The sequence below is a fragment of the Uranotaenia lowii genome, chromosome 2 (assembly GCF_029784155.1).
Source record: "Uranotaenia lowii strain MFRU-FL chromosome 2, ASM2978415v1, whole genome shotgun sequence".
Classification (NCBI taxonomy): domain Eukaryota; kingdom Metazoa; phylum Arthropoda; class Insecta; order Diptera; family Culicidae; genus Uranotaenia; species Uranotaenia lowii.
Genome location: NC_073692.1, coordinates 340296712 through 340368800, shown reverse-complemented (window position 1 = coordinate 340368800; position 72089 = coordinate 340296712). Strand labels below are relative to the sequence as shown.

Sequence of the window (72089 nt, the reverse complement as noted above, 5' to 3'; positions counted from 1 at the left end):
CATAAAAAATTATGACTTAATAAATCAATTGATGCAATTGCAGTTTATTCATGTTTTTAAGCTTCTTTAAGCTTTTGCTTTTGACAACTGCTTATAAAACATTTGACATTAATGTTAAAAAGCATAGTGAACAATAAATAAATCAAAACAATGATTGACTTTGTTTGATTTCAATCGAAGTGTACCCCTTAGTGGGTTTTGGATTTAGAAAAAAAAATAAAATAATCCCAAAGTTCCAAATTTTATTTATAATAAGCGATTGAAATAGTATGCATAATTCTTTTCGAATCCTCGTATAATGCCTTTTTACGTTTATGAACATTTATCAGGAAATTTAATACCCAACTTATGATGAGTGGTTCAAAATAAGTCCTTAAGGAATTAAGTAGGACCTATTTTCGACATGGGTATCATTGTTATTAAAATATGCTTTTCTGGTACTTCGAGCTTGCGAACTAGTTTTTAAGTGTTTAAAAATAGCTTTGAACATATTTGTAATTGTTAAATTCATCACAGCTATATAGGAAATCTCTTGAAAGTTGACTTTAATAATGGCACATCCTCCTGAAATGGATTTGAAAAAAAAAACTTTCGTTATATTGATCAACAGTCAACAGCCTGAAGCGATTAATTTTTCGGAACATTTAGCGGATCATATTAGCGAGTAACTTTGAACACGTTGGCGGCGCAGATTTTTCAGTTAGCGATGCCGAACACTGTAATAAACAGATGTCTGCTCATGTGTGTATAGTCCTTATAGGGGAGATAAGGGCATAACGAGCACCCAGGGCAAAATAAGCACTCCATTTTTCTACAAAAGTACGTATTTTCTTATACAAATTTTCATGAGGATTTGTTTCGTACTACCTATAGTATCAATTTTTTTAACCAAAAAAGAAATATCCATTTCATCTTTACAGAAATATTAAATTATAACCAGGTAGGTTCTCAAGAGACGAAAATACTATTATTTTTGAGCACCACCAAATGAGCTTTTATGACCTTTAAATCATCTTGATCTGAAATGTACGCACTGCAACGTGGTTTACACATTGTTTCATCATAAAATTTTTGATTTTTCACTTTAATTTGTTGACCTGGGGCGAACATTGTTACATTATACGGCTAGTAGCATCATCTGCCAAACAAAACACCAGAAACATAATGTATGAGCGGCTTGTGATATAGCTCAGTTGGCAAGTCTGTTGTTTCCTGAGCCGATGTCCGCGAGTTCGAGCCCAAGAGTAAACATCGAAAACAGTTGTACCGGATAGTTTTTCAATAACGATCCGCCAACTGCAACGTTGATAAAGTCGCGAATGCCATAAAGATGGTAAAACGACTATAATCGAAACAAAAAAAAATATGTATGAGCATGTGTTAATTGTTTGAATTCTACAAACAGACATGGATAATTTTGTTATTGCTTTGTTTGATGAATATAAGCCTCACCGTTTAGTGCAAAATGCATCGATCATGATTGATTAATGAAAAAAAATCACCTTGACAAGGAATTGAACTCGAGTCTACTGTTTACCTCTCCGACATCTTACCGATAGGCCCAATCGTCAGATAAAACAAGTCAAGCTGTAACTCTATTATTCAGTTGACTCCATCGAGTCGAATTCGCTGATAGATTCTTCGGCAGAAAACGATCATCTTGCCTTGATTAATGGTGCTCATACTGCCTCAGGGGGGGGGGGGGGTTCTTATTATGCCCCTACAGTGACTGGTTTTCAGCTTTTGGCAAAAAGTTTTGAAATGAATTTTTAAACGGTTTTACCTACTTTTTCAATTTTCATCCAATTAGGCAATAGACTATTTGAGTGTCTGAACACGAAAAAATGTCTGAGCTTGAGATTTAAGAGTGAATTCCGCAGGAAGTAAGCCAAATTTCTGATTTGCTTGATAACACCTATTTTTAAAAACCTTTAAGGTCAAGTAGGTAATTTTCCGATACTACGGTAAAAATTTTACTTGACAAAAATCTCCACGGGGGGGGGGGGATATAAACCCCTAAACCTCCCCAAAATCAAATCAAATAACAAAAGTCTCATTTCGTTTAAAATAATCAAGTCCGAACATGCATTTCTGAAATTTGTAAAAAAAAATTCTGGGGTATTAGGGTTAAAACAGCCATAACTCCATTTTTCAATGCGTGCGGTGGCTCAAAGAGTCTTCATTCGATTTCGCGAGAAAAAAATCGCACTAGATAGGGATCATTTTTCTGAAAATTTTCATGTTCGAATATGGAAAACTTTCTCTTTACTATATTAAAAATACAGAGGAATTGAGGGTAAAACAGTCATTACTCCATTTAACGATGCGTGCGGTGGCTTAAATAGCCTTCAAATCACACAAGATATATCTGATTTGGTTCAAAATTTTGAAGTTCGAACTTACTGATTTCATTTTTAATTGAAAAATATTGGGGAATTAAGGGTAAAATCAGTCATAGGTCCATTTTTCAAAGCGTGTGGTAGCTAAAACAGCCTTCATTCGATTCGTTGAAGAAAAGATAGGTCAATTTTTGTTAAAAAAATTTTAGTCCAAACAACTGTTTTCCGGGATTGTTAACATAATATATGGGAATCAGGGGTTAGAATGGCACTATATTTCCGTTTGTTAGCTCGTGCGACATCTGAAACTATGTCCAATCGATTTCCGGACATTTTCGCTAAAGAAAAGTATATTTTCATAGATCTCGTTCACGTAAGAGGGAAGATATTGAATTTCTTTGCGGTTTATACACTTTTTTCTCGTTGTGCATTGGGTATCAGTCTGACTCCAATACATTGGAATGTGCGCTCTAGGCGGAAATTGACAGAGGAGCTGTGCGTACTTGGGTCAGATAAAACGAGTATTCATAGAAGAAAAATCAAACAAAAATTATTAATCAACATTTAACTATTTTCAACATCCTTTATTCAGCATGTCGATGTTGTTGTATGATTATTTAAGAGGGTTTTTAGCTATCAACATTTACTCTATCTTAAAGACTTATGTCCGTGTACATTAAATTTGCTTGAAAAAACTTTTACTTATTAAAAACTTCACAAGGTTTTCCATGGACTCAATTCAATCAAAAATTATTTCATCAAGGTTTTCACCAAACTTGAACTATTTTCTTGAATCATCGTATGATTTGAATTTCTCCAGGAGATGTTCAACGGACAACGAAATTTTGCATGGGATGCAACTAGGTGCAGGATGTTTTGCTATCAGGTATTCATGAGTCAATCGGGTGTGTCCTATACTGATCTTCTCGGTTTGATTTTAATCAGTTTTCTATTTTTAAAGTGTTGGACAAATATTTTTTTCACATTACAGGTACACAAATTGTTTGAAGATCCACGTTTGTAAATCTTGTTTATTTTAAATGGCTCAAAATATTTGGAAATCTTCTATCATAAGAAATTTTGCATTTCTATCCTGCAAGCTTGAAAATGGTAAAACTAGTAATTTATTATACATCGGACTGAACACAATGACCAATCAAAACTATGTTTGTAAATCATTTGTGTCAAAAGAATTGAGATACAAAAAATAGTGTACTGTAAATTCAAATAACATGACATGGCGTTTTTTTTCGCTCTACTAATAATTCCAATAATTTCCGTATTTTAATCCAATGAATCTAAATAAATTAAAATTTAGTGGTATCAATCTGTGGCCGGATATTCACAGCAGGTATGGCCACCGAGATAAGTGCTCCAAGTTTGAGGAAATGGTCTTTCGGAGAGGTTTATTTGCCTCATGGAGTCGAAAGAACCTTGCTTGATTGCGGTGTTGTTGTTCGTGTCGGTACTTGGATATCGTTTTTCATTCAATGGCCCTGAAGTGATTGTTTAAAAAAAATATGTTAGGGATGTTTAAATTTGGTCTTGTTGAACCCCACGATTTCAATGCTATGTTTATCTGTAAATTTGCGCTCGTAGTGCCGGATCCTTCTGTTACAAAAAGTGTCAAATTGTATGGTTCTGGGATTTGGGATAGAAAGATTATGTTGTCTAAGTGAAAGGGATAGAGAAGTGACCTAATCCTGTGAAATTGTTGTGAAAAAACTCAAACAGCCAAACTAAGTTGACAACAAGCTTATACAAATTGCCTTATGAATATTTTGTCCTCCGAGCTAGGGGGGAAAATTGGATTGCTTCGATTGGAAAATGTTAGAAGATTCAACACTGTTGACGAGAAACTTTGGTGAGATTGTTTCATGTTTCATTCATTATATCATTCATCAATTCTATTTGCCATGTAGGATTTCCTCAAATGCATCCTTCCCGTTCCTATCTGAAACAGCTTTATGGGTCGTATGAGTTCTCTGCACCTAAAGAGTTATTTTACTGTTTCAGATTTTCCCTACCATGATTACATTGACTTGTCGCGATGTGCATAATGGTACCACACTAATCTTCAAAATCATCTTTTGAAATGAGAATTGAATCCAGATTCTCATTTTGGCATCTTCTGCTGGTTTTCATTATTAGTTGTACCATGTGTATCAGCCAATGCAAGATGTGTGTAGTCACCCTTTGCTATGCTATGCTATGCTATGTAAATTCAAATAACATGACATTTTTTTATTTTAGATTTTAGATTTTCGTTATATTGATCAACTGTAAACAGACTGAAGCGATTAATTTTTCGGCATATTCAGCGGTTTATATTAGCGATCGCCAACTTTAAACACGTTGGCGGCGCTGGTTTTTCAGTTAGCGATGCCTAGCACTGCATAAAACAGATGTCTGCTCATGTGTGTAGATATAGTCCTTATATACATATTTGATGGAATATTTGATAACATCAGTATTCTGCTTAATAAGCACGTATAGCCTACTTCACCCCTATATGGCTGTCATGGTGGGTACTCACTAATTTATGATTTTTACGTCAAATTGCCAAATTTTTTCATCAAAACGAACTTTCAAACGTTTTTTGGATCTGTAAAATTTTTCAATTATTTGGCTTTTGTTACTTCTCAAGAATTTTTATGACAATACACGTATTTCGGTTGAATTTTTTTTTTCTGATATTTCTCGGTTTTTTAGTTGCACGTTTTGAAATTCAATGCCCAGATTTAACTATGATTTTCGGTGAAAATGTATCGATTTGCCCGGCCCGGATAATTTCAGCAGAAATCTGGAATGCTTGATTTACCATAATCTTAAAAATCGAATTTGTAATCACTGTCTAATGAAGCAAGTTGCTTCGAATTAATCTATAAAGTTCAGGGGAGTTGATTAATTTATTATATATCCTTCAACTGAATCCAACGGCCACATTGCTATGTCATGTCACCCCGTAACAATATAATTTATCATTCATGTGATGTCCTTTTACCTAATGATTACACGACATCGTTTAATGGAAAGCACAAATTTTAATGAAGCAAACCTTTACTTAAGTATTCTTATAACAATGTACGAAAACCCAATTAGCTGATAATAGCTTATTGAGTTGATTCCATGAAATTCAAAACTTTTCATCAGTGTGAACATTTTTTTTTTTTGAAAATAAAGCCCACACTCTTCTAAAGGAAGTGTGTACTCCTGGCAAAATTTAAACGTTTCTAAAAAAATCACAAGGTATTTTTGTCGCCTCCCACCAGCGCAAAAAGCTCCTCAAATAAAAGTGTATACACACATCTGGAAATCCCAACCCACCGCATCATCCAGCAGCTTCCGCAACCGGTCCTGGGCACTTAGATCGTCTTTTTTCCGAATCATCAAAAACACTTTCCGGACATTCAAACAGCGAAGCACTTTTTCCAGCAGAACTTTGCCCAAAAATCCCGTCCCCCCAGTGATCAGCACGGTCGAGTCCTGGTACATGGCCAATATCTGATTCAGGGGCGGCGTGCTTAAATCCGGTTCCTCAGCTGCTGCCGGTTCTCCTGATATGGAGTCGGTTTCATTGGGCCGGAAACAAATAGGACTGTTTCCTCTTGCTTTGGCTCCACGTGGCCCATCGGATTCCATTGTTGATTGTGTGTTTCCTTCCTTTTACCCGACTAAGCAACGACCGCTTTTCCACTGTGACTGGTCCGATTGAAGTACCCGTATCAAACTGGTTATGGTGTCCGGTTCAGGCAATGTACCATGGCCAACAATTGCAAATTATAGTTCAATAAATACACTCTCAAACTACTATCATGAGGGTCGTTTTTCTTTGTCGTAACTCGGTAGGACCGAAACAGCTCTTTGAGTAATGTATTAAAGGATATATGGACACCAACAAAAAAAAAACTAATACCGAGAGTGGGAAAACTCTTCCCTTCCACAGGCCAGCTCGAATCCAAAGGGTCAAGCAAACATGTGGGGAATTTTCCACAACGTTACGGATATGAAGCTTGTTCATTATTTAATGAGCCGTCTGATTCCTGGCTAATAAGGGGTCGTCGACGGTTGTTTTCAACAGTTGTAATGGGTAAAAGTAGGTGAATAAAATTGAACCTATACATTCGTTGTACGGCTGCTGTCATGAGGAACCTACTAGTTCTTTGTGTGTGATTTGGCTGGCAGTGGTGGTCAAACGTTGGTTAATGAGAACGTGTTTAGGAATGTTAAACAGGAATTACTTCGGAGAAACCATTTTATAGGAAAAGTTTGCTCAAAACTCAAATCAAACTTTAAATATATACAATAGCTGACCAGGTATAAATTGCTGCACTTCCAAACATTAACTAAAGTAGTGATTTTTTTTCAAATTTGCATTAAGTTGTACAATATTTTGAATTAAATTATAATATGATTCAGATGTGTGGCTGACCCCATACACCCAAACTACGGGTTGTGGTCATATCACCTCTTGTCTTACAACTCCGATTCTCAATTTTCCCGTGTTGTTAGCTGAGGTGCGAGGTAGGAGTTAACTGAGATAGCTCCATACGCGTCTGCTCTTGATGTGAGGGTCGGCTTGTGGAGAGCTAGAGCAACAACGTCCTGGTGGTGTTCGGCACCCAAAACAGCAACATCACGACGGTCCTCCGTCGTCCTCCGGTCCTCCGGGATAAGCTGCGGGACTTGCGAGCCCGTGACTGCAAAAAAAAAAATACAAGCAACGAACAATGAACAACAAATTTCGGATAGAAATCGGCAAAGACCCACGCGACGAAAAGAGAACAGCGATTGGAGACTTGGAAAATGAAACTGTCGATAACTAAATTCCAAGGGCAGTACCCACGTGCTCTCCAACGAATTGAAGAACCGCAAATTCGACATCGTAGTGCTGCAAGGGCTGAAATGGCTCCAGAGTACGAACATTCCAAGAGGGTCACACCATCTACTGGAGCTGCGGCAACACACATGAGCTCGGAACAGCTTTTAAAGTGATGAGGAAGATGAAGAAGCGTGTGATCGGGTGGTGCCCGATCGATCAACGAATGTTATGGTTGAGAATCAAGGGCCGCTTCTACAACATTAACATCATCAACGTTCACAGCCCTCCCCTCGAAAGTACCGGGGATGACAAAGATGAATTCTACGAGCAGCTGGAATGTGGATACGACCACTGCCCAAACATGATATAAAGATCGTCATCGGGGATTTGACCGCTCGGGTCAGCCAGGAAAAAGGCATATAAACTGACATTTGGAAGGTTCAGCGTGCACCAGCTGATCAAAGAAAACGGCCTCAGACTAATGAATTTCACCGCCTCCAAACGAATAGCCGTACGTAGTACTTTTTTTCAGCACCGCCTCCCATACAATTACAACTGGAGATCACCGAACCAAACGCAATCACAGATCGACCACGTAGTGATAGACAGTCAACACTTCTCGGACATCATCGAAGTCAGATCCTGTCGAGGGACCAACATTGAAGATGCGTCCAAAGCTATCCGTAATGAACAACATACGCAACTGATGCCTGCCTCGGTTAAATATCGTACGACTGAAGCAACCTGATGTTGCGGCAGACTACGGGCAATCGCTCGATGCAGCGCTGCTGGCAGAGGGTGAACTTTACGAAGCCTCTCTCGAGGACTGTTGAGATACCATCAAGACAGCCATCAACAGCGATGCGGAGAACGTCATCGGGCATGTGGAACGAACTCGATGGAACGACTGTTTGGACAAAGAGTGAAGGAAGGTGATGGACGAAGGGAACGCCACGCAGGCAGCAGTAGTACAAAGAAGCTCCCGGCAATACGTGGAAAATCACGACAGCGGAAGAGGCAGGTCTGAATTTTCCAGGAGAAGAAGCATCGCCCGAAGAGCTGCAGGAGCTGCATCGTTCCACGAGAACACGAAAGTCCTATCAGAAATTCAACGCATTCCGCAAAGCAAGCCGAAATGAGCCGCGATAAGGACGGTTGCATCCTGACGGATAACCGTAAGGTGATCAAAGTGTGGAAGCAGCACTTCGATGAACATATGAACGGCACACTTAAAAGACCAAGAAGGTGAGGAATGATACATCTCCAGCCAACAACGATGTGAAGCCACTTCCAACTATGAGTGAAGATAAGAAAGCCATTCACCTGCTGAATAGCAACTGGAAAGGATGGCATCACAGCTGAACTCATCAAAATGGTCCTGGACAAGTTGGCTGATTGCCTACCGGTTGATGGTCCGGATCTGGGACACAGAACAACTACCGGAGGAATGGAAGAAAGGGTTAATATGCACCATCTACAAGAAGGGCGACAAATTGGACTGTGAGAACAACCGAGCGATCACTGTCACAAATTTCGCCTACAAAGCGTTGTCCCGAATTCTACTCCGACCGCGACGCCTTAAGCCACAAGCAAACAGGTTCGTGGGAGGTCAATAGGCCGGCTTCATAGAGGGACGGTCAACGACGAACCATATCTTCACATTACGGTAAATCCTCCAAAAATGCCGTGAACATCAAGTACTTACGCACCATCTATTCATCGACTTCAAAGCCGCCAACGACACGGTCGACCGTGACGATCTATGAAAAACCATGAACAAAAACGGATTTTCCGGGAAGCTGACCAGACTGATCAAGGGGACATTGGGTGGAACGGGATTTCGGGTGAATTGTCGATTTTTTTTTAAATCACGCAGAGGCCTTCGACAAGGCGCTGGTCTATCCTGCATAATGTTCAACGTGGCGCTTGAAGGTGTTATTCGACGAGCGGTGGGTGAAATCTACCACAAACTGAAACCACAGAAAAAACCACTTCGAAGGAAAAGGTACGGCCCCAACCAAGAACCCTCGCTCGAAAGATTTGGAAGACGACCCCATTTGGTGAGCGAATCTGCTACATTCAGCTTGGTTGGAACGTAACGCCAGTCCGTCAACTTGGAGAGACTCAGAATTTCTCCGATCCTGAAGCCGACGAAGGGTTGATAACGACGTTGATCAGATTGAATCCAGGAGAGAACGGTTTGAGAATCGCTCCAGAAATAAGTTTGGCCTGTAGGAAGGGAATGATTGTTCCTGACAGCGAGACTCAGGTTCGCCCCCAAAACTGCTGCCTTCAATTCGAGCCGTAGAATGGAAAGTTGTTTAATCGGTGGCACTTTCGATCGAGCCACCACCAACGAACATTTTACGTTGTCCTCTACGCAAATCCTCAGATACGCAACGCATCCAAAAGCATTTTCCCCAGCGTCTGTAAAAATGTGGAGCTGAATTTGGCCAAATTGGTCAGAAGGTGTCGACCCAAAGTGACATCTTGGAATCCGAACACCCTCCACTAGAAGAGAAAACATTGCGACCCACTGTCGCCACTTTTCTAAACACTCGCCGCCGATTTGCTGGTCCCATTCGCAACCCGCTCGCCACAGATCCTGCATGAGCATCTTTCCAAGCACTGTAAAGGGTGCCAACAGTCCTATCGGATCAAACAAAGACATGACCGTGCTAAGGACTTCACGCTTCTTCGGTGGGGCTGCATCAGTGGCCGCTACGTTTGTAGGTACTGCAAAAGAAAATTCATCGTTCTGTGTATCTCACATGATGCCGAGAACCCGTTCATAGTGTGTCGCTTTATCTCGGTTCAAATAGATGGACTCTCTGGAGCCACCGTCAACACCCAAGCTTCGAAGAACTTCAGTGGAATTAGAAGTAAAGTTGGTGATTTCGAATCCACCTTTCGAGTGAATCAAACGTACCTCTTTGGCCCGCGCGATAGTTTCCTCTTCGGTGTCGAAGCTGTCAAAGTAGTCGTCGACGTAATGCCGGTGAACTATGGCTGCTGCTGCTGCTGGATAACTAGTAGAGAACTGCTGGGCGTTGAGGTTCTTGATGTATTGCGCCGAGCATGGAGAACTGGCAGCGCCGAAGGTGGCCACATCCATGACGAACACAGTAGGATGATCATCTTGTGGAAAACGGAAAAGAAACCTTTGCGCCTGCTTATCTGCATCTCGTATGCTGAGCTGGTAGTACATTTCTTTTATGTCACCTCCCACGGCAACTCGAGGCTCTGGAAATTTGCTGATGACTGCTGGAAGCGATGCCAGTAGATCAGGGCCTTTGAGCAGGTATGAATTGAGGAAAACACCTTGGGACTTGGCCGCTGCATCCCACACCAAGCGTACCTTATGTGGTTTCTTCGGATTGAGTACTACATTTAGCGGAAGATACCACACGGAAAAGGGATTGGTATTCAACAGTTCCTCTTTCGTGGCCTTGTGGCAGTAACCTTTGGTCAGGTAATATTCGATCTGTTGGTTGATATTATGTTGCAGGTGTGGTTCTCGGTTGAACCGTCTCTCGAGGCTCCTCAGCCTATTCGAAGCCATTGGATAGCTATCTGGAAACACGGGTTCTTGTCTCCAGATGAGCCCCGTTTCAAAGCGATTGCCTACACGAACGTTTGTCGATTCTAGGATGTCCCGGGCTCTGCGAATTTCCTCGGATTCCATAGACTGCCCAAACGGTGAAGGCAACTCCTCCTGAGCGTACTGCTCCGCCATCAGATCGTGAAGTTCCCGATTATTCAAATTCTGAAGCAGATGGTGATTGAAGTAGCTATGTCGCAATTACGATCTCACATCGGGACCGTAGATTGTCCAACCCAGCGCTGAGCGCACGGCAATCGGTTCTCCCGGGGCACCAATCTTGGACTCCAGAGGGGCGAATAAGTGTAGGTTGTCAAGACCGATGAGAACTCTGGGAACCTCCATCTTGGTGCTTGTCAAAGGAACTCCGTTTAAGTGTCGATACTTTTCTACGATGTTTCCGTAACTCGCCTTCTGCAACGGCAGCTTCAGTTCTCCCACGGTATGGGCGGATGACAGCATGAAATTCCGTCGAGAATCTACCGAGGATATCAGCAGGTCGATTTTTACTGAATTCTCTTCGTTCCGCTTGACATTTCCTGTCCACAAGATGCCCAGGGGTTCCGAAATACCCTTGACGCCCAACGGATCAGCTAACGAGCACTCAACGAGTGTTGTTGAAGCTCCCTCATCCAGGAACGCCAACGTTTCGACTGCATTTCCCCCATTGTACAGAGTAATCGGTATCATTCGAAAGATTACTGACTGATCTCGCTTATGATGTGGATTACACTCAGCGACGGTGACGTTGACGGCTTTTTCATTGCAGTGTAACAGCGTATGGTGTGCTCCTCTGCAGCTTCGTATCTCGCACCGGACCTTGAAAGTGCACTTCATTTTACCATGGTCGCTCAGGCAAAGGTTGCACAACTCCAGCCTGTCAACCGACTTTCGACGTTCGAACAACGAGATTGATGCGAAATCATCACAGAATCTCAGTTTGTGATCTGTGTGATTGCACATCGGGCATGGTCTTCTGGATTTAAGAGACGTCGTATTCTGCGTAGCCGGAAACACTTTAACGTCGTGGGTATTAACTCGCTCTTTCCTTTTATGCCGGGTTCTTCCTTCATCCATTGTGGTTTTCTGCTCTCCCTTGAAATCGGCCAGTTCAGAAACTTCCGACACGATTCCATTCATAAAATCGGCGAACATACAGAGTGGAAGGCCAATCTTACCTCTCTTAAAACGTATCCACTCCAGCTGATATTCGTATGGTAGCTTGTTCACCAGTTCCGAAACGAGCATGGGATTGTTAAGGTGATCCTGCAGCTTGGCTGCCACTAAATGATCACACAATTGTTTGACAGTGATCCCAAAATAAAGAAAAGATTCCAGTTTGTCCACTCGTGGGGCTGGCACCTTCTGCACTTTGGTCACGAGCGATTTCAGTAGTTCTCCGGATTGCCGAATAGTTCTCGCAGATCCTCGATCACTTTCGGCACAGATTCGGGCATGAGTAATCTGCTTTGAACCGCTTCCTTCGTTAATCCTTGTAGACTGTCCTGGAGTCTTTTTAGATTGTCCACATTTTTGAATCCACTAGCCGCTGTAGTGTACTCGAAGCAGCTTATGAACTGGGGCCAGACCTCGGGTTCTCCACGGAAATTAGGGAGGTGCTTCGATGCAGCTTGCCGCGCAGCCAGTTGTTCCTTGGTTGGTCCTGCACTCAAGTGACATGCTTGTGCATACGACTCGAGGTTACCTTTGCGCTCCAACAACTTCTTGATGAAAGCCTCTTCCAGCTCATTCAACTCCGGATCATCCGGTCCATTTATTTCCGGTTCCTCTTAAGCGTTTTCATTGGCGTATCCCATTTTGGACGGATATCGCTTTTGGAAGAAACTCCGAACGGTTCCTGCTGATGCTGTTTTACTGAACGAGCATATTTCACTGGCTCCGGAACAGTTACATCATGCCGTTCATCGTACGCTCTGCGTTCGGCCATGGGAAACTTCGGTACGGCAACATCTTCCTTTGAGTAGGCTCCACGGGGATCATTCTGCTTCTCCACCCAGCGCTTCGTCGTGTCCGAACCGACTTCCGGATCTCGCGGTTCATCTTCGCTTTCCGTTTCGAATTCCCGACTTAACTCCGCTTTCATCTTTTGAAACTGATCCCGCATTTGTTTCTGGCGGATCAGGAAGTCCTTATGGTCCGCTAGTTCCACCTCTGACTGTTCCTTTTCCTGCCGAAGCTTTTCCGCTTGCTACCTCTGGTGATGTGCTCTCCGTTTTTCGTTGATAACACGTTCAAGTGCCAAACGTCTATCAAACAGCACTTGTTCCTCCTCCAGTTGCTGCTCGATCGCAGCCGATTCCTGTTCCAGGATACTCAGGGATTCTTGAAGGGATGCTCTACCTTCTCGCAATCTTCCGGAATCCGACCCGGCATCGCTCTTGGCGCTGCCTGTCCGTTTGGAAACAACTTTCTTGACCGATTTCCTTATTTTCGGAACGTTCAGCATATTACTGCATTTCTTGCAGTTCCAGGGTACTTTCTTCACCGCGTCAGTGACACCTGCACACCGATAGTGGCTCCAAAAGTTACACATGTCGCATTGGACCATGTTGTCCGCACTATCGTCCTACTCGCAGTACATACAGTTTCGATTCTCTGCTGATTCCTGCACATTCACTAATGTCTCATTACCTTTATCCGACATTGTGAGGTTATATTCACGGCGGCTTAATTAATCTTTAAGTCGCCGTGGACATGAGCAACGAACTCGCTCTTCAACCCAATCGTTTAGCACGGCTGTAGGGGTTCTGTTTCATCTTTCCTTTCCTGAACTGCAAGGACGATTGAGCCAACGTACTTGCTCTCAAATCAGCTAATCTACGTGTATGTATCACAGGATTTTGTTTGCATGCAGCATGTCGGGGCCCCGAGCACAAAAACAGGCGGAGCAGTGGCGTCACTAGCAGTCTTCCGAATATCACTCAATTCTCATGAGAGACACTGAAACGTTTTCAGCAGCGAAAGCAAAACCTAAATTGTCGGTTGGTTTATCTCCCAGTGGGGCAAAGATCGTGTTCGACAGCGCTGCTCCGAGAATCAAAGAAATAAAATTTGAAAGAGAGACGTTTCTTCTCCAGTTGGAATTCTCAACTGAGTGAGGAGCTACCTGATTTTCAGTTTCTTTTTTCAGTCAATAACTTTTCTTGCTCAATCACTCACTCACTCACTCGTTTACTGATCGATGATCGAATGCTGTCTGCCTGATACATCTTGCTTTGTTGTTGCTGTTGTTGGGGAAGATTAAAATAGTCATTCAAACACGCAGGCAGTACGTATGAACATATGTTTCTGCCGCTTTGCCAGAAAGTACGCAGGCAGTATGAACCGATGCAAGGCCGCATTGATTGAGTTTGAGTGAGTGAGTGAGTGGATTTTCGAATTGGATCTTGTATCAGTCAGTGTCTCAATCACTTCTGATACACCAGGTAGTAAGCTTGAGAGATCGACTTAGATGCGAGTCCGCTCTCGCTTTTGAATCTTGTTTACATTGACTTCGCATTGTCGCTCTGCCGATTCTCTAGGGAACAACAGGCAGCAGCAATCGGCTTTGAATGTTTCCAACTAGAAACCTATCATGAGCGTTTCTTCCGAGTGATTTTCGGAAGACTTGTCACTAGGCTAAGGAGGTAAATTAGCATTAAGCATCGAAAGCATTGAATTGTAGGCATTTATTATCGTTAGAACCTCGTTGTTTCTGCAAACGTCAAATAATCACTCCTGATCAAAATATTACATGCTATTATGCTACACAGAATTTTATAGATTGCTTTTTGATTGTGTAAAGAGTATCTTTATCAAATTAAAGTCAAATTATCAAACGGTACAATTCTCTATGAGAGAGTCGGTGGTATTGGGTTAATGATTAATTCGTCCAAGACGAAGTATATACTCGCCAGCGGTTCTGAGACTGACTGAGCTTGCATGATCAGCAATAACAAGGTCACGATCGACGGCCACCGGTGTCATCCAAAGGCGCTAGAAATCGAGATTCGGGAACGTAAGTGGAGATGGATTAGGCACACACTGCGAAGAGATGAACACGAGATTTGCAGAGAGGCGCTCGACTGGAATCCACATGGGCATCGAAAAAGAGGCAGGCTCAGAAGCTCGTGGCGGCGTAGTCTAGCCTCTGAAATCCGCACAGTTGACGAAATCCTTGGCTGGCAGCAAGTGAAAACGCTGGCTCCGGATCGCCAGCAGTGGAGATCTTTTATCTCAACCCCTTGCGTCGGTCAATCGGCGCCGGACCCTTAGGGTAAGTGTTCGACGTCGACAAGCTGGAGATAGTCGAAGACTTTGTCTATCTCGGCTCACTTGTGACTTGTGTACCTTCCGCCACCGTCTTGATCTCCTGCATGTGCGCCGTTCAAGTGTTCATCGAAGTGCTGCTCCCACCTTTTAATCACCTCACGCTTGTCCGTCAGGATGCCCCCGTTCTTATCCTAGCACATTTCGGCTTGCGGCACGATTGCTTTGCTGGATGCGTTGAGTTTCTGATAGAACTTTCGTGTTTCTCGGGAACGATGCAGCTGCTCCAGCTCCTCGAGCTCCTCCTCCTCCAGGCGGCGCTTTATCTCCTGTAAAATTCGGACTCGCTGCCTCTTCCGCTGTCGCTACGTACGGCCAGTCATTTGGAGGTGGCGAAATCTATAAGTCAGAGGCCGTTTTCGTTGGTCAGCTGGTGTGCACTGAACCTTCCAATTGTCGGTTTGAACTCCTCCTCCTGGCCGACCTGAGCATTAAAATCCCCGATGACGATCTTGATATCATGTTTTGGGCAACGGTCGTATTCACGCTCCAGCTGCGCGTAGAATTCGTTGTTGTCGTCACCGGTACTTCCGAGGTGAGGGCTGTGCACGTTGATGATGCTTGATGTTGATGTTCTGAACCGGCCCTTGATTCTCAACCGGCACATTCGTGAGTTGATCGGCCACCACCCGATCACGCGCCTTTTATCACTATTAAAGCTGTTCCAAGCTCGTGTGTGTTGCCGCAGCTCTGGTAGATGGCACGACCATCTGGGTACGTTCGTACCGTGGAGCCCTTCCAGCATACCTCCTGCAGCGCTACGATGTCGAATTTGCGGCTTTTCAATTCGTTGGAGAGCACATGGGTGCTGCCCACAAAATTTAGAGATCGGCAGTTCCATGTTCCAAGTTTCCAATCGCTAGTCCCTTTTCGTCGCGTGGATCTTTGCACCATCTTTGACCCGCAGCAAATATAATAATAGTAGGAATACTCCTCACTCCCCAGAAACTTGAAGGACACATGAAACGCGCCTCCATGTGAGGAAAGTTCTTACGAACATGAATAAATGCTATCGAGAAGACCTAAGTTGCCTTAGACTAAATTTCGAAAGCTTCTGGCGAAAACTGTTAAGCTCATTATCACCAAAATTTTGTGTCCCGATCTGACAATTATACTAAATACTAAATTTTGATTTATCGGAGTTGAAGTTTTCAAAAAATCAGATGTGCCTAAATGAAAAGTATTAAAAAGAGCTAATTCCACACGAAGAATTTTTTCCTTTACCAATTTATTCATTTTAGAGAAATGCTGATTTCCATTTACCAAACGTGCTCCAGATAATAATAATAATAACAATAATGATGATGTGGTCATCAATAAATCTCAAATCATATTGTAGAGTAGATTTTAAACTCAATTTACTTAGTAAATTGTTGCCTTCTTATGATTTCTTTTATGAAATATTCAGTATTGTCCAAAAAGTGAAATTTCCATCAATGATTGTTCCGATTCAAATGACATTAAAAACTCAAATTGTAGATATATTAGCATATTCCATCAGTCGGGACCTTTTTTCCATTCTGCAGAAAACAACACAAACTGAGAACCATAGCAACATACTTTGATACACGAAGAAAAGTTGGAGTAGGCTGAAATTCCTATGTTGAAAATAAAACATAAACAAAATTTTCTGCGTGGTCATAGAAATGCAAATTCAATCACGAACTTTTGTAGTTAAGACGCGAACCCACGGTTGATGGAAATAATGTTCAGAGTTTCCTCAGTACCTCAATGCTTGAAATTTCCATCTAGTAAGAACTTTCTCCAAGAGGTGGTGCTGGTATACATGTCCTTGCTGAAGTATATGAAGCATGCTGAGAGTTACCAATGTTGATTATAATATGTTTGCCCGCAGCTAATCCCACTATCTCGCAGGAGGACCGTCGTGATGTTGCTGTTTTGGGTCCCGAACACCACCAGGACGTTGTTGCACTCCGCACGCCGCCCCTGGCATGGAGAACAAACGCGTACGAAGCCCCCTAACTCAGTCTGCATGCGACCAAAGCATCCACCGGGGTTGGGTACCCGATCTACGCTAAGGTTGCTCACACCCCAGTTAGCACCACGGGAGGTAGAGAATCGGAGTAGCAGACAAGAGGTGATATGACCACTACCCGAAGTTTGGGTGTATGGGGTCTTGAGTTACACATTGTAGAACATTTGTTCACCCGCATAAATTAGTACCATAGATTGATCGTTTCTAAATTATTTTCCCGAGACACCATAATGATTACTCTAATAGTAATTGATTATGAATAAACGATTAAATAAGTCGTATTTGTATCGTTTGAAATCACTTAAAGTTACAGGAAGTAGAGTTATGATTTACCCCTTCAACTTGGCAACTAGAAATAGAAATAGACTGTTTCAGTACCTGAACACATAAAAAAAAAAAGTTCAATTAAATAAAATAAAAAAAAATAAAAAATTTAAAAAAAAATTAAAAAAAGAAAAAAAAAGAAAAAGAAAGAAAAAAAAGAAAAAAATAGAAAAAAAATAAAAAAATTAAAAAAATATGAAAAAGAAGAAAATAAATTAAAATAAATAAAAATAAAAAAACACGAAACAACGAAGTGACTCACAAATTGTAGCTGTTTTCTCTGATTAAACTAGCGTCCTTCTTAATTTGGTCATTATGTCCTTACCTCCTCTATAACGCATTTTCCCGATTTCTTTTCCAAATACCCTCCTCTTGAAAAATTTCGCTCCATTTTCTTGAAAAACTCTTGAGTTTTGCAAAAAAAAAAAAATACAAGAGAACCCTCTTCCCTCCTTCCTTTTTCCCCATTGAAAAGAAGAAGGGATACCAAACCATCATAAAAACATTCATCTTACCCAACTACACTCTCATGCCAAAATTGATTTCATTTGCATGATCAGTTGTCGAGTTATCCAAACTTGTTTCTTTTGTATTTAGATAAAATCCTATCTAAAAAAAATTATGAGTCCAATAAATTCCAAACTGAAAATGAATCCATCATTTTGAACCCAGATATCATAAATATTCTTTCTGATTTTTTTATATTTATTTAATCAATGAACTGAACGATTCAAAACGATTGCAATAAGTAATACGAAAAATAAATACATTAAAATGTAACACATGTTTGCATTTGAAATTAGGTTGATTTCAAAAAACTTCTTCAATTCCTGTGAAATTTTAGACGGTAAACTTATCAGAATCAAGTTGATAATAACTCGTTTCGAAATAATCGCCTCAACTTGATACATAAATCATCAACGATTTAGAGGAAGTCATCATTTCTATATCAAACAAAACACCATTGTTAGGAATTGCGCGAAATGCCCATCAATTGCAAGCATTTATTTTTCAATCATTTCAATGAAAGTTCCGCGTTTGGAAGAATTTTGATTCACTATTCTTAATCGGAATCGTGCGCGCTGTTCAGCCTGTATGAAAATGGATGAAAAAAAAACAATGTTGTTAGATGGAAACAGTCAATAAAAAGTGTGTAACATCGCAATTCGATGCGCATTCATCGGAATTCATGGGTAAACTGCAAGCGTTCAGTGAGGGAATGTAATTTATTGGGTGGGACGATCAAACACGAGTTGACCCTCCAAGAAATGCTTCGAATTTTGTGTTAGCTGTACCTTTTTGATTGATTGCTGTTAAAAAGAGTTCTATTTGCAAAAATCAATCTGACTGATTTTATGAGAAGTTATATCACCAAAATTATATAAATGAATACAAGCAGATGTTTTTCAAATACACACGAATTAGTAATGAGTTTAGGAAACGATACAGTACCAATCATGGACAATACAACAGCATGAGAAGAATAAATAAAATTTATTAACACTAGTTTCGCTTTGGTTAAAATTATTGTCTATCACAATGATATTTCAGGGTTCCGGGTGTGAAAATAAAGCTTCTAAAAGTACAAACACAAACGCTCACATAAATTTGCACAAACATTCACAAAACACAACACAATAATGGTATAACATTGCGGCGTTCAAACATTCAATTGTATCCCCGATAGCCGCTGACCAAGCTGGAACTGGTCAATCCAATCGGATTGGTTCCGGAATAGTAGCCGAAGCCGAGATTGCGGCTTCCATAGTAATTGCCACCGGTGTAGCCCAGATACGATTGAAGGCCTCCGTTACCTCCGAATCCGCCGTAGCCTCCGTAGCCCGGATAGCCTCCTCCATAACCTCCGAAGCCACCGCCGAGCGAGTTCGTTCCCGGGTAGTATTGACCCGGGTATCCTCCCTGTTGCTGTGGAAGAGAAAAAAAAAGTTTTCATGTGAAATTTATATATTTTCTAATAGGTAAGGGAGATAAGGGCAAAAAGAGCACCCGGGGCATAATTAGCACACAACTTTTCTACAAAAGTACGTATTTTCTTTAACAAATTTTCATGAGGATTTGTTTCGTATTACCTATGGTATTAATTTATCACCAAAAAAGAAATATCCTTATCATCTTTAAAGAAATATTTAGTATTAACCAGCTAGGATCTCAAGTGATGAAAATATTATAATTTTTGGGCACTATCAAATTAGCTTTTATGATCTTTAAATCATATTGATCTGAAATGTACGCACTGCACATGATTTACACATTGTTTCTCAATTTTCACCATCATCAATTTATGATTTTTCACTTTTATTAATTTTTAAACGCGTTTTTACTTAAATTTGTTGACCTGGGGCGAACAGAGCACTTTTAATCAGGGCAAGATGAGCGTTTTCTGCCGTATAATCTAGCAGCGAATTCATCTCGATTAAGTCAACTGAATAATAGAGCTACAGCTTGACTTGTTTCATTATGTTTCTGGTGTTTTGTTTGACGGATGATGCTACTAGCCGTATAATGTACCAATCAAAAAAATCAATCATGAATGGTATGTAAAAAAAATCCCTCGAATAGGAATCGAACTCTAGCCTACTGATTACCTCTTCTTCATCTAACCTATAAGATAAATCGTCAGAAGAAACAAGTCAAGGTGTAGCTCTATTATTCAATTGACTTCATCGTTTGAAATTCGTTGCTAGATTCCACGGCAGAAAACGCCCATCGTGCCCGATTAATGTTGCTTATACTGCCCCAGTGGGGTTCTTCATTATGCCCCTACAGTGACTGATTTTCAGCTTACGAAAAAAAAATTGAATTGCATTTTTAAACGATTTTATCTACCTTTTCAAGTGCAATCCAATTATTAATTAGACTTTTTTAGCGCTGAACACGAAACAACGATGTAACTCACATATTATAGCTGATTTCTATGGTTAAATAACAGTCTTCTTTATGGTGGCCATTATGCCCTTATCTCCCCTACTTCCAAATGAGGTCCTAAGCTACAAAAGGGTAAAGTGCAAAAAAGCTTCTTACGAGTAAACACGCTTTACAGTTTTCGTTTTTGCGATTTTTCATTTTTCGAAAAGTTGTTGTTTTCTTTTGGACAAAACTATATACAGATAAAACTTTAAAAAATCTGAAAATTGAACAACGTATTGTTTTATCCCCATAAGTCAGAGATGTTTAGTTCCAGTTCTTGAGAGACACTTGATAGTAGATTTTCAGACAGTATTCCGAAACATGTTTTTCGATTTTTCCGCAATGAATAACGTGGAAATGAGTAAATGTTACTGAATGTTATCCGAGAATAATATTTGAGTCACGTAACGAGGATTCCAAAAAGTAAACTGTCAATATGGCAATTTAGAATCAAAAGTATTTTTTGTTTGGGTTTCAGAAGGCGTCATTAAAAATTAGTTACGATGCAAAATCTTAGATCTCATATGTTTATTGAGGGTACCAAGAGGTTTCTTTAATTGATTGAATCGTAAGACAGACAACTTCCAATAGTTTTACATTGGCGCTATACAGCGTAAACATTAGAAAAAATGAGTTATGAAATTGTTCAACATCTTTAACTAAAATTAACACTTTGCATTTATACCGTTTGGCTCCGATCGCTCAAGAAGATACAATGAAAAGCTGATGTTGAATTGCTTTTGAAAACTTAAGTTTTTATTCTGAATATCAAAAGTATAACTGCATGCACAATAAAATGAGTCGATTTGGGGTCATTTTTTAATTTCTCAAACTCTCGGATTCAAATAGCTTCGTTTTCCATATTTTTTTGCAGAATTTTTAAGGAACGTTTGCATGAGTAAATTTGAACTTCTAGATTTGTATGGGAAAATTGAATATTTTGTACTGAAAAATCAACATCATTATTGTTTTTCTGTGGAACCCAGCCTGCTAATAGTGCTAATTTATAAATTCACTCAAGGAAATTTGTCCAAGACCATAACTTCGTATCTTTTTAGACAAAAAAAATTATTAGCTGTTCAACAGGGGTATGTCTTTTGACATTGATTAAAAATGAATTCAATTGACAAAACTGCTTGTGCCCTGCGAAGTTTTGCATGTAAAGTAGTCATGAATACCTCGTTAGGCACCCAGCAATGGGGTCAATTTAATTTATGATTTATCAATTTCAAAAGACATACCCCTGTTAAACAGCTAATAACTTTTTTGTCTATTAAGATACGAAGTTAAGGTGTTCAACAGTGTTGTTCAACGGGAAATTTCCTTTAATTCATAAATTGGTACAAAAACCTTCAACTGGCTCGGTTCCACAAGAGAAATAAAAATGATGTTGATATTTCAGTACAAGTTAATCAATTTCCCCATACAAACCTAAATGTTCAAATTTACTCATGTAAACGTTCCTAAAAAATTCTGCAAAAAATTATGGATGAGTTTTGCACCAAAACGGGCCTTTTAAGGACCCAGGGTTTTATCCCAGAGAAGATGTTCGATATAATGTTATCTTTTTTCAAAATATAGTTTTTTTTTAATTTAGCGTTTTGATTACTCATGTTAAAGCTATTTAACCATATTATAAAATATATTATCGCAAAAAAACTACTTCGCATAACCAATGATTTTTTGAATTATTTGATCTTGATAAACGCATTTCTTCAAATTTGTGAAAGCCTTAGCCATTAAAACCTAACATTTTGAATCTCATTGAATTCAAATCTTTTATTTTGAAATGGTCATAACTGTTTTCATGAAAGTCTAAGCTTCTTATAATGTTTCCAAAAAATGATAATTAAGAATAAACAAACAAATAATTGAAGAAAATCTACATTTCAAGCTAATTTGAATTTTCTGGATGATTTAGTACGCAAAAATTTCGTCTTCCATATAAAGTTCCATACAAAATTGAATCGTGTTGCTCTGATTTTGGAATCAACTAAATCATCTTAAATTTTACATTGACGTTTGGCGACCCAAAAGACATAAAAAAAACAAGTGTAAGCAAAAAGTCATTTTTTTTAAACATACACATAGGGATTTTTTTTTATTATCTGACAATTTGCGGCAGGGGTCATCAGATCCTTCCCAAGATTTAAAATTTAAAATTGGAATTTTTAACGTCTTTAAAACACATGTCATTGTTCAGATTTGAAACATTGTTATTCTTCAAGCTAGATTCGGTCAGATTTTTTTAAAATAAAATAAAAATGAAGGTTAGATTTTTGTTATCGACCAGGAAGATGTTTTTGGATAATAACTTTTGGCTTTTTATGGTTTAAGATTTTAATCAAACAACTTTTGAAATAACATCATTTTCCTCCATCATTGTTTGTTTTCTAGGCAAAAAGTAGTTTTTTGTCATTATTTCTTTCATTATTCTTAAAGGAGTTGTTGGCTCACTTTGGTGTTTTCGGATGAAAGTTTTTTAATTGGAAATCTGATATTATTAGGTCATTATTTGATTATTTTTTAATATTTCAATTGGAAATCTGATAAAGCTTCAATATGTTTTGATGTGATTTTATGATTTCCGTTGAAAATATACAGTTATATATTTTTAAAATATGGTTTCATTTTATTTACAAAAAAATCAAATCGAATCAAACTCGAAAAAAAAACCGGATAAGAAATCTGAAAAAATGTGCTTTTAAGTCGTAAAAATGAATTAATTTCTAAATTTTAGATCTTAACACCCCCGGCAAAAATCATCAGCTAATAAAAAAATTCCCACCTATATAATCCGATAGTTTTTTTAAAGCTCTCGTCTAGAATGCTCTGTATCTTGAAATTAACGTTTTCTTTTTAAAATACGAGAAATCGTTGAATCGAGTGAAAAAAAATTTTCAAATAAACATAGGGGAGAGTGGGGTATCGTGGGCCATGGGGAAATGTGGGCCACTTTTAATATCTCAGATGTGTGTTGAGATAAAAATCTCAAACCAACTGTCATCGTCGTCGCTTTGGGTGAGCATATAATCCTATATGATGTTGACAGAAATACGCATCATATGCTTCTTTTATTTATCAAGCTAAAAAAAGTTAGAAAAATTTACCTACATAATTAAAAAAACACCCGCTAACTTCATCGATGGGGAACCTAAAGAGCAAAACAAAAATATGCTCATACGCTGATGATCTTAGTTTTGTCATGATCTTTCACATGGAAAAGGAATTTTTGATGAAACATCAATAAGTCACACAAACGCAACCAATTTGCAAATCATAGCTTGTGGGGAATCGTGGGCCACACATCTTGAATCACCTATATTTTTATGTTTTTATACACATTCAGAACTTTAAATAATTGTAAAGTTTTCTTATTCCTAATGAAGAGTTATGAAAAATATTTTGTCCATCCTATGTAAGAAATTTTGCCAAAACGTTCGCGAGCCAGGTTTTGGAATCTATGCGATCATACACAGCTCTCTTTTTTATTTCATTATCTGAAATTGCTTTAAAATGACGAAATGAATTAGGAAATCACAGTTTTGGGTCAACTCATAAACTTTGCATGTTATTTGGTCAATTTGGATTTGGTGGCCCACGATTCCCCACCATTTTTTAAATTCCGAAAAATATTGCTTTTTTTCAAACAGTCCGAATTTGGGGAAAATAACTTATTAAAAATTTTAAAAAAATACCTTATGATACCTTGAAAATGTAGAAAACCATACCATTTTTTATTTTCATTTTATCTTTAATAGTTAAGAAGTTATGGAACAACGGAAAAAAGTGGCCCATGATTCCCCACTCTCCCATACATATGAGGCCGTTTGAGCCAAATGAGTATAAGCAAAAATTGTAGATATAAAGATATCCAACTCTTAACGTTTTTCCTAGAAATTCCAATTGACATTCTTTCTACAAACATCAGCACCACGTACTGACGGGAAAAAGTCAACATTTCTAACAACCTGTGTTTATTGATTGAAGTGTATAAAAAATGACGTTCAAATTAAGATGTACTCATATATGTTTTCAATCAATTTAAATTTTAAACTATGAAAAATGCTCAATCTGACGAAATCACATTAAATTGACGTTATCACATTAAATTCAACTCCCTTGGGCTTTTCCCTGCTCTTGGAAGAAAAACTGACTTAGTTTAATTAAGCTAACCACAATCAGATTAATCGATTGTGAAAAAACTTAATAAGCTAATATTGTAATGGAAACATAAACAAAAATAATAAGTTGTTATTTTCATTTTCGAAATAAAATCAAATGTAAAGCGCTATTGAAAGAAGGAACAGTCTTATACTTGGATGTCCAAGGGCAGAGACCTGTTATCTTCAATACGGTGGATTTCCTGGAAGGATCATCATTGAAAAATGGAAGTACACAGCTAAGTTTTCTTCAATTATCATTTTATTCATGAAAGTTAATATTCGACTCAAGCATTATCAGACTACGGTACAAAAACAATTTTTTCAGAGGATTAATGAGCAACTCTCACGTTGTTTCATTGGTCACAACGTTATGGTTAAGTTCCATATTGAGCGATTTGCAATTCAACTAGTTATGTATGTGATTTTAATTATGTCCCTGATTGAATACTTTTCCAAATGATTTTAGATTAAATAAAATAAGGTTTATGATAGTTTTTGAACGGAATGATTGCATATCAACGTGTACCTATATGTATTTAAAAAAATTAAAATCAGCCAAAACATAAATTTGGCTTGAACTTTCATCATAAGATCAGAATTAGTAATATTCTACAGTTTAAAAAAGGTTGAAATAAAAGAACTTTTCAAAAGTTTGTCATTAAAAAATTAAAAATAAGAAAAGTTGTATGTGAAAAAATAATAACTTATAGGATTCTATTTTTTTATTTCAATGTTAAAGGTTAATGTTAGAAAAAAAAATATCAATTGCATTCTAATTTTACCTTTGCAATTGTTTTTATCAGACTCTGTCTGATTGTCTTAGGGTAACTACTTTAACACTTGACATGATAGAACCATCGTACAATTATTTTGCATCTTTCAAGTTTCATAAGGAAAAATAGGAAAATTTGATTTTACAACTTAAATTCATTTTAACATCATTAAACTAGTCAAAAGTATATCCTGATCAAATCCATTTCGCCCATTACTCCAACCAATTTATTTGCAAGGATGCAGAGGTAACCTCGGTCTTAGAGCCCAACATCATTCTTTCATCCTTTCTGTCTTTTTAAATCCATCATTTGATTACTATATAGGACGTGGCCGACGCCGTTATTGATGTTCAAAGAGAGAGCATCAATTTTGAGCATTGTGAATTTGCTGACAAACCCAGACACCACTCTTTTGACTTTTGAACAAAATTGATGACCTCGGTCAATCACGGAATAGGAGCCATTGGCGATGTGGAACTTGTTCTACTGAGTCACGCCTGCGATCGTGAAATTCAGAATGTGTATTATTTAATGTTTTTAAGTTGATAATTTATCTCAACAAAGATTAAAAATAGTATATGAAGAATTTTATAATTTAAGAACATTTATCTATTTGAGAAACTTACAACCAAATCTCTTTCGCTAAAAAGCTTTTGGTGATTTGATTCGTAATTTATTTCATTATTAGCTTAGCAAATTTTGAGTGTTTGAGTAACAATCAGGCGGAGATTGAACATTATTGTCTAAAAATGAATCAATTTTGCACTTATACATACATCTTTGTCTCAATGGGCCTCATATGTTTGATTTTTTGACGACGGCCTACTCTTGTTTCAAAGTATCAAGAATTTGAGATTCCGAAGCTTATGAAATAGTAAAAAATTTAGAATTTCGACAGACTTTTAAGCAAATTTTCGACAAATGCTCTATGTCATGAGCTATCGATTTTTAATTGTTGTTTCTGGTGTTAAAACTGTTTTTCACACCATCAAAGGCATTATTCGCTTAACGTGTGAAAATGATGATCCTATTTTTGCACATTTGAACGACTTTCGTTTGAATTAAACCAAAAAAATCATAAATTCGTCCCAGATTTAATAAGTTAAATCATTAAATCAATGATTTTTTTAAGTGAAACGCGACAAACATTTGGGAACCTTATAGAGTAAATATACCCGACATTGCCACCTAAGACTGGTTGACATATTTCTTCAAAATTTCTGCCAATCATTTACGTACATCATAGATCACCATTTGAATATTTTACTGTCTAACTTACTCAGAGGTCAACATAATATGATTTCTGTTGAGAACTTTCACGAATGTGAGTTTAATGCAAGTAAAGTTCTCACTGCGGTGCTCTGAATCCTGGCTGCCGTACCAACTTTTGACCGTTCCGATTATCCTCTTGCTGGCCACCAGAAATGTGAAATATGTAGATCATTACCAACAATGCTCCATTGACAGTTCACAGAAACGATTGCTATTCTGAACATAAACTGAGCCTAAAGGTCGATGCGACGATGGAAAACTGGGCTTCATACCAGGCAACCAAAAGTCCAATATCCACTTAGACGTATGCCTCATTAGTTCGCATTTAGCTGAACAAAGGTTTCAAAGAGAATTGGTACCGGTTGTTTTCGGATGCGAGCATGAAAGTTCCAAATAGCATTCTGTAAACATGAAAGTTATCGAATTGTTCCATAGTCTTTTTGTGATATATTATTCACATTTTTACATCACTCGGTATAAAAGATAAAAATAGGGCCTCAAACAGCCTTCTATGAAAATAAAGCCACGAAATGTTCCTCAAATTCACTTTTTGTGTTAATTGCATCCGCCATTCCATGAATATGAAATATGAATAGGTTGGTCTGTTTTACCGGTTTTTGAATTCCTGTTTTTGGTATTTTTAATTGAGAAAACCGATGAAACCGGTATTTTTTCAAAATATATAAGATTCAGGAAAAGTTTTCTAATAATACCAGTAGTAATTACAGAAAATGCACAGAATTTAATCCGCAATAGATTCAGCAACATTTTCAACATTTTCAACATTGTCAACATTGTAACTAACAAAGATACCTCTGTGCCCTAAATTTTTACCTTTGTTAAAAATCTATCATCGTCCCCATGAAAATTATTATATTTATCATTATAACTTCACAGTGAGATTGCCGAAATCACATTAGTTTCATATGATTTTAGGCAAAATTTTGTATTCTACTTGTAACACAAAATTCAGATTTATGAAAGATCATACAGATTTAACAAAAGACTGCCCGATGGTCAGACATCGCCCAGTACATGGGCAACATCGAGCCCAAAACCGGTCGACAAAAAAGGGTATTTCCCGTAAAATGAATGATTATTCAACTTATTTTTTTTTTTCAAGTTTTAAGTGAGAAAATAGAAATCATAAATGGCAGGAGTCTTTATCTTTGGTATTATTATTAATTTCTAATGATGTAGAGTATCGACTGTGATTGGTTTATAAAATTTTAGCTTTTAATCTATCTTATGAAAAAAGTAACAAGTTAATAACCATTTAAAAAAAAATAGTAAACTTTAAATGATAATTCACTCAATTATTTTGAAAATTTTATTTCTGAAAAGAAACTAATAAATTTGTATATCTCAACTTACCGGATAATATCCACCCGCCTGTGGGAAATAACCTCCAGTAGGATATCCTCCTGCTCCCCCGTAAAAGCCCGGATAGCCGGCGTTGCCGTAGTAAGGCTTATTGAACAAACTGTGAGTGAAAACTGAAAGAAAAACATATGCTGGTCAATGTTGAAAGCAATTTTTCAAACTTGTTGGAGAATGTGACCAGTTTTCCATCATCATTGGCACAAAACTAACTGAAATTGCTTAGTTGTTCAGATGGCATTCGATTTTGGATGTTGAATTTTAATTTGGCTTGGGGAGAAGCTTTTGGAAGTGAAAATGGGGGAAAAAACTTTGATAAAGTTCATACAGAACCGACACTTTGACGAGAAACCATTTTCTGGCTGGGAAAAGAAATGAAAACGAAGCCGTAGAATAATTTTTCAATAAGTTTGAAAATTTGAACTGTGTCTTTTCAACCTGTTGTTTGAACCTTCACAAACATCTAGGGTTGGAAAATAAAACAAAACAATGCAGCTGCTGTTAAGACCAATTGAAATCGTACTCACGTCGTTCGTTGGTGGCACCCGTATAGTAGCTGCTCCTCAGAGACCGGCCACTCTCGGGTCGGCTTCCGGTTTCGGTTGGTGTTACCGATGCTGCTGCCCCGATGACCTCTGCTGGTTGGAACAATCGCACGTTTTGTTGACTTCCGGCCACTTCGTGGTCCCCCGTTGTTGCATCTCTTTGTTGCTGGTCAAGTTGCTCTTGATTTCGGTCTTGGGATGGCAGCGACTGGCATCGGATCACGTTCACGGCCAAAATTGAAACAAGCAGCAAAATCTGTAGATCGATACGTAGAAGACGATAGCAGAAGATTAGGAATTGATGGAAAAGCAATCTGAATAATCGAAGCTGTTAGCCTTTTCTGGGTTTATATGGTGGGATTGGAAAACGATAACTAAATCTCTATATCCCTGCAGCATTTCGGAAACAATGTATTGCTTCAAACGAATGCAAACGAGGCGTGATGTGAATTTGAAATTTTTCGTTTCTTGAGCTTATCTCATTGGAATCAAGTGGAGCTCCTTTGAATGTGTTCAACATACATATATGTTTGAAGATGTACTAGAAGTCTTAGATAAAGAAAAGTGATAAAAATGCACCAATTTTTGTTGCTTTTGATTTAAGAAAATCGAAAATGGTCTCGGAACAAAATTCTAAGTCTGATACAAATTCTGACACCACGATTTGATATACGATTTTATCGCACTCAAAAAAAATTTCACCGTGAAAATGACGAAACTGTGAATTTGGCGATATTTAAAACTTAGTCGAAAATGTAATTTTTATCGCCTTAAATGATTAATTGTAATTTCTGTTAAACTGAATGTGTTTTATGACAATCAATTTTCATCATTGGATGTATTTATCAAAATTTACTAAACACAAAGGATCGATTTCAGTTCAAATAATTCTTCTCTGTTGGAATCTCAAAATTTTTCTTGAAGAAAAAGCAAGTGTTTAGTGTTCAGCCATTTGATAGTGTACAGCCAGTTAAAGTAAATTATTTAATTTTTATGAAAGTTTAATAGTCGTTATCGCTTATATTGATTTCAATAAGATTTCATAGAAAAAATTTCATTAAATTATCTTCTTTAAAAAATTAATAACTCATTGATTCAAACTTCACGCCTTTGATTTATTAAAAAATAACCTTTTTGAAAAATATTTTGAAATTTGACAACTTAGACTTTTTAAGTTTGTTGCTCAAAATTTTCACTATGGTCAGATAATCCTTTCTATTTCATATTTTAAAGAAAAAAATTTTAGTCCCTTTTACACATTTCAAGACAAAGCTTACTATTTCATATTCATAAAAATATTATCTATTCAGACAACACTAAAGGCTGCCCAATCAGGATTGTCCATAATTCCCTCTTAAATGAATGATTTTTTTTAAATCAGATCAGACTAATCTATTGTCAAGAACCTTAAATTCACCCACATTTTTATAGATTCGATTTACCACCCAAGTATACTATTTTAAAGCAAACACAAATAACAACAGCTTGACGTTGGAATGATTATGTCGATTATTACAAACGTGTTTAAAATCGAAATTAAAATTTTAAACACTACATACCCAAAGTAAGCAGTTCAATGATATTTTCATATCATTGTATGCTTATATACCATAACACAGGGCCGTAGGAAGAAGTGCCTCATAGGAGGGGGGGTTTGGTGAAAAAAATTTTCTATAATATTTGTTCTTCAAAATATACAGACATGAAAAATAGATTGAAAAAAACCAATTCTTAGTCTATCTCATTATTCGGGTTTAAGTTCTTTTATATTAGGGTAACGGACTTATTTTGGACCAGATCACAAATTTTACACCACCTTGTTTAGCTCTCTTATAAAACAAATAATTTTAAATTTTTTTAGCAAATATTTTTGAAGCCTGGTTACTTTAGATTTTAGATAAATTAGGATTTTTCAAAGAAAATAGTTTTAAAAATGAGTTCACCTGTTTAGTTTCGGGAAATTTTGAATTTTTAATTCTGAATTTTAATTCTGCATTTTTAACCTGAATAAAATTTTTGAAATTCTCAATTGAAATTGATTTCAAAATCAAAACTTCAAACAAAAATTGCCAATTATTATGAAAAAAAAACAGGCAGAATCCTTAGCCAAAAATTTCTTTATAAAATTTTGAAGCATTGATTTACAATATGATGTTTTTCTTCAAATATTTATTTGTAGTTCAACAAGTGAATCTAAATGAAAATTCCGATTGATGAAACTCTGATATTTTCAATTATGGATCTTTTTAAAGTTTGAATTCTGCATAAAAATCAAGAGTAAAAAAATTTCGATTCCAAATCATAAAAAAGGTTTGTTAATTTCGAATCAGGGTTTTGTCCCAATGATAAACCGAATTGAAAATCTAGAATAATGAATTGGATACAGATTCTAAAATTCTGTGACGACAAAAAAATTATATTTACCAAAAAATTGAACATCGAACATGATATTTTTCCACACTTAGTCGGACAGGGCAAATCCGGGCTCTTGGCTATTTTATCTAAAAACCGTGCAAAATTCGGGCATTTGATTTCAAAGTTTACAACCCCAAATCTGAGCAATATCCAGGCATATTTAGGAATTCTTCGATTAAAATCAAGAAGCAAAAATCTCGAATAGTTGTTTTTTTTATCATCGAAACACATCAGCCAGTCTATAAACAAGTTAAATAAGTTGTTCACAAAATTCATTAACCAACTTTTTTTGTGAATACACTAGACAATCTCATCATCTACTACAAAGTAATTCTTCAACTAGCCTAGGACAACAAACAATTTCTTTTATCGGACCAACAAAGTACAATAATCTTCAAGAAGGATTGGAGACAAAAAATAACTGAAATATTTTCAAGACCAGACTGATGCAATACTTTAAGAACCTATTAAACCATTGAACCATTGAACAGATCACCAAACTAGCTTTTTTTTATTTGTTTAGTTTAATTGATTTTAACTTGTATGTTTTTAGTTTAGTATAATTTTCTTTATTTTAACTTAGTTTAGTATAATTAATATTTTTTTAAATGTTTTAACTTGTTTTATACTTTAATCAACTTTGATTGAGAAGTGGATCTCTTAATATGAACACTTATTCCATTGAGATTCACTTTTTTAGCTTACATTCATTTTTATATTATTAGGTACATTCTTCCGCTCTAAAATTAAATGATTTGTGTTCTCAGCATGCTTACCTTTTTTGAAATTTGCTCGCTTTTTTTTATTTCTTTGAATTGTTTGCTGCAAGACATGCTGAGAACTCAAGGAATATTTAAAGAAGGTCGTGCCAAGGCAGCCCTGCTCTAGTATTGGTACAGGCTGAGACGTCACAATCACGAAAAATCGGTTAATTTTCTAGGACACTTTTCTTTACCGATGATAATTCGAAAAATCTGCTAGATATTTTCCACTTTGAAAACATGTTATTGTAGAAGAATTCTTGCTCTTCAAGAAGGGTGCCAAAAAAGATGCATTTCCGAATAAATTTTCTTTAAAAAAGACCATCGAGGTTCGAAAAAAATGTAGATTTTCACCACTGAAATTTGCAAAACTTTAAAATTAGTTCGAAGTCTTCCATGAAAATGTTCAAATCAGTGCAGTTCAAACTCCTCATTGCAATGAATTGACCAAAACACAATTTTTCATACAAAACCACGAACTTTTATTGGCATTTTTGTAAACTGAGTTAACAATCATGAATTGATGTTAATTGTTCTACACAAGAATTGTATATGTTAAACCGGTTGGATTAAAATCATAACAATCAGTTGAACACTCAATATCTACCAGCTAGACCTTTTCGAAGCTGATATTTTCTTCATTTTTTGCACGTTTTAGCTTCAAGGCGACATTGCATTCATTAATAAATTAAGAAGAAAAAAAACATAATGCAATCTCCAAAGGACGAAACAACTTCAGAACAAAGTGAAATAGAGGCCTTACAACCAAATCAAAATGAAATTGGAACTCGATTTCGTTCTAAAACGTGTTTTTCTTTGAAATTCCTACCATTCTCACATAATTTTCGATACAATCGTTTTTGTGACGTCACCAATAAAAATTCAATATGGCTCTCGACACAGTACAGAACATTCTTAAGATAAATAATTATCCTCAACAACTTGTTGCAAAAATTATAAAAGAACGAACCTACAAAATGTACAACAGTCTGAGTGAAACAAAAAATGAGCAACCAAAAAACTTTATTACAATTCCGTATTGTGCAGGTCTAGGTGAGAAATAAGCCAGATATTTTAAGCAATACGATATTAATGTAGTCTTACAATCTTCAAAACAAATTTAAAAAGACAATTTTTACAAAAACTAAAGATAAAATACCAAAAGATAAAACAGCAAATGTGGTTTATAACATAAAATGTGAAGGATGTGAAAAATCCTACATTGGAGAAACAAGTCAATTCTTACAAAAAAGATACGAACAACATAAAAATGATGTTAAAACCAAAAAAATAGGAGGGGCCGGACTTGCACAACATAGTATCGAGTACGGTCATGTTTTGATTTAAAATACCAAAATTTTGGAAAAAGTTTCGAAGTACAACACCAAATTCTGTGCAGAAATGTTCACATTTAAATTAGGGGCGACAACGACAAACAGAAAGATTCCATTAATTTCAAATCAGCATACAACTCCATTTTACCAAAAATCAAGACACTGACAGATCAATGTAAATATAACATCAAAAACAAACAACAGACAGCGAATAACAGTAGGTACGACGATCCCTAGATAAAGTAAGATAATTAGCTCTTGTAAAATGGAAAATTATGCAATAAATGGGCTTGTGATATAGCTCAGTTGGCAAGTCTGTTGTCTCCTGAGCCGATGTCCGTGAGTTCGAGCCCAAGAGTAAACATCGAACACAGTGGTACCGGATAAGTTTTTCAATAACGATCCGCCAACTGTAACGTTGATAAAGTCGCGAGTGCCATAAAGATGGTAAAACGACTATAATCGAAACAAAAATATACAATAAATAAATTTAATTTTAAGGTCCGGAGCGAAACGCCAAAAGTAGCTCGAAACGTTTGGACCAACTGGCAAGTATTTTCGTTTTCATTTTCGCCGAAAAAAGTCGATGAAAACAACAAACAATTCATCGCGGCAATTAACCAGTTAATCAACATGTAGACGTTACGTTAGAAGGTAGTATAACTAGAAATTTCACCAATTTTCAACAATCCGTTTAAAAATATCACCAAATGAAAGTGTTGCTTTTTTTTTAAATACAGTGCTTTTAACGGTTGTTCCAAATTCTGAACCTCAAACCGTGCGGGCTGAATGCGCCTGGGCAAAATTTCTGTTTTTCTGCCAATATTTCCGTATAATTCCACTGAACATGTTAGAAACTGATAACTGTCATACGACAAAGCTGAAGTTTTATTTAAATCTATGTCTTTTATAATTTAATGGAATAAAACTAAAGTAAGGGTTGTTACATTATGGAGAAAGTTTATCCATAAGAAAAACTTTATCAAATCTGTTTTGGGATCATCAATTCTCTTCAAAGATGTTAATAAGAGCTTATATACGAAGTTTTAACGATAAAAATCATATATTTATTTTACATAGGTTAAAAAACTTGTTTTTTTTTGGATACAGGCATTTACAAACATTATGGAGGCATACAAAAACACTTTCTTATTGCAATTTTTAATCATTATGAATCCTTCATTGAAGCCTGAATTTGTGTAACTTTTAAAGTTCATTTGAATAAAAAAAAAAACATTGTTTTGAACTTCATGTTTTGAACTTCTTTACATATAATTTTTAAAACTCAATCAATATATTACATCATATGGTATCAATAACTTGCATGCATTTTTAATTTTTTTTTGAGTTGTGAATTCATAAAGTTCTTTCTTACCTTATGTCAAAGATACCGTCACTTCAAGATAAAGAAGGGGGCTTTGCCGCGAACATTAATTCTTTTATACGGACTTTCGATGTTCGCAACGCCACCTTAAGAGTTCGGGCAACAAGATTCATACATCTAGCCATGGTAACCAATGTGTGTCTTGGAAAAACAAATCTGCTTTAAAAGTATATCTGTTGGAAGTGAGTAATTCAGAGCCATCTACAATGCTTTAAATGGTAAAAATATATTTTGGTTGACCTTTTGGGCGAATTATCAATCATATATTGCCATTCGAAAATAAATTGATTTGAACTTGAATTAAACCGAAACTCTGCTTTTCTAATTTTACTCTGTTCGAGAAGAAAACCATCTATTAAATGCTCAATTGGGAATCTTTTTGTTCATAAAATCAAGTATGTTGAAATAGATACCAACAGTGCGAATACGAACAACGGTTGCTTTGATAATTTTGTATGTTATTTGACGTTGAAGTTGTTGAATACTCAAACCATTGACCCCCATGGAGGGTGTACAAGCTATTTTAGTCGCCTGTTATGATACCCCTTCTCAGAAGAGAGTAGCACTGAGCATATAGAAGAATTTTTGATAAGTTACATGGGTCTGCTTATGTTCAAAGCATAACACCATTAAAATGAATTGTTTGAAAAACGAAGCGACTGATGATCAAGCAAGCCTTGGAATAGTTAGTCAATAAGTTGAAGAGAAAATAAAATTATCGGTATCGGAACCGGTCACCTGATAGCATACGACGAAGCTGGAGCGATTCAAGAAATGGTCCTGTCCTGTCCTTTGGGATTTGGAATCTAACCAGATTTCAGTCGGAAAACTCATCACGAAAGGGGCGGAAGTTTTTTTCACGAAGCAACGAGGCTGCGTTATCCAAAGCGGCGGATGTGTATCAGCTGTAGCAGACAAGATTGGCGGTTTGTTTCTTCTAAAGACCCGGAAGGAAAATTCCCATCAAGCGTTCCTGCATCCGAAAAACTGTATCCACAGTTGGCATCAAATGTTGGGTGACAGTGATTGTGAAGCAGACCAACGAACAGTGCGTGAAGGTTTGGCAACAGGCATTTCCATTAGCAAGTGTGACATCAAGAAGACGTGCGAGTGATGTGTGGAATGTAAAATGGCACGCTTGCCATTTCCACGCTGTTTGATTCAAAATGCCAAGATGGATTACCGATTCTAGGCGGAAGCAATCAACACCGCCACGTATCTGCAGAACATTCTACCATCAAGAATCCTGGAGAAGACGCCGTTCGAATTATGGTTTGGGAAGGTGCCGAGCTATGCAGACTAATCTTTTTGGTTGCACTGCTTACGTTAAAGTTCCATCGCCGCAGCGGAGGAAGCTTGATCCGAAAGCCATCAAGCTCACAGTCATCGGCTACTCAAGTGAACACAAGGCGTTCAAGTTTGTCGATCCAAGTACTGACGAAGTTGTGATTAGCCATGACGTCCGATTCATCGTGATAGAAAAAGATGACTTAGCTGAGACGAAAACTGTGGAATACGAGTCGATTCTGGTTCCTGCCAACGAAGAGTGAGAACCCGTGAACGAGAATGTTTTGTGCGAAGACGATGCATTTTCCGACGATGGAGACTGAGAATCGGACACCAGCGCTTACGATACCACGCATGAAATCGAGAGTGATGCAGAACGAACACCGCTGAAACGGTCAACCCGTAGTACCAAAGGTAAAGTTCCAGTTCGTGTTCCCGAAACCATCGGTTTGGCAAGGAAGATTTGTACCAAACCGAGATCGCACAAGAAAGCCATCAATTGTGAAGAATTCGTATTTTGGAAAGCCGCCATGAACGAAGAGATGCAGTGCAGGTGAAGCATGCAGATGTAAAGTCCGCTATCTGAACGGAGAGCTCAAAGATACGGTCTATATGCGGCAGCCGAAAATATCTCGCACAAATGGTATTTATTTATTTACTAATCTAGGTTGGGCACCACTCCAAACCAGGTACCGTCCTTACCTTATCGATCTACATTATCGATCTCTAAATATTTAAGAGCTTCGTTATTCTAGCGATTGCCATCACTGCTTGTCTCTCATACAAATCTCTCATAGTGAGAGAGCAGAGAGGGCACATGAATACTACGATGACACAGTACAGAATCATTAACTCGAACAATTTTAAGAGATGTTAATAAACCTTTAAACACTACAAAGTTTTAACACAATGAGATGATTTGCTGAATGTCCCTCTTCTTCAACTTTAAACAAGTGGCTATGATACAAAATTGATATGGAATTAGACACAACTTGATGAACTTAAGGGTAACTCTTTTGGAATACTTATTTAATACTTATATGTATGTGTTGACTTCAAGAAATGATTAGTCTTTCCAATTTTAAATGATTTCCTATGCGAAATCTATATGCAACCGTACATACTCCTATCTCCAAATAGAGGGTTCTCACCATACAGACAGTGTATGATAGCCGAACTAAACCAACGATATTTAGCAATCACTAGCACAACTGACCTTCGCAGGATCTAGCCAGCAATCAAGTCAACTGTAGTCTGGATATGTACCTCACTCGGATTTAGACCCGAGACTCCCTAGGTATAAAAATGGAGGCGTTTTCTTTGTAACACTATCACGTATGAATGGTCGGTCGAGATTAAGTGAAATTTGGTATCCGAGGGTTTTTCGGGCCAGATATGGTTTGTATAATAGTTTCAAGAATCTCACTTTTTATGGAAGAGGGGATTCTATACAAAATCAACTAGAAACGGGACAAAACTCGAACAACTTGAAGACGATTTTCATGAAAACTGATTCACGAGCACAAAGCGAGCACTGTAAACATTTTCCAACGATTTTTAAGTAACGGGTAAAACGAAGTTTACCGGGTCAGCTAGTTATTAATAATTATCAATTTGACAGATCTCGTATACATAATAGTAACATGAAACATCACCCTTCCTATTTTAAAATCATGTATCCAACCCAATAGAAATAAAATTTAAAATACCATGCTACCAAAATTTCAATCACATTTATCATAAAAAAGTAAATAGTTGCGTATAAAAACCTATCCCATACCCCAACAGACATATTCAATTCAATTCAATATTCGAAATCAATTCAATGTAAAATCAATCCAAACAATTTTAAAATATTCTCAGAAACTTGAAATCGGATGGAAGTCGAATCATAAGTTTAGCAGATTCACAAAACCACGTACCTATACCTACAAAGCTAACGAGAGGAAGCAAGCATCACATCCAGTGTTTCGAGGAAAATTGCTCAATCATCATCTTTCCGATTCGTCTGTAACTGATTGGAACCGATAAAAGTTGCTCCAGTAGTCATCGTCGTTGTTTGACGAAACTCTTTCCTTGTTTGCTTACTTGCTTGCTTGCCTGGCTTCAAAGGTGTCGATGAGCAAAGCTAGAAGTAAGTTCGCAAAAAATTGTGTTTGCAAAAGTTTGCTGACTGCCTGGGGTGTAACTTTTTCCAAAACCTTTCTCTTCTGGGAGCTGTAGTACGGCGATTAATGGCACCTCAGTAAATCAGATGGAATCAGACGAATGAATGGACCAACCAAGAAGTGGAAAGACTCACTTTGCCGTCAAATGGCATCTCAAAAGGCTGTTCCGGTGAATTATGAGGGGAAAGTAAAGTTGCTGTTATCTCGCGGTAGATCTGCCGGCTGCGAAATGATCTAAGTGGTGTTGAGTAATCGATTTTTTATTAGTTAGGAAAAGTTCGGCTGGAAGAATTGGAAAGCGATGGTGAATTTAGGAGCGTTTTAGCTTTTGAACTGTAAGATTTGAGACAGTTAATCGTTTTTTGTTTTTGTCAAGACTAACTGAAAATTAAATTTTGAAATTGATACTCCTAAAATCATAACTGAACTGAGTTCATTAGATCGTTTTCAAGTTCAGAAGTATTGATTTTCTACAAAACTGGCTGATACTCGAGACGATAAAACATGTGATTAAAAAATGTCCACATAAACGAAATAATTCGAGTGGATTAATTTAATTGGCCTATTATCATAACTAAGAGCATTCACCCGAAAATATTTAAAAACATTGAAACGGTATTTTAACATGATTCAGGAATTCAAGTTTTCGTAGTTCTCAATATCGCTTAAATATCACTCTTAGTAAACATCGAGCTAAACATCCGTCTGTTTGTTATTTTTTTAATCCCTTTTCCTTCCCAAGTTCAAGAATAACTTCAACCACTAAGTCATTTGGAAACCCATCACAGGTGAACCGCAAGTTCCCAGTTTCAATTTTTCTTCTCTCATTTATTTTTATATGTCCAATTGAAATCGAAAAAATGCCACCGAGCTCATTTAAGGGGAAAAGATCACAACCCAGAATGGGAAAATTAACTTTTATCCTCATTTCCATGGAATTTCTATCCAAATACTACAAAAAAGAATATTTAACACTGTTGCAATTTTCACGAGTCTCCCGCAATTCCGATTCTACTCCGACGAGAAAACGCATTTATATTGAACTTAATTGTAACAAGTAGGTATGATAATTTATCGTTTTCAAGGGAAGCGGTTGGATTTTTCAAATGGAATCGCAATTGCAATTTAACAAAAATGGAATCAATCATCGCTGGAATGATTGGCCGCCCCAGCCGGGACAATAACGTGGTTTCCTTCCTTGGAAAAATAACAATCGAAGGAATAACGTTTTCAATTTCCTGGTTCCACGTCCACTCTATTTGTACAACTGGACACAGGAACAGGAAATGTATTTTCGTAGGATCGATATCTGCTTATTATTTTAGATTACATTGAGCGTTTTACAAGAGAGAAGATGTCCGAAAATTTTCTGAAACTGTATGTTTTGATTGGCACTTCTGGAATCCTTGTGGATTGAAATTTATGCCCGAAAATTACCAACAGAAACCTTACAGAACCACAAAGTAAAGATATGTATTACAAATTTTAATATCAGTTATCAATACAACCAATGAAGAAATTTTAAACAAATTTCCAATTACCGTACGACCGTTAAAAATGCAAAAATTTCGAGCAGTCAAATTGCGGATGATCTTGACGGTTTTGACGATTTTTGACGGTTTGGATGTACAATAGAGTCACCCAAATGTCGGGTCATTTTTAGTCCAGATCGAATCACGGGAAGAGGCGGCTTAACGAGCCTAAAGTTTGTATGGGATTTTAAGACATTTTGCTCGGGAGGAACATGAAAATCCAGTTTTTCATCAATCACTTTGGTTCCTTTCGGCCGATTTCTTTGCAAAACTTTTTTTGAAGCCTAAACTATGAACAAATTTTCATCCGAAGACGGCATTTCGATTCGAGTTAAGATGAAAAAGTTATTAAAGTCTGCTTCATTTAATATTGGAACACAAACAATTGCGTGTAGTTCAGTCATTTATTAACGAATTCATAATTTGTTTTTCATACAAATGCGTACCATTCCATAACCGTTTTGCTGTAATGGCAGCTTGCGAGGTCCGGCCAAAACATTACTGGACGGTCGTGGGCACGAATAAACGGCAGAATCCGTTTCTGTAGGCACTCTTTTTTGTAGACTTCTGATGTCATTGTCTTGTCAGTGAGAAAGACTTTGGTTTTCTGTCCACAACTGCATATCCCCTGCCAAATCATGTACTTGCGGGCGAATTTATCCGCAAACACGAACTTAAATTTTGCAGGTACATCCCCCCGAGCCGTCGCCAAATAAAATTTTTGACCTGGGATTTGCCCAAAGTCCGCCTTCACGTAGGTCTCATCGTCCATCAGAATACATCCGTCGAACTTGGTCAGCACTTGGTCGTACAGCTTTCGAGCACGGATTCTGGCCACATTGTTCTGCTTCAGCGTCCGATTTGGCTGTTTGCTGGCTCGGAATGACCTTATTCCTTCCCGGAGACGAATTCGTCGCACCGTACTGTGAGCGGCCTGGAACTTATTGGCCAAATCGCGGTCTGAAAGATTGGGATTCCTCTTGACGGCCTTGATGACTTTCCCACGCAGTTTCCGGTCGACAGTTCCACTCCGACGCTTTGAATGCGGCTTCCGAGCCGTCGTCAATGTTTCCTTGTACTGCTTGATAACACGCCATACGGTATTTCTGGGCATTTTAAGCTGTTTAGCTAGCTTCGATGCCGACAACAATGGATTTTCAAGAAAACTGTGCACAATTTGATCTCTCCGTTCGGCTTCCATGGCGGTTGTTTACAAACTGCTATCGTTTGGTGTTATGACATAAATACATGGTGAAAGGTAATGAATTTCCCGACACGTGGGTGAAAAAAGTTTCCAAATCCGTCCACTAGGAGCGCCACAATGAGCAAAAGAATTTGTTCCAATATTAAATGAAGCAGACTTTAGCAGTTTTCTTCTTATTCACTTTTATCCATTTATTCCATTTATTCCATTCAAAACGAATTTTGACAATATGTTTGCAATTCTTTTTAACCAAATCAACATTTAGATTTTTTTTAAAAACAAACGTCAAATCGTTCTGAGGATTTCAACAAATTTGTAAAATGAAATAATTATATCTCTGATATCAGAATATCATAACTAAACATTATTCTTCGATCAAAAGGATCATAAACAAACTCTGAATCAGTTATTGTTTTTCGTGTAGGTTTTTGGTTTCATCAGTTATCAATGATTGATTTCAAAATAAGAAATGATCCCGAGCAGACTTTGATGCCCAAAACGATAGCAAACTGAGATCAAAATGAGCTATCAAGAGCAAAATGAGAGCAGCATTTGCTGTTGACTATTGTGTGATAGCTAAATTAGGCATCATTAGGGCGTCAGATATTTTTATTTAATGGCATGCTGAGACCAAAATTAGCAGTCAACAGCAAAATGAGAGCAACATTTGCTGTTGACTTTCTGTGAAAGCAACATTAGGCATTATTAAGGCGTCAATAGTTTGAATTGAATAGCATGCTGAAACCACAATAAGCTATCAACAGCAAGCTGTAATCACAATCTTATGTAGATTTTTATCGAAAAATTTAGTAAATTATTTTGTAGACTGTAATGTAGAATTTAATCTGAGAACAAATTCAAGTATCAGTGAGGTAGCCTCAATTTTATCAAATTTAAAGCAGGGAACAAAATTACAGCATGTTTTGGTAAAAAATATTAAACCAATAGCAAAACTGGAATATTTGTTTTTGAAAAATATGAGTTTCGTCAAACGTTTTTTAACCAATAAATTATCAAGAATCTGAATAGATATTGTATTTATTTTCATATTCCAAAAAAACAAATTCTTAACTTCAGAACGTTTATTTTTCTTTTGTACAGGATTTTCATCCTCTATGATGAATGATGATTCATCCCTACTTATCTTCAGAACAAACGTGTCTTAACCCTCTAAAACCCAACTGCGTTTAAGACAAGATTTCAAAATGGCATAAAAGCGAAAAAAAGTTGATATTTTTACAATTCTTTGGGCAAAAAGATTGGATAGATGTTAATCTCATAATCCAAAACAATGACGGGTTTTTGACATACAGGTGGCACATGCTACAGCAGTGAGAGGCTTCTATGCTATAGTAAAAACTTGAAAACAGACTTCAAAAAACTATATTTTTGCAGTCTCAGAAAACATAGTTTGATTTATTTTTAGAAAAGAAAATTGAAAGATATTGACCCAGGTGCCCAACCACAGCATTAGACGAGGTTTTTATTTTATTTGATAAACGAAGTTTTCCTTATTCATTTGTTTTTTTCAATTGTTTTACATCATAAATCTAAGCAGCTGTAAGTGTCCTTCGAAAAATGGTTTAGTTTAAGTGGTCAAGCATTTCGTTCAAATTGTAATTTCACCGTTTTGTAATGTTTAGCTAGTCACAATCCGAGATGCCAGAAAATTTTAGTAAAAATCTATACAACGTGGAAAAAGATGAGAAATTTTTACAGTGTGCTTGGAACAATTGATCAGTAAAATTTTTACATTTAAGGAAAAATAAAATATAGTACTGATATTCATCACAAATCAGTAAATGCAGTTGAAAAAAATCACTAGAACATCTAAATTATCGATACAAATACTGAAAAATTGGTACACCTGGCACCTCTGTTCAAAAATCAAAACATTCAAAATGCTACGTAAACAACTAACAGAGAAATCGAGTTCCGTTATTCCGTCGGCAATAAGTACCAATCTTATCGGTTTAGAGAAAATCCGGAATGTGCAAGATCTCAAGAAGTGGTAAGTTTTTCAGTTGAGCCTTGATATTGTGTTAAATTTGGAATATATTTTTAGATCTACTTGCATCAGTGAGAAACAGTTCTTCGTCAGTGGCTGTAGAAGCTGCAGGAATGGGATAGGCAAGTTGAGAACATTTTTTATTATACGCAAAGCTGACTTTCAACGGAGCTTTTAAGCCACATTAAATTCCCGACAGGAGCCCATCGTAACGAATCAAGGCGAAAGGTGACCGACGATAAAGAGGTTTAGATAATCCCTCCGCGTATTGCCAAGTTGAACTATTGAAATGTACTGTTCCCTGTCCAGCTATCGATGCGTTTTGCCTGACGATACGATTGCAAAGGCCAACTCTTTTTGCACGGAACGATTCGTCCAAATTTCGCATCCAGTAAGCAACCCGTTTACCAACATCATCTTCTGCAGCATGTTGCAGCTTCCGGGCGAAGGAGACAATTTTCTCAGCATCTACAAGATTTGTTCAGATCGACCTTTGGACCTGGGGGTAAAATCGCTCATTCATGCTTCGTCAGAAGGTTTTTCTGCAGGTAATTGTTCATATTTTTACTATAACTAACATTCAGAATTAACTAAGGAAAAATAAACATGCCTTTAGTTTGACATGAGGTAAACCTATCATACAGGTAAAGATTAGGTTCTTAGGTCTAAGCTAGAATTATTTTCGGTAGGCTGAAGTGGGATTATGATCGGTTTCACGAGATTTTACTGCAACGGTGGCACTTTTTCCTAGAAACGATTTAAACAGGCTAACTATAAGCATATGATCAAATGAGCTTCAGAGTCGAGAAAGTACAACTTAAAACTGCAGATTCACATAGAAACCATAATATTTTGAACCATTTTCAACCATAAGTAAGTGAGTATTGTATTAATTTTATTTTGAAGAACGTTTTTAAAAGCCCTACTGATGCATCCATTGTTCTCAATCTTAAGATCATGATCTGCATTTTTTTCAATGACACATTTGAAACGCCTTAATGCAGGCAATGTTTATTATTCATATGAGTCAACAAATTGTGTTCTTCTCAATGACGAACAATTCGTTGTCTGGTTATGGGCGTAAGTTTTTTCGGTTACTGTTCTTTATTCGAAGTTTGTTGATTCAAAATTAAAGCGATTAGCCGAATGGAATATGCGGGGGGGGGGGGGAGGGGGAAGGTGGGAGGCGGTTTAGGATTTATTCAAAATTGAATCGTTTTTAAAATGAAAGCTCAATGCTGTTTAAAAACAATTCTAAATTAATTCGAATTATTTGTCATTCTTATTCCTATCTATCTCATATTGACCTGAACTAAACTTTCTCAAAAGCTCTAATAGGATTATGAATATAAAAACCGTTTTGAATAATACGATTTTACTGGTATCTACTTTTTCAGTATTATGCTTTTATTTTTTCTGTTCAAACGGGTTAATGCCGAAAGAAGTTGCACTTCACCAGTTACTTGAACTTTGAAACATTTAGTTGTCGCTTGCTGTAGTTTTCCGGTAATCCATGTATATCTACCATAAGAACAAGTTTTGTTATTCAAATTTTTAACGCCTTTGTGTAGACAACGCACTTAATTTTTTTTGTTCTTTTGTAACAACTATACTGTCGCTGCCGGCAAAACTGTCCCATGTGGACAGAACGAAAAAAAAACAACAAATCGAGAAAAACCGCTTTAAAGGTTTTTATAAACTTGCATGGATTTTTCTTTTTTTCCCAAGGAATTTAACAGCAAGCTGTCATTCTTCCCAAAACGTGGATTTCTCGGTTAAAACTTGATCTTTTCTATTTCTATTTGTTGTAAAATATCGTCGATTGTATTTTTGTTTTGGAATTTGCTGAAGCGAGAGAAAATAATGTTGGGACAGCCTTGCGAGTATATTTTGAACGCGTATTAAATGTACCCTCAAAGCTGTCCCATATTTGGCTATTCTTTTGTAAGTTGATCATTTGATTCCCTCTATCTGCGCTTATTATTCACTATACTAGCTGTTTACTGATAACATTAAGTTTGAAATGATGTTTAGAACGTATCTCGCTAAAGAGTAAAGATAACCTAAGTTTATCATAAGAATTGAGTAGGTCTAAAATAAAATAAATAACGTTCCATGAATTCAACAAACTGTACCTTCATCTTTTCGAAAGTTTTTCGTTAAATGATCTTTTTAAAAAGACTATAAATATAAGATAAATTAATGCTGAATCAGAAACAGCAAAGCATTTAGGCTACAAAAATTAATTTAACGGAAATTGTTATTTTTGACTTTACTCTACAGTTTTATCTAGTCTAACTTTTAGTAATATTTGTAAAATTTACGTAAATTAGAGGAACAATTTTAAAGCATGCTTTTGAAAATAACATATGGGACAGCTTTGCGGGTATATTTCATGTGGGACAGACATGACTTGGTATTTTTTATATTTTCATCATACATATAGGTATGAAAGTTATGAAAGTGTTTAATCTATATTGAAGAACTAACTGTATAAGAACTTTTTTTTAGATAAATTGATAAATGATGAAAATGCGTATGGGATAGTTTTGCGAATAGTGGCGGTATATATTTTTACACTTAGTCTGCACTAAGGCGTTTAAGTTTATCAAATTTGGTTCTTTATGAAAACTGCTTTCTAAATATAATTTCAGGCGTTTAGTCAGATGGAAGTTTTGTGGAGGCAAACCTTGTTGAAAATATTTAGTTTAGCCCCTACTGAACAAGTTATGTAATTAATTTTTTTTTTAAATCTGTGGAATATTAGTTTTCTTGAGATGAATGCAAAATTAAAGAAAATTTTGCTATCACGCCATGAGTTTCAAATGTGCTCTTTTTTTCTAGACATGACGTGGAACACAGCAAAAATTAAAACAACAATTTTCATACAGGGTTAACAAAAACACGCCATATTTTGTTTATTTTAAGTCGTAAACGATACCTCGTTTTGGGAAAGATTTGAAAGCATATTGATGTCAAATTTTGCTGTAGAAGAAAAATGTTTGATGCCTTGTGTTGGTATCATTTTGCTCTCCAAGCTCTTGGAAAACGAGGTGTAGTCAAGGTCTCAATTTTAGCAAAATTAGGTATCACTTTGCTAACCAAGTATGAAAATTTTTGCTCTCAGTTTTGCTGTGTACCACCTTATGTCAAGCAAAATGAGAGCAAGTTTGGCTCTCAGGGCGTGATAGCAAAATTTGCTTCAATTTTGCCATAAAAGTCTGCTCGGGATAGAAAAAACTCAACAAAAGATTCTAGTTCATGACTGTAAATTTATCTAAATCAATCATTAAAACACCAAAATGCTGTTCTCTTGAGTTATCAATTAAATTTTAAAATTGAGCTTTTAAAATGGTGAGACGTTTTATTGAAATGTTTTATTCTTAAATATAAAATCACTTTCATTTTTTATCATTATATTCAGTCTGCATGTTTAAAAAAAATCCACAAATTTTATAGTCCTTCTATTTTTGTGTTCAGAAAACAACTTCTTGAAAGCCTATAAATCTAAATTAAAAAAAAAAAACGTGACTCCTACCTTTTGATCTTTTCATAACCAAATTTTTTTTTTAAAGCGAAAATATATTCAGAGCTTGATATTTCAAATTTGGTAATTTGCACCAGAAAGTTTATAAACCTTGCACTTATAGTTATTATTTTAAATTTTCTTATTAAAATCGATCATGATTTTTAAATTTATTTTTGATAAGTTCGAAAAGTTATTGGAAGTAGGAACTACCAGGTTAAATTTTAATGGGCTTTGTAATTTAAGATTGTATTGTCTATGTGCTTTCAATATTTACTACAAAACTTGACATTCCTTTGAAGCTTTTATCAGTTTATTTTTTAAAAATCATTAAAAAAAATCATTTTTTGATGAATTGAACATGATGTTTGATAAATAAGGTACACTGCGGTAAGTATGGACAATGGATATTAAAACAATACTGTCCACTATTTTTTTTCAATCTACGATGTCGAGTTGATGTGCATCTTTTTCAATTGCAAATTTCTCGTAAACTAGCTGGCTCTTGCCAAAAAACTCTACATTCAAACAATCCTTACATTCGGAACAACTAGTTAGGAAAAGAAACGGCGGTTTCAAATGAAGAAAAAAGAGTTTATTTACAAAAAAATTAACTGAAATTTGGTCTCCAAACCCTACCTGGGGTACCGGCTTTTCACAGACTTGATATTTACATATTTTTTCGTACGCGTCTGTTCTCCATGTCAGGGGTGGCGTGCGGAGTGCAACAACGTCCTGGTGGTGTTCGGGACCCAAAACAGCAACATCACGACGGTCCTCCTGCGAGATAGTGGGGTTAGCTGCGGGCCTTGCGAGCCTGTGACTACAAAAAACATAAGCAACGAACAACGAACAACAAATTTCGGATGGAAATCGACAAAGACCCACGCGACTAAAAGGGACTAGCGATTGGAAACTCGGAACATGGAACTGCCGATCTCTAAATTTTGTGGGCAGTACCCACGTGCTGTCCAACGAATTGAAGAGCCGCAAATTCGACATCGTAGCTCTGCAGGAGGTATGCTGGAAGGGCTTCACGGTACGAACGTACCCAGATGGTCGTGCCATCTACCAGAGCTGCGGCAACACACACGAGCTTGGAACAGCTTTAATAGTGATAAAAGGCGCGTGATCGGGTGGTGGCCGATCAACTCACGAATGTGCCGGTTGAGAATCAAGGGCCGGTTCTTCAACATCAGCATCATCAACGTGCACAGCCCTCACCTCGGAAGTACCGGTGACGACAAAGACGAATTCTACGCGCAGCTGGAGCGTGAATACGACCGTTGCCCAAAACATGATATCAAGATCGTCATCGGGGATTTCAATGCTCAGGTCGGCCAGGAGGAGGAATTCAAACCGACAATTGGAAGGTTCAGTGCGCACCAGCTGACCAAAGAAAACGGCCTCAGACTTATTGATTTCACCGCCTCCAAACGAATGGCCGTACGTAGTACCTTTTTTCAGCACCGCCTCCCACACAAGTACACCTGGAGATCACTGTACCAAACACAATCACAGATCGACCACGTTTTGATCGACAACCGGCACTTCTCGGACATCATCGACGTCAGATCTTATCGGGGCGCCAACATCGAGTCGGACCATTATCTGGTGATGGTGAAAATGCGCCCAAAACTCTCCGTAGTAAACAACACGCGAAACCGGCGCCCGCCTCGGTTAAACATCGCGCGACTGAAGCAACCTGAGGTCGCGGCAGACTACGCGCAATCGGTCGAAGCAGCGCTGCCGGCAGAGGGCGAGCTTGACGAAGCCCCTCTCGAGGACTTTGGGATACCATCAAAACCGCCACAAACAGTGCTGCGGAGAACGTCATCGGTTATGTGGAGCGATTTCGACAGAACGACTGGTTCGACGAGGAGTGTAGGAGAGCGATGGACGAAGAGAATGCCGCGCGGGCGGCAGTAGTGCAAAGAGGCACCCGTCGAAATGTGGAGAATCACCGACAGCGGAAGAGGCAGCGAGTCCGACTTTTTCAGGAGAAAAAGCGCCGCCTGGAGGAGGAGGAGCTCGAGGAGCTGGAGCAGCTGCATCGTTCCCAAGAAACACGAAAGTTCTATCAGTAACTCAACGCATCCCGCAAAGGCTTCGTGCCGCAAGCCGAAATGTGCCGGGATAAGGACGGGGGTATCCTGACGGACAATCGTGAGGTGATCAAAAGGTGGAAGCAGCACTTCGATGAACATCTGAACGGCGCACATGCAGGAGATCAAGACGGTGGGGGAAGGTACATCGCCGGCGTAGCCAACGACGTAGAGGAGCCACTCCCAACGATGAGTGAAGTTAAGGAAGCCATTCGCCAGCTGAATAGAAACAAGTCGGCTGGGAAGGATGGCATCGCAGCTGAACTCATCAAAATGGGCCCGGACAGGTTGGCTGATTGCCTATACCGGTTGATAGTCAGGATCTGGGACATAGAACAGCTACCGGAGGTGTGGAAGGAGGGGGTAATATGCCCCATCTACAAGAAGGGCGACAAATTGGACTGTGAGAACTACCGAGCGATCACTGTCCTCAATGCCGCCTACAAAGTGTTGTCCTGAATCCTACTCCGCCGCCTAACGCCGCGCCACAAGCAAACAGATTCGTGGGAAGTCATCAGGCCGGCTTCATGGAGGGACGGTCAACGACGGACCAGATATTCACATTACGGTAAATCCTCCAAAAATGCCGGGAACACCAAGTCCCTACGCACCATCTATTCATCGACTTCAAAGCCGCATACGACACGATCGACCGTAACGAGCTATGGAAAACCTGGGACGAGAACGGCTTTTCCGGGAAGCTGATCAGACTGATCAAGGCGACGATGGATGGAACGCAGTGCTGTGTGCGGATCTCGGGTGAATTGTCGAGTTCATTCGAATCGCGCAGGGGGCTTCGACAAGGTCTATCCTGCATGATGTTCATCGTGGCGCTAGAAGGTGTTGTTCGATGAGCGGTGGGCGAAATGCGGGGCACGATTTTCAACTGATCCAGTCAACTTATCTGCTTTGTCGATGACATTGACATAGTCGGCAGATCATCTGCAGCGGTGGAGGAGATCTACCGCAAACTGAAACGCGAAGCAGGAAGGATTGGGTTGATGATTAATACGTCCAAGACGAAATACATGCTGGCGTGCGGATCCGAGGCCGACCGAACCCGCTTGTCCAGTAATAACAAGGTCACGATCGACGGCGACGAGCTGGAGATAGTCGAAGACTTTGTCTATCTCGGCTCACTGGTGACTGCAGACAATGACACCAGCCGTGAGATCCGGAGGCGAATTATCAGCGGAAGTCGTGCCTACTATGGACTCCACAAGCAACTGCGGTCGAGAAGACTTAGCCCTCGCACAAAGTGTAACCTGTACATGACGCTCATTTGACCGGTTGTTCTCTACGGGCACGAGACATGGATATTGCTCGAGGAGGGCCTGCGTACACTCGGGGTATTTGAGCGGCGGCGTACAGGAGAACGGAGTGTGAAGGCGAAGGATGAACCACGAGCTCGCGCGACTCTACGGCGAACCCAGTATCCAGAAGGTGGTTAAGGCTGGCCAGATACGCTGGGCGGGACATGTTGCGAGAATGCCGGACGATTGTCCTGCAAAACAGGTGTTTGCTACGAATCCGGTAGGAACAAGAAGAGCGGGGGCGCAACGAGCGAGGTGGTTAGACCAAGTGGAGCGTGATCTGGCGAACATGGGGTGCCCAAGAAATTGGAGAACGGTTGCTATGAACCGAGTGAATTTTAGGAATTATGTTCGTCAAGTCATGTCGTGAGACGGAATACTATGTAAATAAATAAAAAATAATATTTTTCAATTTTCTGTTCTTCATCCAATACAATTTTGCTACATTTAGCATTCGGATCATGGAAAGTTGTGTAAAGTACTAGTTTGTAATTATAGTCATTGAAAGAGGTCTTATTAATAGTACAATAAACTTTTTTTTCAAAATTCTGAACGGTTCGAGCAATAAAAAAACGTTTTTAACCAAGACAACACAAATTTTTTGAAAATTTTCTTGGAAGGAAAATGGAAAATATCTCGTCCACACTTGAAGCAAACCTAGCTCTATCAAAATTGATCCATTGCTGATTTTTGAATGATTTTTTGAATTTGAAGTATGTATACGGAATATTGAATTTTTAAACCAATTTTAATTTTAAGTTCATTTTAAGAATCTGATTCTTATTTATTTTGAATCATGTTACTAAAATTTATGATTTTTTCGAGTTTGTGTAATGGTCTTTAATTAGCAAATAGTTTGAGGAATCAATTTTCTGATTAGTTATTCTTTTTTGGTATCGTTTTAATTTCTAGTTAAATTTGATTTTCGAAAATCTCTCCCCTCTGGGCTGAACCTTCGCACGCACCAGCTTCAGAGGAATAACAACACCAGTAGGTATTGATTATACATTCCAGGTGATCTCTTGTTGTAGAATGAAATAGAGTAGTGGACTTATTTTGGACTAGGGGACATATTTTTGACCACTTTGCTTATTTCTTCAATTGAAATTTTAAAATTTACATGGCTAACAATATCCAGCTTTTTTGGGATTTTTTTTGTTGATATTGTTCGGTGAAATAAATGACTAGGTGCTTTGTTCTTTTACGTTTCGATTTACTTTTACTTTTCAATCATCTTCAGATCTACAATAAAATATTTAAAAATTAATTAAACTAATCTATATATATAAAAATGAATGTTTGTCTGTCTGTCTGTTCCCTATAGACTCGGAAACTACTGAACCGATCATCGTCAAAATTGGCATCTGAGGGTTTTTGAGGCCGGGGATGGTTTCTGTAGTAGTCAAAACTCCATCCGACTTAAGGGAGGGGGAGCTTCCATACAAAATTTGTAGTTTTTCGGAACAAATTAAAGTCATGACATCCATTTTCTCGAGATTTTTTCTTCATTTGGGTAGTTTGTTTTTCGTCTCCAAGGTCGAGGCGTCGAGCCAACGTCGCAAAAGGATAGTAACCCAGGCATAGCATACTAATCAGTGGGAATATTTTGGCGCGTATTTCTCAACCAAGCATATTTTCAATGCAAGGGGTGCCGGGTGGTGGCGATATGAAGCCTTGATGTGATTTTTGTTGTACTTGATTCCTAGCTCATTTGTACAGCACATGGTTATAAATGACGCCTAGATGAGACCCAGATTGACATTTTGTCGATCGAATAAAACATATACATTTTTTTGGCCAAAATCTGAAATTGAAAAGTCATGGCATCCATTTTTAGAGTTTTTCTTCTATTTGAGGGGTTTGTTTTTCGTCTCTATGGTCAAGCAAACGTCGTCGCAAGTCTAAAGCATACTGTTCATTGATCGCTGGAAAAAATTAACAATCAGGCGCCAGTTTCTCAACCAAGTACCTATGTTTCTTATGCACGTGGGGGCGATATGCAACCTTGATGTGTTTTTTCTTGCTCAATTGCACGTGATAATAAATGACGCCTAGATGTGACACGGATTGGTATTTTATCAAACGAATCATAACCAATTGAAAGTTTCGCAAAAATACTTCCAGATTTAGTTCGTGTTAATGTAGGTAGCATCCGACTTTTCATTCAAGGAACATTAGAACATGTTCAAACGTTCAACTTTTTCTGTTAAAAAAAATTGAAAATTATTTTTTCTTCGAGAAATTGTTACTTCGGCCCAAAAACACAACTGAAACGAATTTAAACTGGGAGCTTTTTATTTTAAATAATTTTGAACAAACCATCGTACTTTTTGATAACATACCAATTCAAGTACGTACTTAACATGAAAAGTGTTTTTGTGTTACATGGCTGCCTAAAAGAGACTTTTGATTCGCTTCGTTTTTGAAAAGCGAGACTTTAGAACTGATATTTAACTGGACGCAAAGTTTTTATGAGAAATTTTTAGTATACCCTTAAAGTGTTACAAACAATATTCCCTCCTGTCAACTTACACGGTGGGGCAAGGGCAAACGTCGAACTGTTAAGAAATTCATCTTCAAAATGATTCAATATGTTGGGAAGACCAGAAGGAGTATTCTGAATGTTGAAACTGAAGCGGATATTGAAAATTCTTAAATGTCTGTAAAAATGGAGTAAAACATAAATTAATACTGCAGGAATACTGCAAATATATCTGTGAAACTTGATAGAACAAAAAACAGGAATACGTATTAAATCCATTTTAAAGCCATTACTCTGACGCATCTGTAAATAAGCTTTGCATTGACACTTGCCCAAATATACGGACAAATGTAAACTTAAAAGTTTGTTTTTGTCATCATTTTTGAATATTTGACTTTCTGCAACTGATATTTTTTTGAATATTTATATTTTTTGTCGTAGTAAATTTATTTAAAAAAAAACAAAAAAAATTTGCAGTGTATTTAATACATAACTAATTTAAAATATTTTTCATTACCATGATAAGTGCTGTTTTGGAAAACTGCAAGCTATAATTTCTCATGTACACGAGTTTGAAATATGGCAAACATTTTTTTTAACATAATTTTGGCGCGAAAAGGATAGATATTCAAACTGCTTCGTAGGCGAGAATGGTGAAAAAGCTGTTTGAAAATGGTTATTAAAAATCCTTTTCATCGTTTTTTTTTTAATTTCTATAGCTTATTTTTTTAACTCCAAAAAATACCCCAAATGCTCTCTAAAATCTAAATTTGAATAAATTTTTACAAATTACACTTATTTTCGGAAGGTGTAGCAAAGCACAACGGGTCAGCTAGTTATGAAATAAATTACAATACTGTTCGTAGGGGAAAAGTTCATATAACGCCCCATGTGGCTAATACGCGCCACTCTTGTTTTGAAGAATCTGAAACATTTTAAGCCTGCAAAATATTACCAATTTGTTTTAAATGCTGTGATTGGTCATGGCAAGTATGAATTTTTCCTTAAAATGCCCCTGTGTCGTGATAAATTCAGAATTTAGGTTTTTCTTCATTTCGATCTAAATTTTAAAACATTTATAATAAGGTGTCACCAAGCAGAGAAAAATGAATAAGACAATATTTGCTGACACATCGATGGAGGAGAATCTAAATTATGATTTTATGCTAAGAAATCATACTGAACTCGCTAAGGTATGCTTTTCATGGGTATGTTCTATCACGGCCCATGCGCTCTTTATAACGCGCCAATCGTAGTAGGCTGAAAATTGCATTAATTTTTCAAAAAGGCCAATTTTCATCCAAAATGAACAAAAAGTCTAAAACCATATTTTGAGCGTTAATTCAGCCCAAAAAATCTATTTTTAATTTTTTGTTAAATTTCTATTAGTCCATTTTGATTTTCTTTTCAGTCAAAGTGTCTGTAAGTATTGGTGTGTTTTCGGTCTTCGGCTGCTCTCGGGTGCAGAGGTGCCAGGTGTCCTGATTTATCAGGATTTGTCCTGATTTTCGAGAGAACGTCCTGATTTTTCAAAAACGGTCGAGTTGTCCTGATTTTTGAAAGTTTGTCAATAAAATGTCCTGATTTGTCCTGATTTTCATAAAAAATTCTTACATATGGTCGAATTTGTAGTTTTACTATGATAAAATCGAAAAAATATGTTATAAAATAGATAAACCCATTTAACTGATGGTAATCTTCGATTCAGATGATATTTGAATGGTGTTTTTTGATATGGGGCCGTTCAGATACCACGTGGACAGAAAAATAAGATTTTTGACCCCCTCCTCCCCCTCCGTGGACAAGCGTGGACATTTAGCAAACCCCTTCCCCCCTCCCCGGATGTCCACGTGGACATATTTGAAAAAGTTTTTATTTTAAATACCTAAAAACAAATTAAAAAAAATGTATAATTTAATAGTTAGAAAACTCCACTTTTTGCCTTTTTGTTATACAAATGGCTGATTTTGTAAAACCGATTAAGAATTTCCTGATATAAAAAAAAAATTAAAAATTTGAAATTTCTTAATTATCATATTTATTACTTGCTTTCAAGTAGCTACTTATTGTTTAAATTTAAACTCTAAAGGTATGCTATTTGAAGATTTTAAACATCTTAATATTTATTCACCTTTAGAAAATATTTTGAAAGTAAGTATGTCCACGTGGACATGACTCCAACCCCTACCCCCTCTCCGTGGACAAGCGTGGACATTTCCATACCCCCCTCCCCCCCTAAGTTGTCCACGTGGTATGTGAACGGCCCCTATGAATTACATGCCAGCAAACAAGCTGCATACTGTTGTTGCATAAATAAAGGCGTTTACAGCACCTGTATTGCGCCTTTATTTATGCAATTAAAGCAGAAATCCTAATTATTTTCATGAATCAAATGGTGTCCTGAAAAATCCTGATTTTTAACTTCGCGTTGTCCTGATTTTCGACGAAACCACCTGGCATCCCTGCTCGGGTGTGTTCGGCTGCTAGGCGCGTATTGAATACACAGCGGCGCGTATTCGCAACACAGTTTTGTTCTGTGGCTTTGAATATGGTTTTTAAAAATCATGTTTTTGAAGAAACTATAGCAATTTGAGCAATGATAAATCATAGGAATTTGTAGAAAACACTTTTCTTCGACGATTACACCCATTTTTAACACAATTTGTACGTGGAAAACATAGAAAATCAGCGATTCGCTTAGGTGGCGCATAATAGGGCATGTTCCCCTACACTAATTTCTATTCCCCTATCTATCCGCATGGGGCCACAGAAATAGACTGATCTCGATCAGCTGTTGGCGCAGTGTTTCTTGGTGGTGGTTTTGCTGGTTTGCGTTTCACCCAGCATTCTCGAAGTTTCTGTAGCAGTCCGTCGTACACACATGAAATCTCCTCCGAGTCGCGCTGTAGGTTTACAGCCCGTTCTAACAAAACATGCTACACAAAACGCACACGCATTTGATTTCGAACACGCTTCTATCCTGGAGAAAATCAGTCACGAAGGCCGAAGGAAAACAGCTGAGACAATACACGTGAAACTTCTCCAAGAACGGGCTGTAAACCTACAGCGCGACTCGGAGGAGATTTCATGTGTGTACGACGGACTGCTACAGAAACTTCGAGAATGCTGGGTGAAACGCAAACCAGCAAAACCACCACCAAGAAACACTGCGCCAACAGCTGATCGAGATCAGTCTATTTCTGTGGCCCCATGCGGATAGATAGGGGAATAGAAATTAGTGTACGAGCAGTATTGTAATTTATTTCATAATTAGTTTAATTAATTTTTAAATATTTTATTGTAGATCTGAAGATGATTGAAAAGTAATAGTAAATCGAAACGTAAAAGAACAAAGCACCTAGTCATTTATTTCACCGAACAATATCAACAAAAAAAATCCCAAAATATAATCAAACGGTGATCGAAACACGTCGAAAATATCCAGCTTTGATTCTTAGCTCTGAAAAGTGAAAATGATTTGTTATTTTACTGAAAGTTTACTCTTACAAATGACAATTTCAATATTTTGAAAACAAGTACAAAACATTTTCTCCTTTTTTCTTATTGAAATTCCAGACCATTCTTAGTAGAGTGGTCAATTGATTCAGATGTAAAATTTTCGCCCAAATTGGTGACTCTACACCATTTGATGGTTTTTTTTATTTACACAATTCGAATGAAAGTGAATCCACACAATCTCTTCGATTCATTCTAAATTTGACGCAATTTTTCAAAGAACGTAAACTGTAGAAATCATCTTTAAAAAAACATCATCATCACTGCCATCGTTAGCTGAATTGATAAAAATTAAATCTCTCCAGTATAAAATGACACACGCCATTAACCTTTTGCAAATTCGAAAACCTAACATCAACAATATAATCTGAATGAGTAATGAAGCTTCTCACTTAGCTTTTGATGTGTGGGTTTCAAAAATAAATATTCTCAAAGAGGATAATGTACAATCTTGTATAATGACTTCAAATATCCTTAGGGGCTAAACATTTCAAATTTTCCTCGAAGCTTTCTTGAGATTCCAGAAATTCATTATGGTTTTACGAAAAATCTCGTTTTTCCCTGGGCCAATTTAGCTTATACAACATTAAAGAGTCCCGGGAACTCGCTGTGTCAACTGTCTAGCTGCCCGGAAACAAATAATCCCACTTAGACTGGAATCAAATTGAATCAAATTCATCACTCACCTTCCAAAGGCACTCCATCGTCTTTGTTTTGTTTTGTTGATGCTGTTGATGATGTTCTTCCCCCAAAATGTGCGTGGTATTTGCTCGTCGATTCAGTCAAACAGGAAAACGGTGTTTAGTTTTCCTCTATAGGAAGCTGTTGAATTGGAAGAGAAGAGAAATTCTTTTTAAAACATCCTGAAAGCACTCACCTTTTTTTTACACATCCTGACAATAAAATTCCTGGAAAGTTTCTTTTTCCTGATTTTGAATGGTCAGTCATCTAGGGATTCGGATGAATCGGCAGGGTTCGATAAACTTTCTCTTTATACAAGATGACGTGTGCTTGGAATTCTGTTCTTTTCTATTGCGTTTATTCACAGCAAACTTTACTTTTTCTTGGTGATACAATGAAGCCATTGGCCATTTTAAGATCTTTAATTCTTAATGCGTCTTGAAATCTCGAGCTGATTGACATTCTAGAACATGAGTCTTGGAAAAAATTAAATATGAAATATTATAATGATTTAAGGATTCAATTGAATCTCTTAGCTTCGAGGATTATCTTTGATGTCAACTTGATGATTACGAGAAACTTTTTTTAAATACATAGTTGAAGCCTCAAGACTTGCCTTACGATACGATAGAACGATGGATAGACAACACATCAATCAAAGGAAGTTTTGCTTAAGATGACTTAAAAAATTAATTTCAACTTTTTTTATTAAAAAACATTTTATCAAAAAGATGTCTCAATTTAGTTAACATAAAAAGAATTTATAGTTTCAGGCATTGAAAAATTATCATAAAAAAAAACAAAAATCCAAATTCAAGATTGTGACTTTGTTGTGATTTGTGTTTTCTTAATCTTAAGATGCCAAGATGTCACAAATTACGACTAATTTCCTAGTCACTTTTCATTTTATTTTTCTGTTATTTGAACAGTTTCGGCGGTTGATTCATTGAAAAGTACGGTTTTTATACCACGTTTTCAATTTTTTTTATTTTGATCTTAAGAAATTTTAAAAACATATCTCCATATGTGCAAGATATAGCTTGTAACTTCAGCTTTTTCAGGCACTAAGTGAAGTTATTCTCAAACATTGAATAACTGAAATAAACAGCCTTTTTCCGAAGCATTTTTAAAAAAAACTCTTCAACTTTGAATTACTTAAATAACAATTATTGAAGCTAAAAATTGACTGAGTTTCATATTTGAATCTCGTTACAAGCTTTCCAAAACTATAGTAGCCGAAAAAGTGTTAGGGGTCATAATATTAATAAATTTGTATACCACAAACGTTTTTCAAGATCTACAAACTTTAAAAAATAATTAATGAAAAATTACGTGCATTTTGAAAATCATAAAAAGTTTTGAAGAAGAAAAAATTGTGAAAAAACAATTATGATAGGAGATTTTGTCATTGGACGCTCAAAAAATTGGCCATTTACTTAAAATACTTTAAAGTCGTCTGGAAAATTGAAACGAAAACTTCAATGCCACAGGTTTGTATGATTTTTTTTTAAGGAAGATCATCTTTTGAATGTTTCAAAATATGATTATTATTTTAAAATGTGTAATAAAAAAAAACAAATCAACAAAAATTTGATTATTTAATTTTGAGGTCTTAGAAATATTTCAATTTGAGTGCATATAGTAACAACGTAAGAACTTATTTTATTTTTTCAGACACATGATATTTCGAATGTTTAAGGTACACACACATTTTAAAACTTTCATTTGTTAACCAATATTTGGCAATTTGAAAGTATTTTACTTTAAAAAAGATTCAAAATACTTCAATAGATTCAATTAAGCTTGATAAATTTTGTAACAAGGTCATCCGATATGCAAGAAAAATAAGGAAATTTCTAACCTTTCTTAATTCTGAGTGGAGTTTTCAAACATTACAATTTGACAATATGAACTCTGGAAAATTGAAATCAGTGATCGATACTCAGATATTTTTTAAAAATTTGAAACGTTTGGAATATCAAAATAATTAAAAATTAGGTTGAGGTAAGTTTTAAAGACACCTATTGTTTTCAAGTTTTGAGTAAATTTTATACTACAAGTTTCTCGTATTCCATATATTTTAATTGGAAACTTTTTTATCTGAACAAAACGTATCAATATTAATAGTTAGTTTCATTTCCGAAAATATTTTTTTAGTCAGAGTGGTATGATGAACGAAATGAACAACCACGAATCAAATCAGAGTAATCTTAGAGGTTCCCGAAGGTACGAAAAAAAAGTTTTTGGAGAGAATTGTTAAAGGGTTTAAAATTAAAACCATTCGAAAAGATCTTAAAACTTGAAACTCAGTTTAAACTTGATCATAAAATTTAATATAAATCAATCAAAATAATAAACATTTGCTGTATGTTGTTCAAAATAAAATTTTGTTTGATGTTTTTTTAAAATTATTTTACATCCTAGTTTAATAAACATGTTAAGAAAAGTTTTAAATCCTCAAAGAAAAGAAACTTTAAAAAAACATTAAATTCACTATTAAGAGTTAAAATAAGAACTAATTGGAGTCGGTTTTTTTTTTCAAATTTAAGTAAAGTTTAAAAAAAACACTCCTTTAATATCTAATCACTAAAATTTGATTTAAAACAAAACTTATTTGAAGACTCACTATAATAAAAGGATATGAAAGTTTGATGTTGAATATATCAAAATTTGATTGTGAACATTTGATCATTCTTTTATATTGAATAATATTTTCACTCCGAAAGAAATTGTTAGATTTTAAATCAAATGTTCTGGAAATTTAAAAAGTGATAATTGAAGAAAAATGTGAGAGTAAGCATAGATTTCTAGATTCTCTAAGCTAACAATTAAAGGTTTCGAAACTATGAAGTTATCAGTTTTCTTATTTCAAGCTTACGTTCAATTTAAGTTCAAGATTGCGAAAGTTTTAACAGACCAAAATTATTTCTGAAACCCAAAAATTTCAAGCTTATATGGAGTCTTGGTTTAAATTCGTAATGCAAAGTTATAACTCACGCACATTACATCAACAAATTCTGAGAAAAGCTTTGTTTTTTTATTTTTTATCGGAATTATTTTTATTTCAAATAAACTTTTCCTTTTTTTATTTTCTTATTTAATATTAAAACAAGTGTTTTTTTTTATAAAACGTTATTTACTCTCGATTCTGAATTTGGCTTCCTTATTTTAGTAATGTCTATTTGATGTGATGATTAATAAATACATAAAAAAAAAAATAAATAAATAAATAAAATATTAAATAAATATATAAATAAATAAATAAATAAATAAATAAATAAATCAATAAATAAATAAATAAATAAATAAATAAATAAATAAATAAATAAATAAATAAATAAATAAATAAATAAATAAATAAATAAATAAATAAATAAATAAATAAATAAATAAATAAATAAATAAATAAATAAATAAATAAATAAATAAATAAATAAATAAATAAATAAATAAATAAATAAATAAATAAATAAATAAATAAATAAATAAATTAATTAATTAATTAATTAATAGATAAATAAACAAATAGATAAATAAATATATAAATAAATAAATAAATAAATAAATAAATAAATAAATAAATAAATAAATAAATAAATAAATAAATAAATAAATATATAAATAAATAAATAAATAAATAAATAAATAAATAAATAAATAAATAAATTAATTAATTAATTAATTAATCAATGAATAAAATATTTAATAAATATATAAATAAATAAATAAATAAATAAATAAATAAATAAATAAATAAATTAATAAATAAATAAATAAATAAATAAAAAAATAAATAAATAAATAAATAAATAAATAAATAAATAAATAAATAAATAAATAAATAAATAAATAAATAAATAAATAAATAAATAAATAAATAAATAAATAAATAAATAAATAAATAAATAAATAAATAAATAAATAAATAAATAAATAAATAAATAAATAAATAAATAAAAAAATAGATAAATAAATAAATAGATAAATGAATATATAAATAAATAAATAAATAAAAAAATAAATAAATAAATAAATAAATAAATAAATAAATAAATAAATAAATAAATAAATAAATAAATAAATAAATAAAAAAGTAAATAAAAAAATAAATGAATTAAAAATAAATTTCAAACGAAAAAATGTAATTTGGAACCAAATTTTAAACTACGAATTTTGAATTTCAAACGGACGAACAAACATGGATTTCATGATATTTTTCTTTTTCTAGTTTCAGAATAATTTGAAATGTTTTAATAAAAAAACACAAAATTTATGGGAAAAAATGTACTGAGTGACATTATTATAAAAAATGAAGGACCAAAAGAAATGAATGATGATAAACAAGCCGAGCGGTTAATTTATTTCAAAAAAACATATCTGCATGATGTCTCGAGTGTAAGGCCGTGCGAACGGGGGGGTGGAGGTTTTAGGGGTTGGAGATTTTTTCCAAGTAAAATTTTCACATCAAGAAATGAGTTTTCTATAGTATCCGGGAATTTTTTTTGATCCCAAAGGTGTTCAAAAATAAGTTCAAACAAACATGTCAGAAAATTGGCTCGATTTTTCGAAAAGTGTTTAAGTCTTTTAAAGAAAACATCAAATCATTAGAATTTAACTAATTTGTTGAATGTAATGAAATCTTTTTTTCAAATTTCCTTCACTAATATCAGTGATACGAGTAATGGTTGTTGTCGAATTTTCTAAAACTGTGGAATTTAAATTTTTAAGCTCAGTTTTCATTATAAACAACCAAATATTATTCCCTAATTAAACAAACTCAGGATCAGGTTTTTATTTCATGAAGATTTGTTAGTTTATGAGTTATCAATGATTGAATTCACGAAAAATTCAACCCAATTTCATTCTAAAACTCATAAACATCATATCACCAAACGTTAAAATCAACCAAATTTTTGAAGTCATAGGCCCAAAAGGCTGTTTCCATAAAAAATCAATAGAATTTTTAATAAGTTACTGAAATGTCAAGATGTATTTATTGAAAAATTTCTTTCTGGTAGGTAAAAAAAACTTACTTTTTTCATTTTTATATTTTGTTTTGATTTCCTAATTAATGAACCGAATTTTATAGAATCAGTTTTTTTAGTTTTACCGAATTTTTTAAGTTAGGCTCTTTTAAATTTTTGTTATATTTTTAATTTTTTTTTTTTTGGTTTTAAATCTTGAGTTTCGAGAAAAAAATCTTCTTGGAAGTTTATAAATTTTAATTTTTGAAAAAAAAACATAATTTCTTTATTTTGTCTAATGACCCAAAATTGAAAAAAAAAAAAACGAAGACAAAATATTTCGTGCATAAAATTTTAAAATTACATAACTCCCGCTCAAAGATTAGAAACTTTTTACGGTTTTTTTTATTTTAAATTTTTTTACGAGAATCGATCATATTTTTTAAATAATTTATGCAAAGTTCAAAAAATTATTCGGAACAGCAGCTCTTAAGCCAAGTTTTAATGTGTAATTTTGAGCAACTTAGTATATGCTTCGTGCTTTCAAAATTTACAACAAAACTGGGAATTCCTTATTTTATTTTTTCAACAGTCCCTTATTGATCATTCAAGAAATCACCCATTATCCAACCAGTACATTGTCAGTTAAAGCTTTCAATGATGGAATGAAGTCTGAAATTTATTTCACAATTGGGTTTCGATTTCGTTTTAAATCTTTTAAATCGCTCTATTTTTCTTGTTTCTGAACTATTGATTTGAAATTTGTAAACTAGACTATTTAAAATTTATTTTCTAGCGAATTTCTGGTATAGAATAAGGATCATAATTTTAAATAATTTATTAATAATTTTTCGTAAATCGCAATTATTGAAAACATTGATTAATTGATTGATTCAAATAGTCTCAGTTAATTTTATTATTTTTTCTAGTCATACATGAGTAAGAAAACGTTTTTATATATGAATGGAACGACGGGTTAAGCTTTTTTTTTAAAGATTTTTAACGGCTTTCAATCTAGGATTTTTTAAGTAAAAACGACTGTTTCTACAACAGTCGTTTTTTCTTATAAAGTCTGAGACTGATAGTTGTTAAAAATCCTTAAAAAAATATGGTTTTAGAAATCAATTTGCTTATTTGTATAACCATATTGATGGAAAATATTTGGTTAATGAAACAAAATATATCTGAGCAAGTTTTTTCTTTCATCATTTCGACCTATCTTCGGTTTTTGTTCTTTCAAAAAATCAATCCAGTATCTTTGTTACTTTCTAAAGCTACAAATTTATCTTTGTTCAGAACGAAAAACTTTATAAGACTTCGTTTTCTGAGACTTTGAAATGCGATTTATGGTAAAAATGGGCCATTTTCTCGTTTTTAATTGCTTTTAAGCTTCTCTTAGCTTAAGCGAATGCCATGTTCAAGTGAAACAGCTGTCACCATTGAGGCATTTAGTACAATTTTTTTAATCATTTAGCACAATTTTTTTTTTGGAAAATTTGATATATATAACTTGCGGCTTTATAACAATTTTAGCTAACCCCGTCTAAAGGCGGAGTTGAGCTCTAGAAGGTTAACAGTGTTGAATTAAATTTAGAATAGAAACATATATATATTGAAAGGTTAGCACAAAACACAACTTAAATCTTTTCGTTTCATAGTTTTTAATTTTTCTATTGAAATCATGTTTGATAAGCAATGATGAAAATTTGCGGAAGAATTATGGAAAAAATTGTTGTAGCCTTTCTATGCTAAATATGTCTGTTTTTAAATTGTTACTTCATAAAATAAATCGAAAATTTACAAAAAAAGAATACAACTCCGCCTTTGAAAGAGATTTGAAAAAAAAAATCAGTTCAAAATCGAAGTCAAACATTATTGTAACTAACTTTTTGCGCAAAATGTTTCAAAATATGTAAATTCAAAAATTCATACTACTGAAAATTTTTTCATAAACAGTTGTCAAAAGCTACAGCTTAAAACATGAGCAAACTGGGAATGGTAGTATTTTCCGAAAAAAAAAATCAATTTGGTAGCGTCGATCTTAAAAATTTTTTATTGGCAGTAAGGTAAAAAACTTGTCATCATTCTGAATAGTTGTTTTTAATTAGAAAAACATGATCCTATGCTAGGTAGAAAAAAAGAAATACGTTTTTAGGTATGGTTGCAAAAAATGAAAAAAAGGCAAAACGAATATTCACTATTTGAGACCGATGAAGTACTGAAGTAAAGTTCTTTATCCCATGTGCTTATTAAATTTTTGAAAAAATAAAACAATGTAAACAATCTGAGGCGAACCAGCCTGTGGCTGAAAAACTCTCAAATAAAGATAAAAAAAAAGTTTCTTAAACGATAATTTTTTTTTCGAAGAACCTAAGATGTATGTAAACATAAAACTTAATTGCAATTTTTTTGCAAATAAATTAATTGGATTTAAAATGATGGCTAAAATGGTAAAAGAAAAATAGAAAAGCTTACTGTGGCTTACGCTTCTATTGGAAATTGATCGCCCCTATGTAAAAATGGAAGTATGTGGTAGTGTGGAAAATTTGACTGCATTTTAAATGTTCCTACTATAACGGCCGATCAATACCCTCTTTTGTGTTTTAATATTCCCATGGAGTTCAAAATTTGAAAAATTGAAAGTTCATTGACTAGGAAAAGTTCATAATTTTGATTAAAAAAAAATTTATATTTTGTAACGCATTTTTTCCACTGATGGGGGGAGGGGGGTGGGTCGAATAACCCCCCAACCAATGGGACCACGCATGATTTGAACAGGAAAAACATTCACAGCACAATTTTAATTCTTCATTATGAATTTCAAAATCTATAACGCCCTAAGCTTTGAAACTGAAGTTTTAAAAAATTTTCTTGTAGGTTTTCTTAGAAACATTACTTTAAGTTCAAAGCTTTTGTTAATTACAATTTTTACTTTCATAAATCAATTAATTAAATTCGTTGAACTTTAAATAGCCTTGATAAGGTAAACTTGAACTTTTTATACACATAAAACATATTTTACGTTCATCAATCATATTCTTAAAACTGCATATTATCGTCTCTCTTCATCCACTTTCAGCAGGCACATGTGTCTTCCAAGTAACTGGGTGGTGATAAAGTATTTTTAAGGAATGCAGCCTTTCACCCCAAAGTTCCTTTTAATTTCCTCCACAAAAGCCGAGAATAAAATATCATTGACTCCGGCCTTTCAACTTTTCTTCTGGATTTTTCCTTCCCGAACAATGATCACTTGAAATGTTCACTTTGGCTGTGGTGCTTCTTGTTTTTCTTTGCTGTCTCGCCACAGGAAAAACTGCGATTCACAGAACAGTACGGCAGAAATAACAGAAAAATAACAAAAATACACGAATGCTCATCATGATACTCGACGACGACGAACAAGATAACCCGGTGTGGGCTTTTGCTGGCTCCTCGGTCGGTTTTACTTCCAGGCACTTCTCGCTTTCCGGTTGGTTAAACTTCCATTTGAATCACTCGCGTTGGCAACAACTTCACAGCAATATGGTAGCAATAATGGCAGCTGCTTTTATGTTGTCTTCTCCCCACGGATGGGATCAAAATAAATTGAACGCCTCCAAATGGGCGAGGGTCGCCTTCTGTACTCTCTATTGTATGCACAATCAGTTTAAGCAAAGAGTCAGCAGCCGAAGTTTTCCCACCGAAAAGCTTAGAAGAGCTGACCGAAATCACAAAGTCCGTTCACCATTGAAAACTCGCGAAATTGCCTTGATAAGCCAAAAAAAAATAACAAAAACAAAAATTCGCGGCAACTTTTGGGACCCCAAAGAACCAACCTGTCCTTAAACTTTTCGGAACTCAGGAAACGACGAACCCGAAACAAACTCAACCGACTGAAGACGTTGCCCGACCAGTAAGTAATAAGTCAGAGCTGCCGGCAAACAATGGATTTTATATAGCTTAGCGCTTTTCCGCGAAATATTTACGCGCGACACGCCGATACTATTACTCTCCGTTTGAAGTCGTCACTAGTACCTACTACAACCATCTAACGAATTTAGCGTCTACCGGGTAAAGTTCCGGGGGAAAATAGCATGAACGACAACACTAGGTTTCGGAGCTAAGACTCGATCTTTTTTTCTTGTCTTACTTGTCACCTGTTGCTGAATGATACGTTAACTTCTAAGAGTGTAGCTGTATGGCGGCAACCAAACTACAATACTATGAGCACATCAACGGAGTAACCTATTGCACTAAACGCCTTCCATAAACATTGCACAGTCCGTCGCTCTAATCGTGCTGTCATATTCATGGATAGAACATCTGGGTAGGCCTGGTTGTAGGTCAAACTGAGTTGAAGCGACACATTTAGGGGTAATTTGGGCGAAAAAGTACTTCAGATTTGGGATGAATAAACCAACCGGATTTAAATCCAAAAAAAAGAAAAGTACTGCAGTCAGTGTTTGACAGCTTTACTTAAATCCAATGGCGCTAATTAAATCAGTAACTCGTCTAAAGTTAGTGACTGATCATAACCACACCCATAAATCAGACTGTACTCCAATAATGAACTTCCTCAGAAGAAAAATTATTGGTAAAAGATTCTATGCCGGACCGGCATTAACAAGCTTTCTAATAACTGGCATGGTCCTCCCAGCGCAATCGCAATGCAAATGTCTGAAAGAAACCAAATAAAACATATCCCATATCCTATCACAAGACAAAGCAGAATGGATATAGTCAGCCAATAAGGATATAGTCGAATGATGTAGCGAGCGCTGTGTGTGTATGTAAACAGACATTTAAAAAAACATTCTTTCTTTCCAACCGAACTGAAAAAACCACCAGCCAAGATGAGCTGTGCCAGTGTATGTAAACCGGCCGGCAACAGAATATAGTTTCTACTTTCCCATGGCCACCCCATTTCCCTCTCAACCTCACCACTTTCTCGTCAATGACAAAGGATGATGAAAAAACTACACCGGCCTAACGGCACACGGCCTATGCAGCGTGTTTCTGGTAATCGGCGGTGGCAGAAAAACTAAGACAATAAACTTTCTTTTGCTAACCGACTCAGATGGTGCGCTTGGTAAGATATTGGGCTAGCAAGCCGCGATGAGATGTTGCATTGAGTTCGATTCTCACTATTTTTTTTTATGAATAATCCAATAGGATGAATATCCTATAAAAAGTTTTTCTTGTTTCGCTTGGATGTAGTGGTCATGCATCATTTTGCTTGGGAGCTCGAGTCTTGATGCCAGAAGTGCATTTCCAAACATATCATCTTTGACACAGTAGAGGAAAAGTTTCCTAAATGGGCCTATTGGGTTAAATGCGCCTACGGCCATTTCACGAAATGGCTGACAAGACAACAGATCTAATCAATGCATTTTGGGAGTGATATGCTTTGAACATAAGGCAAGAAAAAATTTCATGAATAAACGAAATCAGAAAAGTTAAAATATTCATACAAGGTATTGATACCTTTTGATGTAATATTTTTACTTTTAAAAATTATACGTAAAGATGCTCAAAACTAAAAAGTTGGTTCGATTTTGTTTCTTATTCAAATGAACCTTAAAAGTAAAACAAATTTAAGCTTTTATGATGGTTTCATAATGATGGGAAAGTGGAATAAAAGAGTGTGTTTGTATGCCCCCATCATGTTTGTAAAATGCCGCTACCCTATAATAACAGTTTAAATAGAATAAATATATGATTTTTATCATTAAAACTTCAAATCTAAGCTCTAATTAACATCTTAAGAGTAAATCAAAGATCTCAAAACAGATTTGATAAAATTTATCTTAAGAATGAAATTCCTCCATATGATGGCAGGCAGTGAACTTTTTCGCTCCGAATGATTGTGAGTCTATTTTTAATGAGCATTTCATCCTCTACTGCTGAGAGAGCGGGGTGAATTTTTTCTCTAACGAATGATCGCTCTTCTACTGACAGAGCACTGTTGGTGTGTGACTCTGAAAACACTTAATCAGTGCTTCGTGTAATCAGTGTAATGAATTGCGATCGTTGATTTCTCAGCCAGCTACTGAGAAGCTAATGAACATTTCTCCTAGCGAGAATGAGGATGAGTGACTGCGTTATTGAAATGCGCTCCAACAAAATGTGGGCTGCTTGATCGTTTTAAGTGCGAGAAAGCATATTTCTCCCAGGCGATTGACAAGAAGATGAGAAAAACCGAGCAAAAATCAAGAGAATCGTCAGGTTGGTCTCCTGTAGTAGAATGTTAATACATGGGCCCCGGAGAGGCGCAAGATGTGGGTTCCAGTCCTACCGGGAGACAAGGCGAATTTTTTTCGCATGTTTTTCAACATCGATTTTCTCTTATCAAGTCCCTGAAATTTCATCTAACACAGTTGGATTCATTTCTCTACAATAAAGTTTATTATTTACAAAAAAGTAGTTTTTAGATAGCCTCTGTGTTGTCAGCATATAACGTAATTCTCATCAAATTTGACATTCTAAACACTCGCAACACTATTTTGCCCTGTGTGTAAATTAATCTGTTGAAATTTTCTAAATCTGGTTAGAACTAATCAACCATTTCGAAAAATGTTTACAGCTCTGCGCCTTAAAACATAAAAATATGGGAAAAATCACCTCAATTCTATCATATTTATTTGAATCGGAAACGAAAATTTTAATGTATCTGATTATTAAATTTTATGTATTGTACTGCCGTTGGAAGCATAATTGTCACATGTTACAAAAAGGCAAAGCGAGAAAAACGCGATTAAAGTATCACAAAAACATTTTGCCGTCAACGCACAGTTTCGCAATTTTTGTTGACTTCAATGCCGTGGATTTCTAAAGTACCCTCCTATCATATGAGCCTCGATCAAATTTTTCGAAAATGAACTATTTTTTTAATGAAAATCGTTGTGTGACATTTATGCCGCGAAATTCGAAAAATGGACGCATATTTGTCACACCACCAACATTTACCCAGTAGTTGTTTGATTTGGCATTTCGTGTGTGGCTCCTGTGTTTTATTTGTGAATGGAAGCTTAAATTAAAAAAATCAGGTCTGAATCGGATTATTTTAAAATTTACACTATCTGGTGACAAAAATGAAGTTTTTTTAACGGTGTCAATCATTAAAACGGCACGGGGGAGCAATTTGCGGCAGCTCAAGTTGAGCCCTGTTGAGCCGCTCAATCACTTTACAGGAAGCAACATTTCTTCAACTAATGTCAGCTGCCGTGCTGAAAATGTCGCATCCGCGAGAGAAGCGTTACCAGAAGAGGACAATCAATCCGTTTGCAGTGAATACGGTCTTGGGATAAGTTCCGGATGAAGTAACTCTGGCGGAATAGTTTGTTAAAAGAAGAAACAGACATCTCCGGTATTTTACTAAGTGTGTCGAAATCAGAAACTCAAACCCAAAAGAAAATGGTCTGCTTAAACTGCCGTCAATCACATGTGGCCATCCTGGACAATTGATGAATACGGTGGACCTGCCACACGGCGCTGGAAGAATAACAATTTGACTAATGTTGTGAACTGGGTTACGTTCACATGTACTCTTCCAAGTGCCAGCAATGAACCTGAAGCAGTTTGCAGAGTTTTTCTTGCACATGCTGGGTTTCCGCGAAAACAGTGACCCCTCCCTCTCTTTACATCTCCGTGATCCCCTCCCGACTAGCTAGGACACATGTGCCAAGTTTGGTGAAAATCTATTTAGACGTTCCGAAGTTATAATACTTTCATTTCTTTAGTGAGACAAATATGCCTCCATTTGTCCCAGTGTGACAATTTGACTTAGAACTTTTCTTGAAATTTCTAGAATAAACTTTCTGTTTCCACAAAGAATATCAATAATACGTATCAAATTATGACGATTGGCATAAAAAACTCAAAAACGTCGAAATGTTACATGTGACAATTATGCGTCCAACGGCAGTGTATATCTCATAAGCATTCCAGATTGCCTGGTTTACCAGGGGCCAGATTTTCAAAGAAAAAATTGGAAGATGCCAAAAATTAAGTTTGACCAGATATCGAGGAAAATGACCTGGTTTTTTCCAGGATTATTCACAATTTTTACGGAATTCCAAATTTTCATCTTGGTTTAGCGAACTAAATTCGCATGAAATTTTTTGAAATTGTGAGATAAGTTTTGAACGCCGCTGATGTGCCTATGTAAAAATCATTTTCGTGTGTCTTTTTTTAGTTTTTCTCTTGCCTTTTTATGGAAAATATCTTGATTCTGGCTAGATTTACCCGGATATTGCCTGGTTTTGAGTTTAAAACTTTAAAATTCAATGCCCGGATTCGCCGGCCTAGATACGTTCAGAGAAATTCTGGAAAACCTTCTCATTAAATAACGGGTTAAAAATGTGAATAGATACATGAAATTCAAATACAAAATTCCAAAACTTAGAATTAAGTTTAACAAATTAAATTTGGACAGCTTTTCAAACTCGAACCAGCATTGAAAATTAAAGAAATTTTCACGAGGATGACTACGAGGGTAATCCCTCTAAAAATAAACGATACAAAAAAAACTGAAATTTTCAATTCTCAAAATCTATTTGAAAACTAAATCACATGCTAAAAACTTAGATGACTTAGTAACTTAGTTGACCTTCATACCCCAATGCTTTTTTTTTTATAAATAAATCGTCTGTATTGAAAAAAGAAAGGCAAACCTTTAAGTCTTTCAACCAAACCAAAAGGACATAAGTTTTGAACGAAGTTTCAGTAACGGTAATATTTTTCTCAATTTTGATTAAGAGTATATCACCGTACCGTATTTTTATTAATTTTATTTTTGAAACTTTTAAAGTGTCCTTATACTGATTTGTCGGTTAAAATGAAATGTTTTTTTTATAATTTATCACGAATTTTCTATGAAAGCTACAAAATCACATTATTACAGAGTTATACAAGCAGCGGCAGGTTTAGAAAGCATTGATGAGTATTTAATGTGTATTGAATTTCATTTTTGATTCAGTTGGACGTACAATACTGAAGAATCACATGTGACATAAAATGAGATTTTTTACTTTTCCAGCTGCATAAAATTCTGAAGACACGTTCGATTTATGTCATGAGTTTTGAAAATTCTATCAGTTGTTAGGAGCATAATTTTTGAAGATTGAAATTTTCGACTACATAAATTTTAGTTGAATTTCACCTCATACTTCTGGATTTTGGAAAGGATAAGCTTAATCCGGGGAATGATTTAAAAAAGCTTGATAATTGTAAGAAAATTCATTTCCCTTTACTTTCTCATTTTAATAGCTTTTCTTTGCCGAAAAATTATAATTAATCTGCTTTCGTAAATATGTTCAAATTTTCACTTTAAAATAATGCAAAGTATTCATTTAAGCTTAATTTGGATTTTAAACTTTTTTGACTCTATATTTGCCAACGTATCAAATTTTAAAAAAGATGACAATCCAGATGAAAATCTATGTACTTAATGGTAATCAGAAACAGATAGAAAAGAACAATCCAAGAGTTTGAAAAAATCTCTAATAGGGTTAAAATTATTTTCTTAAACCTAATGTTCACTGATCATTCTTATATTTTGATTTTTTTTTATAAAAACCAGATAGATACAATTAATCTATAATGTGGCTCTTTCAAACTCTGAAATTTCGAAAATTTGAAGTTTTTGGCTCTTCTGACTCAAAAGGTTGCCGACCACTGGTTTAGGAGTGTCGATATGAAGTGAATGAATCTATCACGTAGCAGAACCGTTTTATTAAGCTGTTGTTGAAGGCCTCAAACAGTGTTCTTTCGATTGCACGCATAAATTTAATCATATGTATATTTAGTTTTATCTTGAAAGAAGTCATTTATAAGGTATATGTTTAAGCGATAGTTATTTTTGTGTCCACGAATTGTGATCATGAATATCAGTTCGACAAGCGCGTGTATGTGTTACGTCTATGTAAGCTGGTTTTGATCTACTCAAAAATTTCTTCAAAAATGAGTGACGCAAATAACGCCCACGGTGGCACGGTGATGCCTCTTTGCAGCATCCTTATTATAGGAAGTTATAAGTGCAGCCTGGTGCTTAAACCATAAGGGAACATCCCAAACTTTATGCTTAGCTATTATGCTCCAAAAATTTTCGGTGTAATCTTCATGGTTTAACGATTGAAAGATCTTCGGTTTATCTTCAATACTTATCAGTGTATTGAATTACCTTGCAGATGAGTGAATATATTGGTGATCTGGTATTGTGGTGGTGTAAGTACAGTCCAGCGGTAAATGTCCGAGTTATAAAAACATTTCAAAATAATGCGATGGTGTAGATAAGCGCTCAAAGATTTATATTGGTATTCCATATTGTGGAAACATCGATGGTCTTGTAAGTTTAACTTCAACGAGATCGAGGTAAGCTTTTTCAAACGACCAAATACACTTTCAATGTGTGATTATTTAAGGAAATACAAGTTTTGCCGTGCCCATATAATGAACCCATAAGTTCTAAAATGTGATAACTCGATTCTGTGATTTCCGTTATACTGTGGTATTAGCTCCTTCAAAGAAGAGTGCGTTCAAATATATCTGCTCTTTAGATACAAACACCAGTACTCATTTTTATATTTGTATATAATCGTATATTAATTGAACTGCAAGATTTCTCTCATGCGAACGAAAAGCGATGCTTGACTGTTTATAAGCAACCAATTTTCATTTGTGTTCATTTTTGTTTCTCCGCCAATAACCACAATCAGAGTTTTAAACCTGGTTTATTTTTTTATTTATTTTTTGTGCTTCCCCCAAAAGTAGGTACTAGTGTGCGAAATAACTTCAACACAAATTATTGTAGAAGTTAAAGGTGATTGAACTCTACTGAGAAGTGCATTATTTTCAGTGCTACAGGCAAGGTGTACATTTGCTGACATTCTTTTGATTTTAAAATTTCTTTAAATATGATCGATACCTCAGGTAAGTTACTTTTATTTTTTTTAATT

At 35.8% G+C, this 72089-nt stretch overlaps 3 protein-coding genes across 6 annotated transcripts in view; all 3 read right to left on the bottom strand.

Moving 5' to 3' along the window:
• The window catches only part of LOC129743029 (fatty acyl-CoA reductase wat-like), a 52934-nt gene extending 46878 nt beyond the window's left edge, over nt 1–6056 (bottom strand). The window contains exon 1 of the mRNA XM_055734972.1: nt 5667–6056. Coding sequence (XP_055590947.1) covers nt 5667–5981 — 315 coding nt within the window. The 5' untranslated portion in view covers nt 5982–6056. The remainder of the gene's footprint in view (nt 1–5666) is intronic.
• A 3065-nt stretch (nt 6057–9121) lies between these two features.
• LOC129743028 (uncharacterized) lies at nt 9122–12010 on the bottom strand. The gene is made up of 3 exons (XM_055734971.1): nt 10976–12010; nt 9940–10927; nt 9122–9897 (listed from the first exon to the last, which is right to left on the bottom strand). The coding sequence occupies exons 1-3, from the start codon at nt 12008–12010 to the stop codon at nt 9122–9124; spliced, it is 2799 nt and encodes a 932-aa protein (XP_055590946.1).
• A 6373-nt stretch (nt 12011–18383) lies between these two features.
• Nucleotides 18384–65425, bottom strand: LOC129746847 (uncharacterized). 4 transcript variants are annotated; one of them, XM_055740748.1, is made up of 6 exons: nt 65285–65425; nt 56197–56332; nt 28458–28731; nt 27925–28046; nt 19226–19337; nt 18384–18502 (listed from the first exon to the last, which is right to left on the bottom strand). In XM_055740748.1, the coding sequence occupies exons 2-6, from the start codon at nt 56212–56214 to the stop codon at nt 18498–18500; spliced, it is 531 nt and encodes a 176-aa protein (XP_055596723.1). In that variant the 5' UTR covers nt 56215–56332; nt 65285–65425; the 3' UTR covers nt 18384–18497. The 4 variants fall into 4 exon arrangements, with proteins under 4 accessions (XP_055596723.1, XP_055596720.1, XP_055596721.1 ...); XM_055740745.1 differs by lacking the exon at nt 18384–18502 and having other exon boundaries at nt 18543–19337; XM_055740746.1 differs by lacking the exons at nt 18384–18502; nt 65285–65425 and adding an exon at nt 64971–65067 and having other exon boundaries at nt 18543–19337.
• Nucleotides 65426–72089: the final 6664 nt, after the last annotated feature.

What these genes read in the sequence shown, in the direction of transcription:
- LOC129743028 (XM_055734971.1), bottom strand. Translation starts at nt 12,010, where the DNA reads ATGCTCGTTTCGGAACTGGTGAACAAGCTACCATACGAATATCAGCTG. An exon ending in GGACAATCTACGGTCCCGAT is followed by an intron (nt 10,928 to 10,975) that starts GTGAGATCGTAA and finishes CATCTGCTTCAG; the next exon opens with AATTTGAATAATCGGGAACT. An exon ending in ACACTATGAACGGGTTCTCG is followed by an intron (nt 9,898 to 9,939) that starts GCATCATGTGAG and finishes TTTCTTTTGCAG; the next exon opens with TACCTACAAACGTAGCGGCC.
- LOC129746847 (XM_055740745.1), bottom strand. An exon ending in GGGTGCCACCAACGAACGAC is followed by an intron (nt 28,047 to 28,457) that starts GTGAGTACGATT and finishes TTTTTCTTTCAG; the next exon opens with TTTTCACTCACAGTTTGTTC. An exon ending in AGGCGGGTGGATATTATCCG is followed by an intron (nt 19,338 to 27,924) that starts GTAAGTTGAGAT and finishes TCTCTTCCACAG; the next exon opens with CAACAGGGAGGATACCCGGG.